The sequence below is a fragment of the Oryza sativa genome, chromosome 6 (assembly GCF_034140825.1).
Source record: "Oryza sativa Japonica Group chromosome 6, ASM3414082v1".
NCBI lineage: Eukaryota > Viridiplantae > Streptophyta > Magnoliopsida > Poales > Poaceae > Oryza > Oryza sativa.
The window spans coordinates 1,268,865-1,340,072 of NC_089040.1; the positions used below are offsets into that span (position 1 = coordinate 1,268,865).

The 71,208-nt window shown below is 44.2% G+C and overlaps 7 protein-coding genes across 9 annotated transcripts; 4 read left to right on the forward strand and 3 right to left on the reverse strand.

Moving 5' to 3' along the window:
• Window positions 1-12,834: 12,834 nt before the first annotated feature.
• LOC9268194 (uncharacterized) lies at window positions 12,835-15,619 on the forward strand. Its single transcript, XM_015786711.3, has one exon. It carries the CDS (start codon window positions 12,939-12,941, stop codon window positions 15,333-15,335), a length of 2,397 nt encoding a protein of 798 aa, XP_015642197.1. The 5' UTR covers window positions 12,835-12,938; the 3' UTR covers window positions 15,336-15,619.
• A 764-nt stretch (window positions 15,620-16,383) lies between these two features.
• LOC4339949 (uncharacterized) lies at window positions 16,384-17,343 on the reverse strand. The gene has a single exon (XM_015787353.3). It carries the CDS (start codon window positions 17,270-17,272, stop codon window positions 16,592-16,594), a length of 681 nt encoding a protein of 226 aa, XP_015642839.1. The 5' UTR covers window positions 17,273-17,343; the 3' UTR covers window positions 16,384-16,591.
• A 7,270-nt stretch (window positions 17,344-24,613) lies between these two features.
• On the forward strand, window positions 24,614-26,393 carry LOC136351189 (aspartyl protease family protein At5g10770-like). The gene is made up of 2 exons (XM_066311205.1): window positions 24,614-24,844; window positions 24,952-26,393. The coding sequence occupies exons 1-2, from the start codon at window positions 24,676-24,678 to the stop codon at window positions 26,109-26,111; spliced, it is 1,329 nt and encodes a 442-aa protein (XP_066167302.1). The 5' UTR covers window positions 24,614-24,675; the 3' UTR covers window positions 26,112-26,393.
• Window positions 26,394-29,337: 2,944 nt separating this feature from the next.
• On the reverse strand, window positions 29,338-30,687 carry LOC107277467 (uncharacterized). 2 transcript variants are annotated; one of them, XM_026025957.2, is made up of 3 exons: window positions 30,351-30,687; window positions 30,225-30,276; window positions 29,338-29,986 (listed from the first exon to the last, which is right to left on the reverse strand). In XM_026025957.2, the coding sequence occupies exons 1-3, from the start codon at window positions 30,535-30,537 to the stop codon at window positions 29,899-29,901; spliced, it is 327 nt and encodes a 108-aa protein (XP_025881742.1). In that variant the 5' UTR covers window positions 30,538-30,687; the 3' UTR covers window positions 29,338-29,898. The 2 variants fall into 2 exon arrangements, with proteins under 2 accessions (XP_025881742.1, XP_025881741.1); XM_026025956.2 differs by having other exon boundaries at window positions 29,339-29,989.
• Window positions 30,688-31,207: 520 nt separating this feature from the next.
• Window positions 31,208-32,167, reverse strand: LOC107276065 (uncharacterized). Its single transcript, XM_015787376.3, has one exon. The coding sequence runs from the start codon at window positions 32,094-32,096 to the stop codon at window positions 31,416-31,418; it is 681 nt and encodes a 226-aa protein (XP_015642862.1). The 5' UTR covers window positions 32,097-32,167; the 3' UTR covers window positions 31,208-31,415.
• Window positions 32,168-41,010: 8,843 nt separating this feature from the next.
• Window positions 41,011-43,029, forward strand: LOC4339951 (aspartyl protease family protein At5g10770). Of its 2 annotated transcripts, XM_026025954.2 has the most exons (3): window positions 41,012-41,249; window positions 41,357-42,026; window positions 42,168-43,029. In XM_026025954.2, the coding sequence occupies exons 1-3, from the start codon at window positions 41,081-41,083 to the stop codon at window positions 42,655-42,657; spliced, it is 1,329 nt and encodes a 442-aa protein (XP_025881739.1). In that variant the 5' UTR covers window positions 41,012-41,080; the 3' UTR covers window positions 42,658-43,029. The 2 variants fall into 2 exon arrangements, with proteins under 2 accessions (XP_015642738.2, XP_025881739.1); XM_015787252.3 differs by having other exon boundaries at window positions 41,011-41,249; window positions 41,357-43,029.
• Window positions 43,030-60,115: 17,086 nt separating this feature from the next.
• On the forward strand, window positions 60,116-62,781 carry LOC4339952 (uncharacterized). The gene has a single exon (XM_015787314.3). The coding sequence runs from the start codon at window positions 60,245-60,247 to the stop codon at window positions 62,666-62,668; it is 2,424 nt and encodes an 807-aa protein (XP_015642800.1). The 5' UTR covers window positions 60,116-60,244; the 3' UTR covers window positions 62,669-62,781.
• Window positions 62,782-71,208: the final 8,427 nt, after the last annotated feature.

A 71,208-nucleotide genomic window follows, 5' to 3' on the forward strand; every position in this document is an offset into this window, starting at 1 on the left:
TTAATTAACAAACTCACAAATCGCGCGCCATAGCTAGCTAGCTAGAGCGATCGCTAGTAGATCATATACTTACTGTATCAGCAATGTCGTCGGCGGCGGCGCCGGCGGCGGGATCGTCTAGCAGAGCGGCGAAGCGGTACATCCTCCTCGGCCTCGCCGCAACCCTGGTCGCCGCCGTCGTGGCGGGCTTGGTGTCCGCGGTCCTCAGCCCGGCGGCGATGAAATTCTCCGTCGTCCAGGTCGAGCACGCCTTCGTGGGGAGGAATGGCCCCGTCGGGATGAACATGACCTTCACCATCGCCGCCGCCACCCGCGGGAAGCGCGCCGGCGTCAGGTACAGCGAGGTCGCCGTCGACCTGGTGCACCAGGAGGATCTGACGCTGTTCACCCGGTCCTACTCGGCGGTGGCGAGGAACGCAGGCACGAAGTTGCCGTTCGAGCAGCCGCAGCCGGGGAACGCGACGAACATCACGGTGCCGCTCTTCATCGGCTACAAGGACTGGGACAACGCCACCACCGGCCGTGAGCAGCTGAGCGTGCAGGTGAGGGCCACCGTGCACTTCATAGTCGGGGTAGCCTACACAAGGGCCTTTCGCATCGCCGTCCTGTGCCCCCTCAACTACTCCCTCAACACAACCGATCCCGTCGTATCATACCCTAACACTACTTGTGCTGAAGCAGGGCTGATAACCAAATATCATGATCCCTCCATCCAATAAAAAAACACCAACCTAGCTAGCTACTACTGGATGGATGTATGTGGTACATATATATCCTTCTAGACATACTATATATGTTACATGTACAACACATGTCCATGCAATATTGTACTGTAATAAATTAAACTGCAGGTCGGTCGGTCTCCATGCATTTCAAGTTTGTTGTATTGAGTGCGAGTGTGTTTTTGTTTCATGAATGAAATGAATTTAATTTGCAAGTGTGTACTTCTTATCCTCCACATATGCTATATTTTTTTCCGCACCATTGTATTGCGCGCACTACGTACCTAGTAGTCAGTAATGGATGGATGGGGTTTTAATTAGTACTAGCTAGGATCAATCTATGTGTTTTGATTGATCAAATATGTTGCATTAATTCGTTTGATCAATTATGATCTATAAAAACTTGGTAATTAGTTTGAAGTAGCAATATATTCCCTCTATCTACTTTTGATAGTCATATTTCATCTTGACACATAGACCAAGGATAAGTAATTCTACTTATCATACATTTAAATATGCTACTAGTCATTTCTCGTAAACAATCAATTCATTAATATTTACATTTCTTAATGTCCATGTAGCCAATCATGTGTGGAAGAATGAAGAGTCATGTATTAAATCCGAGAAAGTTATTAAGATGATAAGTTGTTGGATTGAAATATGCCTATCAAAAATAAAATTTTCAGATTTAAAAATATGACTATCAAAAGTAGATGGAGGGAGTAATACTATAATAAATGTGGCCGGATACTATACATATTCGATGTTGTCAAACATAGTAACATCCCAACTCCATTATTTTGTGTATATAAGGTAAAGGTTGATATGAGAAACGAAGATGCAGTGATAGGAAGGGAAATAAGGAATTTTATGCAGGTTTGGACATCTTGGTTGGTTGTATGGCCCTACTCTTACTTGGATGGAAGTTGATGTTTTAGATTATCAATCTCACAAGTACGTACTTGTATATGGGGTGGAAACCCTTTATCTAGCCTACAATTTTTGTTATCATAAAGCTCGGATGAGGTGATTGACGACTAGGCTCCCCTAGATGTTGACTTCAGGAGAATGGATGTGGCTTGTATTGTCTCCTATTGGGTTGATTTCCCTTCCACACCTGGGAGACTGTGTATTTATACCATTAGTTTGTTCCTTTGACCATGTAGAACTAGAAATACAAGTTACAATACAAACCGAACAATCCTAGTTGTTCTTGCGTAGGACTTCATCATTTCCATGTTTCTTTTTTTATTAAGATTCATATTTTATCTCGGTTTTCGTTAGCTAGCTTTTTAAACTACTAAACGGTGTGTTCCATGCGAAAACTTTCAATATATATAGAAGTTGCTTTAAATTAACAAATATATTCATTTGTCAAGTTTATAATAATAAAAACTTAATTGATCATGTGCTAATAGATTTCTCGTTTTACATGCGGCAACTTAATATTCATCTTCATCAGTGCTTAGGGGTAGGGTTATTTGTCCTTCATGCATGTAAGAAGTCCTAGGCCTGGTTTAGTTCCTAACTTTTTCTTCAAACTTCCAACTTTTCCGTCATATCGTTTCAATTTCAATCAAACTTTCAATTTTGATGTGAACTAAACACACCCCTACTTTAATTACTGCAGGTTAAGTAAATTTTAGAGAAATTAACAGCACTACACACACACTTTGCAGATTATAGGTACGTGTGGACACGGGTGCAGATTTGCTCATACACACACATGCCTTCTCTCAGCATGCAGGATAAAAATACTTCAGGACTTATAGTTCCACAGCTACGGTTGATGCATGACACGCTGCCACATATCTCATCTCATGGACTGTATAGAACATATCCTGTAAACATATTTTTTTTCGTGTATAAATCATGTACACTAACTAATAAATATCATAAAACATCCATGAAAACTTTTCCATGTACTACAGTAATACACATCTATCTATAAAGTTTCATCTTCATATTCATTATATTTAGCCCATAACAACCCGGCCCCAACCCTCTTAAAAAAAAGGGGCAATTTTGTTTTTACCCCAACTTTGATATTCAATGTTGATTTTACCCCTGTTTTTTAGGGTTTCATTTTTGCCCCTACTTTTTTAAAATGAAAGCAAACTCTACCCCCACTTTGGATGGATAAGTTGACAGTGTTAAATCTTCGGTGAAAAGATAATCATACCCTTATTTGATATTGCATATTTGTCTGAATGTTTATTCAATAACTGTGTATATGCCCCCATTTTTACATGCAGCTTGTATTTTGATAAACTTTTACAAATATGATAATTTTGATAGAATATTAAAATTTTGATATAATTTTGCCACAAATTTGATAAAATTTGGGTATTTTGAAGGAAAAAAAAGATAGAATTTGGGCACAATTTTGGCATGGTTTTATACAGCTAACAAAATACATGTAGCAATCATCACAAAATCACACAAAATCAAGCAAATCCAAATCATGAAGTCAAGCAAATACAGTCCAGTAGCATGTCGCTCCTCCCTATCGCCTGTTTACAGCCGAGCCAGGTTGATGCTGCTTGCCGCAGCGTGCACCTCCGTCGTGCCTAGCTGCTTGCCATCAGCTTGGCGTGCTCACCGCGCGCGGCCTGCTGCTTGGCGTGCTCACCGCCACCGCTTGGCCGGGCCACTGCCGTCGCCTCCTCTATGCGTCGAGCCGTCGCCGGCTCTCCGCCTTCCCGCATTAAGCCGCCGCCCGCCGATGCCTAGCCGAGACGCCGCCGTCGCTTGTTCCTCGCGTCAAGCCGCTACCGCCTGGACAAGAGCCCACCTTTGTCTTGTCCCCTCGTCGAGCCGCCGTCGCCTGGCCTGCCTCGATACGCGCGGCCTTCTGCTCGCCACCATAGGTGGGATTGGGGAAAGCATGAAGGACGGCATTGTTTGGTTATGGCTCACCAGGGGTACAAAGGTCCATCAACGAATTAAAAAATCACTATTTCTTTTTCTCTCTACGTTTTAGCTCCATAATCCCAGATCGGCTAACTTCCGTTAAAAATAGGGTAAACGTCTACTTCATTTCAGAAAAGCAGGGGCAAAAACGAAAACCTAAAAAACAGGGGCAAAATCAATATTAGACATCAAAGTAGAAGCAAAAACAAAATTATCCCTAAAAAAACTGACAGTTTTAAGTATAAATCGATCGTAATTTTTTTCCACAGTGTGTATAATTAATGTATTTGATGATTTGACTTTATATTTACATGTAGTAGTATTTGGAGTACACATATGATTATTTATAGATTTTTTTGGTGACATTTGTTAATTGGTGTGTAAAAAAGCTCCCAATTAATATATAAAATTGATCAGTACATACACACACATTACATCAAAACCAGCTGAAACCAGCACGCACGATTAACAAAAATAATAAATGACGGTTGCAAATTAATAATAAGTAAATATGGAAATCAAATCACACACATGCATGTCTTGTTTCTCCTCATATAATTAATGAAATGATCATACATAACTGCAAGAAACGTCGTCGTCCTTGTTGCCGCCATGGTCGATCATGCTCAAATCGTCGACTACGGTCAGGGAGACGCCAGCGCAATCGAATACGACGTGCCGGGAGGGTGGATCGAAGGCGTCCTCGTTCAACGGGGTAATCCGCGTGTCGGTGTCGCCACGGACCTTCAGTTCGATCGTGACTTTCCGATTGTTTTCGAGCTGATCGAAGAAGGAGCTGTCGCTCGCGTCCTGCAACCAGATCACATATTCGGTGTGCCCCGGCCCGACAGAGACATTGCCGCGATCCACATGGAATTCAGTCATGAGGGTCTTGTTGCCGCTGGTGACGGTGATGTCGGTGACGGAGAGGGAGATGTTGACGTCCGTTGCGGCCGTGTTGGTGATCGGGTTGGTGGCGGCCAGGGTGAAGTTCATCCTCATCCATGACGGTGGTTGCAGGAGCTTCACCTTGACGGCGCCTTGGCGGACCTTCAGCTCGAGGTCGTACTGGTTGGAGCGCATCACCAGCACGGCCTCCACCAGCACCGCCATGGCGAGCACGGCTACCAGGACGGCGACCACGCTCAGCACCACGTCGTACCACTTGAAATTGGCGTACTGGTTCCCCCAGTTTTCCTCCTCCTCCTGCTGCTGCTGATTCTGCATGGCTAGCTAGCCGCCTGCTGATTTTAGTTAGCTACTCTCACGGCCGGCCGAGCTAGCTATACCTAGCTACCTGCAGCTAGCTGCATCATATGCAATATGGTCGTATTGAAAAATGGCATTCATTAAGTAGCCAAGGGACCCACAAAGTGAACGTTCTAGGGCTTGTTTACTACCAGAAACTTTTCCCAAAACATCACATCAAATCTTTGGACACATATATGGAGCGTTAAATATAGATAAAAAGAAAACTAACTAATTACACAGTTTGCATGTAAATCGCGAGACGAATCTTTTCAGTCTAATTAAGCCATGATTTACCATAAAGTGCTACAGTATCCCACATGTGCTAATGACGGATTATTTAGGCTCAAAAGATTCGTCTCACGGTTTCCAGACGAGCTATGAAATTAGTTTTTTATTCGTGTTCAAAAACCAATTCCGATATCCGGTCAAACGTCTAATGTAACACCTAAAAATTTTTATTTTACCAACTAAGCAGGCCCTAGGATAATATCTTCATCGCAATATCGTTTGTTCTGGGATAGAGTACATGTGAATACTTTTAATAGTGCGACGAATAATATGCATGTTCCAAAAGGGTCTGATTCGATGGTACGCGAAGAACTACTTTAATTTTAATCGTCTTATATAACACGCGCAAGCCAAGAATTGAGTGATACTTTAATACTCGAATATACACACGACAGCTATAGCTAGCTTAGCTCTACCTGGTCCAAATAATTAGGGCCTGTTTAGCCGGTGGAATGAAAAGTTTTAGGTGTCACATCGGACGTTTGACCGGATATCGGAAGGGGTTTTCGGACACGAATGAAAAAACTAATTTCATAACTCGTCTGGAAACCGCGAGATGAATTTATTAAGCCTAATTAATCCGCCATTAGTATATGTGGGTTACTGTAATATTTATGGCTAATAATGGACTAATTAGGCTTAAAAGATTCGTCTAGCGATTTCCATTCAAACTGTCTATATTTAATGCTACATGCACGTATCCAAACATTCGATGCGATGTTTTTGGGCAAAAATTTTTGAAACTAAACACATCCTTAAAGTGATTGCAATTAGTTAAAGCTATAGCTAGCTTAGCTCTACTTTAATTTTAACTTTAACTATTAATAGAAAAAAAAAGAAAAGATCAATCATGAAAAATTGATCTTACTTTTATAAATATTGTTGGTGATTTCGAAGGCTGTCTTGAAGTCCAAAAATACTACTCCCTCCGTTTCTAAATATTTGACGATGTTGACTTTTTTAAATATGTTTGACCGTTCGTTTTATTCAAAAAATTTAAGTAATTATTAATTATTTTTTCTATCATTTGATTCATTATTAAATATACTTATATGTATACATATATTTTTACATATTTCACAAAAGCTTTTAAATAAGACGAATGGTCAAATATGTACTAACAAGTCAACTGCGTTTAGAAACGGGGGAGTAATATTTTGAGATGGAGGGAGAAACAGAAATTGATGCCACGTGACTAACGACCGAGAACACGCCACGTAGTGGTCCTTCATGTTCTCCTGCCAAAAATCGCTTGCGCAGCTGTGCATACACGAGCGACCTGGATTTTTCACATTTTGATCCTTTTAAAAAACTTATTTCGCAAATAGACCCCTGAAAAAACTTATCCCAGAAATGGTCCTTTTTGGGGCGCCAGAGTGGCTGGCGCCGTCATCCAACGGGACGGCTCCAGCCTCTCTGGCGCCGTCCTCCTGCCACTGTGGCGCACGCGAACCGACGTGGCAGGAGGAGGGCGCCAGCCATGCTGGCGCCGCCCCAGGGAGGAGGGCGCCAGCATGGCTAGCGCCGCCACCTCCATTCATGTTTCTTTGTATGGAATTGCAACGGTGTCATTTTTATTTTATTTTTTGGGATGTTTTTTCACAATCAGGATCACGATACAACCAACCACAAAAAAAATTTAAACTCGAACTACCACTTAGCTAAGTCTGAAAATATCTAGCATACCACTTAGTCTACTTTGCACCTTCACTAAAATTAGACCATAACTCCTTTAGTAAAACCCTTTGATCAGCATGTTAAACATAATGCACTCTACCACTATATGAAATTACTTAATCTAATTCAAAATATAACCACATGAAATGACATATATAAGTTAAACAGTACATAGAGATGCAATTTTTTTATTTTTATTTCATTTTTTTGATATTTTTTTCACACTTAGGAGAACATAGGAACCAACCGTATAAAAAATAAACTCAAACGGACAAAATATGTGACATGTAGAATTTTACAAAACTCTACCGAAACGGACAAAATATGCCATCTATTAAAATAGGCGTAACTTTCTCATACGGACTCGGAATCAGGCAAATAATATATGCACGGACATCTACAGAAAAAGTTACATCCGATTCTCCCCGGCTTTGCCGGGTTCGGCGATATTAAAACCTCCAAATTCCGCTTGCAAGATTGTGTTTTCGAGGAGAGAAGTTTTTCGGTAGAGCTTTGGAAAATTCCACATGTCACATATTTCATCCGTTTGAGTTTATTTTTTATGTGGTTGGTTCCAGTGAGTTCCTAAGTGTGAAAAAAATATCAAAAAAATAAAATAAAAATAAAAAAGTTGCACATCTCTCTCCTCTGCACTAGTTCGGAGAGAGGAGAGGAGAGGAAAAATTCTACATGTCACATATTACGTCCATTTGAGTTCAATTTTTCTATAGTTGGTTCTTGTGTGTCCCTAAGCGTGAAAAAAAATATCAAACAAATAAAACAAAAATAAAAAATTTCGGGGGGGGGGGGGGGCGCCAGCCACTCTGGCGCACTCCCCCTGGCCACCTCAGCATCGCCCCGCCACGTCGGCGGTGGGACTCTGGCGCCCCAAAAAGGACCATTTTTGGGATAAGTTTTTCTAGAGATCTACTTGCGAAATAAGTTTTTCAAAAGGACCAAAATGTGAAAAATCCAGCACGAGCGACGACAGCTTTAACTAATGAAAGTGAGTTTTATGCTTTGTAAGACATGTGCACTACTCATTAATTTGTCGGATGTAGCTTAGATGGTTAATTATATGGAAATATCTGAACAAATAATCTTTAATTATATTATTAAAACAACTTTAAAATAAGGCACCACGTTCGTTGTGAGGGCTAAAAATTCCTACATTAATCGGAAAAAAAGTAGAGTCCAAATAAAAATACAATTTAAAAATAACTAAAATTCGAAATTAAAAATAAGCACTATTAAAAGAAGAAGTTCATATATAAACCTAATACGACATTAATTCGGAATTAAAACTTGATTTGACATATATATATAACTCTTAGGTAATATTCATTTCGTATTAAAATAAGTTAACTTTTAGGGTTTAAACTTTATCCTAAAGCAAAGTCTGGGTTGCCTATTTATTTAGCTTATATAAGTGGGTTCGCGGGTTGACTGATCACTTGCAGCCTTATCCAAAAACTACTCCCTCTTCTACTCTTAAGTCCAAAATTTGAAAATTTTTATTCTTCAATTATCATAACAAATCACAAATACTGTCTTCCCATTAATTAATGAGGGACATTTTGGTTTTCTCTCTAGGGCTACAAGTTCTTTTGTTCTGGGATAAAGTACATGTGAATATACTTTAATAGTGCGACGAATAATATGCACGTTTCCAAGAGGGTCTGATTCGATAGCATGTAAAAGAACTACTTTAATTTTAATCGTCTTATATAACACGCGCAAGCCAAGAATTGTGGAGTACTTTAATACTCGAATATACGCACAACAGCTATAGCTTAGGCCCGGTTTAAATCCCTCCTAAAATTTTTCAACCTGTCATATCGAACGTTGAACACTTGCATATATGAAGTATTAAATAAAGACTAATTTGTGAGACGAATCTTTTAAGCCTAATTGCTTCATGATTTGACAATGTGGTGCTACAGTAAACATTGACTAATGATGAATTAATTAGACGACTACGTTTAATACTTTAAATGTGTGTCCTTATATCCGATGTGACACGCTAAAACTTTACCCCCTTATCCTTATCCGGTCCAAATAATTAAGGGGCTGTTCAGTTCCAAAAAACTTTTTCCAAAAACATCACATCGATTGTACAGTTAAATATAGATAAATAGAAAATCTAATTGTACAGTTTGCATGTAAATCGCGAGACGAATCTTTTGAGCATAATTAGTCCATGATTAGTCATAAGTGCTACAATAACCAACATATGCTAATGACGGATTAATTAGGCTCAAAAGATTCGTCTTGCGGTTTCCATGCGAGTTATGAAATTAGTTTTTTCATTCGTGTCTGAAAACCCCTTCCGACATCCGGTCAAACGTCCGATGTGACACCCAAAATTTTTCATTTCACCGACTTAAAAAGGCCCTAAAGTGATTGCAATGAGTATACTGGCTGGAAAAAACTTGTTCATATGCCGTCAATCACGCGATCTGTCACGTCGTACGACAATCATCTTATGATCGACATGATTCACCTGGTGTGCAAAGTTCAGCCGACATTTAGGTTTACTTTTACCATATAGTTATATTTTAAGACTGATAAGTATAGAAAATATGATTAATCTTATATAGAATAGGAAGATATACACACGTTTACCGAGGCATTCAACCCACTAGTACTCCAATCATTTTGGTCAAACCTTATCTTAGACGTGACAAATTGTAGCTAGCAATCAAATACTAAAATCATTTCTGTTTTAATAACAAAATAAATATTAGTATGTACGGAGTAATAAATATATTGTTGATATAATATGATTGACAAGTGATTGACCGTGATATAAATAAAATGGCCACTAGATTGGCAGCAAGGTACAAATAAAGGCATGTTTAGTTCGTGAATGAAAAGTTTTGGTATGTCACATCGAATATACGTATACCTATTTGAAGTATTATATGTAGACTAATAACAAAATAAATTATAAATTTCGTCTAAAAACTGTGAGACGAATTTATTAGCCTAATTAATCTGTCATTAACAAATATTTACTGTAGCACCACATTGTCAAATCATGAAACAATTAAGCTTAAAAGATGCGTCTCGTAATTTACACACAATTTGTGTAATTAGTTTTTTTTTATATTTAATACTTCATGCATGTTGTCGACGTTTGATAGTCACGACTAGGGTATTTGGATAGTATGAGGATCGTTGGTAGTAGGGTATATACGAGATTGAGGTAAAAGAGATGGAGACAAGGATTTTTATACAGGTTCGGGCCCCTTATCTAATAGGTAATAGCTCTACATCCTGTTTATATGAGATTGATATAGAAACCACATAGTACAATATTTGGGATAACCTATCTATCTGTCGTCGAATTGGCGGCTAGATAACCAACTCGTAGTCAACGACAGGGTAGTCTTCCTCCTCGAATCCGCACCCGTCGAGATCAGAGATGGTGCTAGATCCCTCTTGCCGGCTTCCTTTTGCGCTGGATGGGGTATGTCTAGACTAATATCTGATATTGATATCCGGTGACTTGTCTTGGCGTATATTAGCTTGTGTATTGTGTGTCTATGGTGGGTGTCACCCCCCTCTCCTAGGGGGAGGCTTGTATTTATACCCATAGATGCCCCCTCGTTCAAGTAGAACTAGAGAGAAAATATGGATACGATCTGATTAGTCCTCGTCGTTTCCATATAGAACTCTTTTTGTCCTTCCTTATCCGGAACTCCTTCTATATACGAGGTATGATTCCGTATAAGACTTGGTATATGGTGGGTCCTGTCAAGTTTAGTCGATTACTATTGGGTATATGGTATACATAATCTTGACCTATGTGTCTAATCAAAACATTTGATGTGACAGGGTGAAAATTTTCAGAGTTGCTAGAAATATGGCGTCATATGCTACAGTCGATTTTTTTCAGCCACTTACACAGTAGTTACACCTCATTTACACCCCACTTACATATGTAATTAGTATGTAATTTTCGAATTTATATATGTAATTTTAGTACTTACATATGTAATTTTGATACTTACATTGTAAATACACTAAAATTACATATATAATTTAGGGACTTACAATGTAAATACATGCCGACTATTTTTTGATGAAAAATATGGCGCCATAAATATAGCTACACCCAAAATTTTTTGTTTGGTAACTAAAAAGGGCCTAAGAAACAGATATTGATGCCACGTGACTAACGACCGAGAAACACGCCACGTAGTGGTCCTTCGTATTCTCCTGCCAAAAATCGCTTGCGCAGCTGTGCATACACGAGCGACGGCAGCTTTAACTAATGAAAGTGAGTTTTACGCTTTGTAAGACATGTGCACTACTCATTAATTTGTCGGATGTAGCTTAGTTGGTTAATTATATGGAAATATCTGAACAAATAATTAAGTTAAACAAATGTTTTGTTGGTATATCATGAGGGTCCACAAAACTGTTCGCCGGTCCAAAACCAGTCATGAGAAGTTGTCGGTTGTCACTTAAACCAAACAAATTTTGAAACTCGGTTTGAATATGCTTTTGAATTTGAGAGCTATATATAACTAAAAAAATATCCGTCTGTTATAACGGGTGAAGGCTATTTTTATCTTATTATTGTTATATATGGTTTAGTTAAGGTGAAATTCACTATAAGAATTCGCTTGGATTTTTTTTTTTGAAAATCATAAGGTGATGTAGTTAGGAGTCCGATCATTTCAAGTTGCATGCAAGTTTTTTTAAAGAGATTTCTTATATGATTGCTTATGTATTTCTAAAAGCGAGTGAACTTGAAAACCGACTCAAATACAAATATGTATTTCCAAAAGCGAACGAACTTAAAAACCGACTCATACACGGATGACGTACCAAAATACTAGAAAAACATCTTCATTTTTTATAACAGTAGAGATATACGTACGTGGCAATTTGTCAAATCGAGACAGGGTATTTTGTGAAAACCAAGTGATCGGTTTTGTGAACCATATATGTGTATCGCTCATAAACTTGTAAGATCAATCCACATTATGAACTCATAGTTTTAGCTTTTCTAAAATTAGTAACTCTAAAATTTAGATTTAGTAAAATATAAAGTAGAACGTATCATGGATTATTAGTTTTTAAGTATGTCTAACATTTATGTCTGCAATTCAAAAATAATTTATTGTAACTGATATGAACTCTTAATTAATATAAACTATAAATATTAAATAATGAACAAATTGTATATAAAATTATGATTTTGATATTATAATTAATATCCATATAATAATAGCCTATGCACCAATTTATAAGAAGATGTACTTGTGGGTATATTACTTCACCCACCAAGATTTAAATTATGGTGTAACCACAAATATTAATTATACATATAGAGGTGTGTTTTCAATATGATTTTGTAATGTTAGATTTATCATTGGTCTCCATCTCCTTGAGTATGTGATAAGGGCAGTGCTGTGTGCACATGAAGGGATGTCCCCTCATGTATCCTTTTTTCTTAAATTCAATACAATTAGCTGTATTTTTGAAAAAAAAAACTAACAATGTAAAGTATAGTATCATCTAGCATTAATTCTATAAAAATAAAGTTCAAACTCGACCTAAGTATTTAGAAATGAAAAGGATAAATTTGGATATGAATAATACCACTACTATTCGTATGTTAAATTTAATTATTTTTTATAACTATTTGGATGGTTTTTAGATAAATGAGGGAATATATTCTCAAGATTTTAAAATAGTTTAGCATTATCGTGTTCTCTCTGGAAGCAGTTCTTCTGACTTACTAAACTCTAATTTTATGCATGTGGATCCATTGAATAATAAATCCAAATATGTCAGTGACTCAAAGTTGTATAAATAGAGACCCAAATATATCACTCTGCTCTATCGGCAGGTTATCATTGGTTTGTTACAAATAGAGAACCAAATATGTCAGTGACTCAAAGTTGGATGATGTCACTTCGCTCCATCTGCAGGTGTACTGATAGAGATTAGCAGCAGCTTAGTACTTCATGCAGGAGTATATATATAGCAAGATCGAAACACTAGGCAGGGGTAGGGAGCTACACACACATAGACGAACACAGGCGCTAGTTAGCTAGCTTAGCATTGGTAATGGAGAATAATGTCACCATGGACGAACATGTGTGTCCGCAGAAGATGGTGGCATTCGTCTATAACATGACGTCACCCTACGGCGGCGACAACAGCAAGGAGACGTCGGTGGTGGCCATCTCCGCCCTCACCTTCTTCCTCGCCGCCGCCTTCTTCGACCTCAACCTCTTCAGCCGCTTGTCCCGGGTGAGCGCCGTGCTCAACCCCACCGTCCGCCTCCTCCTCGCCGCCTCCCTCAACCTCTTCCTCCCCGTCATGTCCTACCTCTTCTCCGAGGCCAAGATGAACGGTGGCGCCACCGCCGGCAGCAACAACTGCAAGAAGACGGCCAAGAAGGTCGCCGCCGACGAGCTGTCGCTGCTGGCGCGGGTGATCCTCATATGGATGCTCCTCGTCGAGCTCCTCCGCAAGAAGCTGGAGGGCGCCCTCGTCATCACCAGGGGGACGCAGGGCTACTCCAACATCGTCACCCACGCCGCCAGCGTCGTCTGGATGGGCAACCTCGTCTTCTTCACCGTCAAGGCCCCCGGCAAGAAGGCCATGTTCGGCATCCTCTGGGTGCTCTGCGCCGCCAAGCTTGTCCAGCGCGTCGTCATCAACGAGATGGCCAGGCGTTCTTCCGGCCACGGCAAGAACCCCCGCCTCATCTCCTCCTACATGGCGGCCACCACCCCCATCCCCACCGACATGGCCGGCGCCGCCGCGTTGGAGCGGTGCAGGTACGCCGTGATGGGAGAAGAGAACATGGTCGTCAAGGCCGGGCCGCGCGGCTACGAGCTCGACCTCGACGTCGCCGAAACCGACGAGGTCCTCACCGTCGGCAAGATCTGGCGGACGCGAGAGCACCCGAAGCTCAAGAGGCTCTGCCTCTCCTTCGCGCTCTTCAAGCTGCTGCGCCGCCGCCTCGAGGACGTGCCGCCCATGACCAAGCGAGAGGCCCAAGAGTGCCGCACCATCATCTTCGATGGCCTCGGCAGCAACGCCACCGCCGCCGGCGATCTCGCACCGGAGGTGACCGTGTTCCAGGTGCTCAAGGACGAGCTCAACCTGTTCACCGAGTACTACCACTCCGTCCTCCCCGTGGTGCTCGCGAGCCCCTACTTCTTCTTCGTCAACTACGTCCTCTACCCGCCCGTCGTGTTCGCCCTCTGCCTCATGACCATCGTCCTCTGCGGCAATGGCGGCATCCCCTACGTCATCAATGCCATGCTGACTGACAGCTCATTCCTATCCGTCGGAGTGGGCACCATGGCCAAGTGCCTGTGGAGCGCCGTCGCCAGGTCGTCCAGGGCCTTCTACACCTTCATCGACGTCTTCATCTGCTACATCCTCTTCATCGCCGTCGCCTACGAGGAGGCCACCGAGACCCTCGTCTTCCTCATCTCCGACTGGTTCGCCGTCTCGCTCCTCCACGCCTACTACGGCAAGGCCACGCCCCCCGCCGCCGCCCGCTTCGTCCTCAAGCTCTCCAGAAACCTCAGGCACTACCCGAGCCGAATCACCATGAAGCAATTCTCCGTTCTTGGATGCTCTAGCGACGTCTCCACCCTCCCGCTGCCCACCGCCAAGCTGCCCAAGCACACCAAGCGCTCCATCCTCGAACGCTTCCGAGACGCCAGGCCGCCGCAGGACGGCGGCGGCGGCGCCGCCGTTCCTCTGAGCAAGAACAGCCCGGCGGCGTTGTCGACGGAGCCGTTCTCGCGGTTCGCGTGGGCGTGCCAGGGCGGCGGCGGCGGCGGCGTCGCGGAGATCATCCTTGTCTGGCACATCGCCACCACCCTCCTGGAGGCGCACCATGGGCCCCCGCACCCCACGGAGCATGTGGCGGAGGAGCGGCGGAGCCGGAAGACGGCGGCGAGGCTGTCCAGGTACTGCGCCTACCTCGTCGCCTTCCAGCCGGAGCTCCTGCCGGACAACAAGGAAGGCACGCAGCTCGTCTACGGCGACGTGATGAACGAGCAGATGAAGGTGGCGGTCGGCGCCGGACAGCTCGGCTACCACGTCTACCTGACGTCGGAGTGGGGCCGGCTCGACGCGGTGCGCAAGATCGCCGACAGGCTGACGGCGACGGAGATCCACCGTGACAGCAGCGCGGCGGCGTACGCGAGCCTGACGGTGCTGGAGAAGGGCGCCGTGCTGGGGAAGTTGCTGGTGGAGGAAGCCGACGGCGACGACAAGGCGGCCGCGGGGGGGCGCGCCGCCGTGTGGGAGATGGTGGCGGGCGTGTGGGTGGAGCTCGTCGCGTACATGGCGCCGTCGAGCGTGGAGGAGCACGCGAGGGCGCACGAGGCGGGGCTGGTGAAGGGCATCGAGGTCATCACCATGCTCTGGGCGCTCGCCACGCACACCGGCATCGCCCGCCCCGACGACGAGGTGCCAGTGGAGGGATCTGTGTAGCAGATCAGCACGTACGCCCACATTCCGCCCTCCGTACTACGCACGTACGTGTGTCAGTCAGCGTGTGATTTCCGCGTACCCTGTACTACTTCGCTTTCCATCTGCTGTGGAATTTCTCCTTCTTTTTTTTTTTCCTTTTTGTTTGTGCTTGGATTCGGTTTGGAGTGAGGGTCTTCTGCACAGTACTGCACATACAGTACTGTTTCACTGACATATGGGCCCCACAGACCATCGGGCCCACATGTCAGTCTGTAGATAATCTGAGTTGTTCGGTTTGGTGTCAAGCGTGTAGTACCGTGGTTCGCCGCCGTGTGCCGCCCGATAGTTCTTCTCCCTCCGCCTCTGCCCCTTCCCCGGCATCTCCTCTCCCTCCGCCACCGCCGCCGCCGTCGTGTCGCCCGCCGCCTACTCCTCTCCTGCCTCGCCTCGCCCCGGCGGCCTCCTCCCAAGTGCTGGCCGGCTTGCCCAAGAGAAGAGAAGAGAAGAGAAGAGAAGAGTGAGAGAGAGAGGAGGAAGGGAGAGAGACGATGTGGCAGCCTAACATGTGAGGCTCACGTGGGTCCCACGCTGACTCAGCTGCACGTAGAACAAAACCGGGGTCAAAACCACCGAAGAATCTACTGTGACCGGTTTTGATTAGTTAAGTGACGATGGATATCTGGTTTTGTGGTTGGGGGACAATTTTGTAATTCGATGACAAGTTGAGGGACCTTCGGTGTACTTTTTCCTTTCATACTGACTTGGAAATGTCTGGATGGGGTTTGATGGGCCTGCATACTGGGCCTATAGCTCTAAGCCTGTAACCGGTGGAGTGTATGCTGGGCTGGAAGCCTGGTAGGACAAAAGGCCACGACAATTTTGTGCTATGGACTTCGGGGCCAAACGAAGTGGGCTAGAATTATACAGCAGTGTTTGATTGGATGTCACCCTTCCATTATACACTGCTGAATAAGAATTCTATAGTGGCTAATATAACTTAACATTATCATAAAACGGATAGGGAGTATATAGTACTAGTACTAGCTAATACTATAATTAAACATTATCATCAAGCATGTAGTAATACTTTCATTAAAAAAAGCATGTAGTAATACATACTTCCTCCGTCCTAAAAAAACTCAACCTGGTATTGGATGGAACATTTTCTAATAGAAGAATCTGAGCATACTTCTATCCAAATTTGTTGTTATAGAAAACATCACATCTAATATTAGATTAGATTTTTTTTTTTTGACGGAGGGAGTAGATCCGTCGGTCTATCCAACGAAAGCTGGTACGTCAGACTTGTCTAGGCACCACGTGTCCCTGGTACGGGACTCATCGTCGTCGCCGTCGCCGACGGCGATGGTCACCGGCAGGCAGTAGAACGTGGTGGCGACGCCGCCGTTGCTCCTGCTGATCCTCCCGTCGATCTCCATGCGGGTGGTGAGGAAGCCGTCCACCTGTATCGCCGCGCTGATGCCACGGCCGTCGAACAGCGCCTTCACGTACCGGAGAGGCACGTCCTCCGCCGCCGCCAGCGACACCCTCGCCGCCGCCTCGTGCGCCACCTGCTGCGCCACGGGCACGTCCGGGAACGGGAACTGCGCGATGATCGGCGCCGCCGCCGCCGGCGAGGCGGCGTCGCCGTCGTCGATGGCCCGGAGCGCGACGGTGATGCCCGTGTACTCGATGGAGGCGCGGCCGCTGGGGTTGAAGGCCCTGAGGACGAAGCTCATGTTCACGCGGGGCAGCGGCTTCATCGCCGGCATCCTGCTGACGGACACGCGGCCGCCGGCGACGCTTAGCCGGAGCTTCTCCGGGCGGAGTAGCACGACGACGGCGCGGGCGATGACGACGACGGCGAGGACGGTGACCACGGAGGCCAGCGTGCAGCGCGCAAGGTTCAGCCACCGGAACCTTGTTGCCGTCGGCTGCAGCTTGCTGCCGTCGTCCATGACGAACACACACTCCGCACACAGTACTGTTAAAGTTAGCTGGATGAAATAATCCACGTCACTCCATGATCCATCTATTGCCTACCTACTATATTTATAGACATCTATTGCTGTTCTGATACAAATTGATTAAGGGCATGTTTAGATCCTACTCTCACATCGAATGTTTGGACACATGCATGGTATATTAAATCTACTATATATATATATATATATATATATATATATATATATATACTACTTAAAAAATAAGAGGTGCTTCCATCGTCCGTCAAAAAAACCGGGTGAAAAAAAAACCGGAACGAATCCGATTCATCAACATACATGTTGATTGATGAAAAAAAAATACAACATGTTTCCGTCGTCCGTAGGAAAGGAAAAAAAAGCGAGAAAACAGAAAACAAAGCGAGCTGACCGATTCCTATTCCTACTAAAAAGGCGGAAAAAAAAGTACGGCAAAAAACGATTGTAAAAAGGAAAACTATGTTTCGCTATTTTTTTTTGCGGTTTTTTCGTCGGGCCAAACCCTAGCGCCGCCGCCATGTCGATTTGCATCTTTATGTGTTTCCTCATCCAATTGATTGCAAAAATCGATTCTCCACTACGCTCGTCATTTTCCCCTTGAATTTCCCTTTCAGTTCATTATTTTTTTCCCCAAGTTTTGTGGATTGCTTCGATTTTGGTAAAAAAAACAAAAAAGGGATCAAGTGGATCAAAATCCCTAACAATTTTGGAGATCGAGAAAGATTCGACCGCATTTGACAGAGAGGATCAACTCCGCCATCATACGGACACGGTACTATGCGAGCTCGACCAGATTACCGGATTTGATGGGAGGTTCGGCTCCGTCATGGTACGGGCACGAGATTGTTCGAGCTAGGCCTACAGCTCCACTTATGGGCTGAGGCGAAGAGAGATAGGCCGAGCAGATAGAGGTAGCGGACTGCTCTAGGACTAGAGCTGAAAAGAAGGAAGAAATGAACGTCCGGTCCAAAAACAAAGAAGCATCCGGTCCAAAATAAAGGGAGTATAAGGTATAGGATAAAAAAAGTTTTTACCCGTAGCAACGCACGGGCATTTTTTCTAAAAATGATGTGCCGGATTAAAGATCTGTTTATAAAAACGGAACCTACTGGTCGAGAGCATTCCATTTTTATATTATTTTAATTTTTGGGTTTGTAATTTTGCATTTGAGACCCTGTAATTTTTATATTTACATTTGAGTCCCTGTAATCTTACAATTAGGTACTTGTGGTCGTTTTTGATAAAAATAATAATAAAAGAGAGAGAACAAAAGCAAAAAAGTGCATAAAAATAAAAACAACAACAAATTAAAAGTTTTGTTTCCCCTAAGTCCTGTATTGGAGAAAAGCAAAAAAAGAACATTTGAAGAAAAAACAAGCAAAAAAAACGCGTGAGAAAATAATTGTAAAAAAAGGCAAAAAAAACACACGAGAAAAGAAAAGAAAAAAAAGAGAGAAAAATATGGTTTTCATTGTAAGTATAAAAGCAAAAAAAAAAGCTAAAAAACCTTTTAGAAAGAAATGTGCTATTTTTGAATGGTTTGAGAAAATCGCGCAAAAAAAACACCGTTTATAAAAAAACAAGCCACTCATTAAAATACAAACGTTGTCATTGACATGATTATTCATGAAAAACGTATATTATCATTTGAATTTTTTCACCCGTTGCAACGCACGGGCATTTTTGCTAGTATAGACTAAAAAATAACTAATTGTACAGATTGCAACTATTTTACGAGACGAATCTTTTAATTGCTCTATGATTTGACATTTGCTAATGATGGATTAATTATGCTTAATAAATTCATCTCGCAGTTTACGGACGGATACAATAATTAGTTTTTTTTATTAATACCGAACATCCCCTGCGACATCCTATAAAATATCTGATGTGAAATGATATCTAAACACACCCTAATTAGTAAAAGAAAGAACGCTGTCGTTGAAACGGAATTAATAAAACGCAATCACAACATCTCACACGTGCAGCACACTCGATCCCATTCCCATGACTAAATTTCCAGTCGCCTGAAAACCACAAATATTTTCCAGTCACATAATTAACATTATAAATTTGCTAAGCCTAAAATTAACTTTAGTGCTATGTAATTTGTAATTACACTTTTATTGCTATATGTTATTTTGTATTTATATATGTTTGAATTTTTTATGGAATTTTATAAAGAAAAAATTGACTTAGAATTTTGTAGATTTTGAGTTATAAGTTTATTCTATGTAAATTCCTGGATCTTTTGTTATAGAATAGTTTATTGTTTAATTATTAGGGAGTGATGAAAACCATTAAATTATAACCAAGTGACAGAAAACGAATAAAATGTTCAAAAATTTCAGGCGTATGAAATTTAGATATCATCAGAATAGTTTTTTGAAGATATATAATAAGTAACAAGCAGCACTGACGAGTAGTGACTAGATAGGAGTTTAGCGATGTGAGCAAAACACGGATTGTCTTCACTTTCTTCATTTCTTGCAGACATCCATGGCGAGCAGCCACCCATTTCCAAGCTGGTGGGGCGCCAAGCACTACATCATGGCGGCCATCGCCGGAACCCTCGCCGCCAGCGCCATCGTCATCGTCACCTCCGTCGTCCTCAGCCCGACGCGGATATCCTTCTCGGTCACCGGCGGCGGCGCGTCCATCAGCCGTTCCGCCGGCGGCCAGGCGTTTCTCCTCAACCTCACCATCGCCGCCGACAACCCCAGCCACCGGGCCGGGGTGCAGTACCTCGCCTTCGCGGTGAGCTTGCAGCAGTTCACCGCGAGGAACAGGATGGAGTCGGTGGAGGCGACGGTCCAAGATGGCGTCCCGTTCTACCAGCCGCCGGCGAGCTCGAGGAGCGTGCTCGTGACGGCGCTGCTCGTCGACAAGAACTTCTTCGGCGCCAGCCATGGCGGCGGCGGCGGCGGCAGAGGCCCTCCGCTCACCGTGGTGGTGAGAGGACAGGTAAGGTTCAAGGTCTGGCTGGCCTACTCCAGGCCGTACGACGTCGCGGTGGAGTGCGCGCCTGTCGACGTCTCCTCCGGTGCCGGCGGCGGCAAGACTAGACCCAAATCCACCATGGTCAAGTGCATCCCCTGACATGACATGCGTACACATGTCATCTACTCTCTCCATGTAGAGATTCTAGCCAAAAGTATTTTGAGAAATATATAAGTTTGGATTTGTAGAAAAAAGTATGCTACATTTTAAGACGGAGAGAGAAGCTAATGTAGTCTAAATAATTCATTAGATATCATATTAATTGATTAGCAAAGTGGTTATTTATGGCCACAATTTTATATGAATAGTGAATTTGTTGCTCAGTGACAATGCCAGTGGGCTAGATATAGTACATTCAAGGCCACTGTTTGTAAGGAAAAAGAAGGTTACAATAAGTTGCTATGCAAGTATAATTGTACAAAGCATGATTGGTACTTATATAGGGGCAGAAATTTGTGCTACGTATGAACCAACCGTACGTCGTTTTTAACTGCAAACTACTACTAATTCCTTAGGTTCCTCAATTAATTCCCTTGTGGAGATTGCAAATTAAGGCCATCGATCTCCTACATCATCGTTCTGTCGGAGAAATTCCCAGCCGTTGGTCCAAACCCAACATGAGAATTCGTTGCAAACTTAATCACGTACTGTCACAGCTAACACAACTCCATAATCACGTACTGTTCCTTTTAGCTAACACAACTTCTTTTTTCTCCACCGCGACAGCCCCTCCCGTCATGCCGCCTCTCACCAATGAGAAAAAGTAGGAAGAAAGAGAAAAAAAGAAGGAAGAAGGGAGAAAAAAATAAAAAAAATCCATGTCATAGTCCATGTGGCGTGCCACGTAGGTAAGACCACGGTGAAATGCGACTTTGGACTAGGATGATACAATAAACCAAGTTTAGAGATCTCGATGTGCGTTTTGCAAGTTCATGAATCTAAGTGAAACCTCCTACAAGTTTAAGAACCGCTGGTGCATTTTACTCATCCTTAATATTTTGTGAAAGGAGGAGCGAAGGTAAGGCTCCGTTTAGCACAGTTCTAGGTATCTAACTCCCAACTCCAACTTATCTGGAGCTGAAGCTATACCAAATGGTACAGATTCTTTATTTTTTAAGAACGGAGTTAGCAGAGCTGCTCCGTAAATTTGTATTACGGGGTGAAGCTGGATTTTCGTTGCTCCACAACTTCATTGCACCTCAAAAGACCCATAATTAAATAAGGAGGAAGCATAACTTCAGAGGAAGAACGTGCATGCCAGTGTAGTTATGGGAGGAGGGACTGCCCACAAATGCAGTGCAGGTGCAGAAGAGTCCTGTGTGGCTCCATGCCTTCCTATGACCAGCATTGGGCCCTAATTAGGGCCCCTTTGAATCAAAGGAATTATGAAGGAATTTCATAGGATTGAAATCCTATAGGAATTTTCCTATATATGTAGCCCTTTGATTCAAAGGATTGAAGTTTTTCAAGTCCTACAAAATTCCTATGGAATGGCTTGTTGCATATAGGTTTTGGAGGAAACTTAGCAAGAGGTCCAACCTCTTGGTAAAAATCCTTTAAGTCTATCTCTCTCATCCTATTCCTATGTTTTTCCTGTGGTCCAATCAAACGATCATTCATGTGTTTTTCCTGTGTTTTGCAATCCTCTGTTTTACACTTACATTCCTGTTAGAATCCTATGTTTTTTCTATTTCTCCGTTTTTTTATTTCTACGATTCAAAGGGGCCCTTAAAGTCTGGCCATGCAACTGCAAGCACCACAGGAAGTTGCTGGATACCAGGAGTCCAGGAGGCAATCAAACACATTAATAAACACGACGCGTGATCCACGAAAATACCATGCACTCCACGAAAATCGTTGTGGAGCGAGGATAATAGGAGACTATAACCTAATTAACTATGTTTAATCTTATATAATTACGGAGTGACGACATAATAATATATGTTATATATTTTTTAAAAAGAAAAAGCATACCCCTCAAACTACATACAAATTACGAGATCATTTGTCCTTGAGGGTTTAAAATCCACTTCACACACATGTGGTCCAGGGTGTGTTTAGTTCACGCCAAAATTAAAAGTTTGGTTGAAATTGGAACGATGTGATGAAAAAGTTGGAAAATTGTGTGTGTAGAAAAGTTTGAAGTTTGAAGAAAAAATTTGGAATTAAACAAGGGCCTAGTTATGCAAGAAATTCAATTGGATATTTATGGGATGAGTATTTCTTTTCTTATCTATATGTCATAAGTCATACTAGTAGTATCTTTTTTTCAAGCCTCGATCAAATTATCTCCTAACACACCAACACGTATGGTATTAAAAGAAGTGAATTATCCTAGTGGTATTTTCTTTTTTACTATAAAGGATGGGTGATCGATGTAACGTACAAGCATGCAGGAGATCGATTGTACCACCTAGTACTAGTAGGGTGGGGCAGATATATATAGCTGGCTGATATGTGCCATGGTCTACGCATGATAGATCAAGCCCCCTGAGTCATTAATATAAAACCAATTAGCAATAATGATATGCCTACCTCAGTTGGTATATAATTAATGACTGCTCAGTTAAGAGCAGGTACAATAGTTGACTATAAACCAGCCATAGTTTTAAATTTCGGAAGCAGCAATTCTGCCGCTGCTGATCGATAGAACAAAAATTTTCGAAATTTCGGAAATTTCGGAAAAATTTCGTACGAAATTTTTTGAATTTTTGATGGATTTTGAATAAATTTGAATAAAATTTGACCAAATTCACAAAAAATTTCAAAAAAACCGAAATTTTTGGGGAGATGTTGGCATTCGGTGGGGGGCGAAATTTCCGAAATTTCAAACACAAAAGCCACTTATAAACACATATCGAGAAGATAAAATAGGAGAGAGACGAGCAACGGACTACAGATTTGTACCTAGCTGCAACACAGACTCCAAGGCACAATATGTGTATGATAGGTACGACCATGTATTAACAGCGTAGTATATTATGTTTATACTCCCTCCATTTCACAATGTAAGTCATTTTAGCATTTTCCACATCCATATTGATGTTAATGAATCTAGATAGATATGAATGTGGAAAATGCTAGAATAACTTACATTGTGAAACAGAGGAAGTAGATAACAATTGTATGAATTGATTATTAAATTAACTATAAATAATTTGGAGCCAATAGTTGGCTATACTATTAATTAAACTTGCTCACAACAGAACTTTTCGTTCTTAGAGCAGGTACTTAATTTAGATTTTTCTATAAATTTGATTAAACTTAGAAAAAAAAAGTCTAACGACTTATAATATGAAATTGATGGAGTACTAGTTTTACAACTTGTTGGTTGGTCTTAGGTTCGATATGATTTATTTGATGGTGCTTGATTTTTTTTTTATTTCATCAGTCATCCTCTTCTTTACAACTTGTTGGTTGGTCTTAGGTTCGATATGATTTATTTGATGGTGCTTGATTTTTTTTTATTTCATCAGTCATCCTCTTCCCTTCCCATGTCTCGGTGGGGAAGAACCTAGGGGAGGTTATCAATCTCTGTCCCCTCCACTAGAGCTAGGGAGCTAAGTGCATGCACTATTGATGGTCCGCATATGTCTTCTGCGCCTTACAGGGACTAAAGGATAAGAGAAATTTTAGGTCATTGAGAAATTATCTTGAGATATTTAAATTTTATATTAAAATTTTTGATATATCAAGGTACCTACTACTAGGAGGTATCGAATTTTACATTAGAAAACGTGGTATTTGTAAATACCTTTCAAGGATAACAGGGAGCTAGAAAGAAATTGAGTTATATATGTTCATCTCGGTGGCATATATAAGAGCAATTAGATCCTTTTGCATTGGATGGTAGTTTGCCAATTGGAGCTTTTTGGATTGGCAAAAATATATATGCATGTCTACGAAAGAATTCTGCTTGTGAACTGGCAAAAGTATTACCATTGTATAAGATGGTTCCAATGTTGTGTACTTGTAGAGAATATTTGACTATACATCCTGTTCATATTAGTACCTACCAAGATCTATTAAAAAATTGTACTCGCTCTATGTACACATTGTTTTTTTATTGGACATTAATTGATAATCACCATAGATAGATATATGTAAGTAATTAACATCTTATAGAGCTTTGGAGTGGCTGCTTCATGTTACCTATAAGGTTCCATATTAGGGTCTACCAAAATGGAGATAATTATATATTTCAGGTCCTTAAAAATACCTAACATGCACATCTTAATATCTTATATGTAAGCTAATAGTACTAAAATAAAATATTATCAGTTAGAGACGATCATAAAAAGTTTCTGTATATATAAGCCGATGGATCATCTATCCTTTATGCATTGCCAGCCTAGTGCCTAAAATTAACTTCGTTTACCATGACGACAAGTGTCTTGCCGCTACTACTACTCCACATCTTCATCCTCTCGTCCATGGGCTCTCATGGCCATGGCCATGGTGATGGAGGAGCTGAGAATCGCGAGCACTACATTGTCGTGGAAACCAGCTCCTTGTTGAAGCCCAAAGCCATCTGCTCCGGTCTCAAGGGTAATGTGTTAACGTAATTCTGCAGTAATTACTTACTAATTAACTGCTGATTAATTTAGGCTTGCTTAATGTACGCCTAATACGTGTACATGAGTACATGCGTGCAGCAATGCCATCCAGCAATGGCACGTGGGTGGCGCTGCACCGCCCCTACGGCCCGTGCTCGCCGTCGCCGACGACAACCTCGCCGCCGTTGTTGGTCGACATGCTACGCTGGGACAAGCTCCACACCGACGCCATCCGGAGGAAGGCCACCGCCGGCGGCGACGTCGTGCTTGAGCCGGACAAGCCGATCGTCGACGTGCAGCAGTCGGACTACAAGATGCAGGCGAGCTTCGGCATCGGCACCGGTGGCAGATCGGGCTCGTCGTCGTCGTCGTCGTCAAGAATCAGCCGCCCGTCGGCGATCGACGACCCCATCCTGGCGCAGCCGATGTCCATCGACACCAGCATCGACCTGCCATGGATCCAGTGCGCGCCGTGCCCCATGCCGGAGTGCTACCCGCAGCAGAACGCCTTGTTTGACCCGAGGAGGTCGAGGACCTCCGCCGCCGTGCCGTGCGGCTCCGCCGCCTGCGGCGAGCTCGGCCGCTACGGCGCTGGTTGCTCCAACAACCAGTGCCAGTACTTCGTCGACTACGGCGACGGCAGGGCCACCTCGGGGACGTACATGGTGGACGCCCTCACGCTCAACCCGAGCACCGTCGTCATGAACTTCCGCTTCGGCTGCAGCCACGCCGTGCGCGGCAACTTCAGCGCCTCCACCTCCGGCACCATGTTCGCGAGGACGCCGCTGGTGCGTAACCCGAGCATCATCCCGACGCTGTACCTGGTTCGCCTCAGGGGCATCGAGGTCGGCGGGCGGCGGCTGAACGTGCCGCCGGTGGTGTTCGCCGGCGGCGCGGTGATGGACTCGAGCGTGATCATCACGCAGCTGCCGCCGACGGCGTACAGGGCGCTGCGGCTGGCGTTCCGGAGCGCCATGGCGGCGTACCCGCGGGTGGCGGGAGGGAGGGCCGGGCTGGACACCTGCTACGACTTCGTCCGGTTCACGAGCGTGACGGTGCCGGCGGTGTCGCTGGTGTTCGACGGCGGCGCGGTGGTGAGGCTGGACGCGATGGGAGTCATGGTGGAGGGGTGCCTCGCGTTCGTGCCGACGCCGGGAGACTTCGCGCTCGGCTTCATCGGGAACGTGCAGCAGCAGACGCACGAGGTGCTCTACGACGTCGTCGGCGGCTCCGTCGGCTTCCGCCGTGGCGCCTGCTGACGACCGCACCTTGTGATCGACCCGTTTAATTTGAGATTTGCTCCGGTAAAAAAAAAAAAAAACAGTACCTCAAGGTCCGGTACTTCATGACACCAAATTATTTCTGATCGTTATATCTAATTGGGTAGAATGGACATTGATATATCCAACGATGAGGAATGATTTGGTACTGTGAGTTACCGGTACTTCAAGATACTTTTTGTTGGATCAAAGCAAATCTCGCTTAATTTACATCCCTATCTATGCCAAATAAATCTTCAAAATGCATGTTTTTATTCATAACGTGCTATAACGTTATTAGGTTTTGTGCATTGTCTATATAACTATGGTGTAACCGTGTAAGTTATGTATTAAACTTCGAGGCAAATATAATTAATTTGCCGTGCTAAAAACCTGTATAGTTTTTTTTTTCTCTTAAAACAACTGTTATAACGCACGACCCGAATATAATTCAAAGTCAAAACATATCATTAGACAACAAAACATACCTGATGATGCTTGCATATATCTATAGTAGCAGTAGTTGCTGGTGGTTTGGCTGACGTATAAGGAATGTGACGCAACGCATGGCATGTGGTGTTACATCACGTACGCTTACGTACGTGGAAAACGTGGTTCGCAGATCCTCACCAACTGGTCATGCGAACCATGCAACAAGCAGGTGGTTTCCCAAAGTTATTAGTGATGGAGCTGGAACGAAATGGAGAGATGTGCTATCCGTTTATTTTGCTCTACTAATTTAGAGAGTGCGAGTTCGTATGGATTGAGGGATATATACATAGTGAAAATATATAACTATAGCTATTTTTTTTACCAGGTTCCTAAGCATCCCCTCTCCTATCTAGTTCCGCCCCTACCAAAGTTAAATCCTGTCTATGGCTAACTACAAAATTACTTTATATTGTAGGATGAAGGAAAGAAGTAGCAACTACCTCTATTCCTTTGCATCATTTGATTTTTTTTTACTATTTTATTACACTTTGAAATAGCTCGGCTATTTTCTATAATTTTGTGTTAAGATATGTATAATGATGAAATTATAATTTTGTGTCCAAAAACCCCTTCTGACATCCAGTCAAACATCCGATGCGACAACTAAATTTTTTTTTCGCGAACTAAACACACCCACAAGGTGACCAAGCTCGTAAAGTCATACTCCCTCCATTCCAAATTGATCTACATATTTCATAGGTACACCAAGACCAAGAAAAGCTAATAACTCTCTCATACTATATTTACTTTAGCAACAAACTCAATGCATTCACCATCCCTACTATTTCCTAGCCAATAGCAAATTCAGATATTGCATGTGGGTTATAAATACTTGTGTGCATGGATGCATGCATCAATGTCCATTTACTCCAATACACAAATAACAAATATACTTAATAAATGAACACAAATATGTAGATCATTCAGGAATAACCTCAAAAAAATTATATGTAGATCAATTTAGAATGGAGGGAGTATCATAAACAGACCGATCGTCTCATGGATTTAAGCTATGGATAACATAGGACCAAGCTCATAAAGTCATGTCAGCAGCTGTTTGTTGGTCAGAAACTCGAACGCATGTGGAAGATACATCACATTGAATCTTTGGACATATATATGGAGCATTAAATATAGATAAAAAGAAAAACTAATTGCACAGTTTGTATATAAATCGCGAGACGAATCTTTTGAGCCTAATTAAACTATGATTAACCATAAGCGCTACAGTAACCCACATGTACTAATGACGGATTAATTAGGCTCAAAAGATTTGTCTCGTGGTGTCCAAGTGAGTTATGAAATTTAGTTTTTTCATTCGTGTCCGAAAACCCCTTCCTATATCCGGTCAAACGTCCGATGTGATATCCAAAAATTTTTATTTCACCACCTAAACAGGCCGAACAGTAGTACTTCAATGTTGCCATGAAAGCGTGCAACTGCCATGCTGCAACTCCTACATCATCTATGCCATCAGTGCGTTGTCGTAGTCTCGCGACTCACTGCACGTACGATACCAGCTGCATATATGCAGGCAAGAGTAGGGAGAGCAGGGATGTGGGTATGTTTGGTTGGTGCCCTGAGCAACCTGTGAGATTTTTGTGTCTTAGGTCCTGTATAGATTTCAACTTTTTTTTAAAAAAACTTTTAATTTTTCCGTCATATCAAACTTTCCTACACACATACTTCCTCCGTTTCAAAAAGAATTCAACCTGTGATCCTTCCTAGAACAATGAATCTGGACTACCTTTTATCTAGATTCGCTATCTTAGGAGAGGATGTGAGTTTTTTTGGACGGAGGGAGTAAATTTTTAACTTTTCTGTCACATCGTTTCAATTTCTTCAAACTTCTAATTTTGGTGTGGATGTGTTTAGTTCACGCAAAAATTGGAAGTTTGGTTGAAATTGGAATGATATGATGGAAAAGTTGAAAATTTGTGTGTAGAAAAATTTTGTTGTGATGAAAAAATTGAAAGTTTGAAAAAAAAGTTTGGAACTAAGCTCGGTATTTGTATGATGACGTGGTACATTTGTACGTTGAATTTTAGAAATTAGGTCCCGTTCTTTTCCTCGACAACCTCTGCAACCTCTGGAAAACGTTTTAATTACACAATTTTGGAGCCACATATTAATGGAAGATGACAGTCGTGGTTCACGTTTATTAATTATTGTCCTATTGTCGTCTGGCCTGTCCATTTTCTCTTCAATGCATGGGTATCAGACTACCAGTACCACCCTACCAGGCTAATCCCTCCGTCTAAAAAAAAGTTAGACAAACCTTAGACTTTCGTGTCCAACGTTTGACTGTCCGTCTTATATGAAATTTTTTTATAATTAGTATTTTCATTGTTGTTAGATGATAAAACATGATTAATACTTATGATTTTCATATTTTTAAGATGAATATTTTAGAAATTATTTGTAGTCAAAGATTTTAAATTTTGACTTTACCCTTATCCAAAACGACTAATATTATCAGCCCAGAGGGAGTAAGTCGTTAGGAAATAAGACAAAATTTATGGGAAACTTAAACCATAGAAATATACTCCCACCGTTTCTAAATATTTGATGCCGTTGACTTTTTACCACATGTTTAACCGTTCATGTTATTCAAAAACTTTTATGAAATATGTAAAATTATATGTATTATAAAAAAATATTTAACAATAAGTCAAATGATAGGAAAATAATTAATAATTACTTAATTTTTTTAATACTCCCTCCGGGTTTTAAATACCGTGCTAGATTTGACCTCATTTTATTGAATGAGATGGAGGGAGTATTTTTCTTTTTTTTTTTTTTTAAAAAAAGCAATGGTCTGTCATTACATACTGGGAAAAAGTACACCGAAGGTCCCTCGACTTGTCATCGAGTTACAAAATCGTCTCACAACCATAAAACCAGATATCCGGCGTCCCTTAACAAATTAAAACCGGTCAACGGCGTCCTTCGGTAGTTTTGACCCACCCCGGTTTTATCCTACGTGGCGGCCGAGTCAGCGTGGGACCCACGTGGGCCCCACATGTCAGGCTGACACGTCATCCCCCCTCTTCTCTTCCTCGGTTCCTCCTCCGCGCGAGCATCTCTGACGAGCTAGCGCCGGCGCCCGCGCCGTAGATAAACGCCACGCCGCGCGGGGCTGCCAGCGCGACGCCCGCGACGTGAAGCCGGCGCCCGGCGCCGCTGCCGCCTTGGAGGAGGGAGGAGAGGGCTCCGGCGTCGATGAAGTCCGAAACGAAGATCCATAGCTTCCCCCCTCTTCCGCTTCCTTTTGCTTTCATCTACACTCGCGTTCTCATCGCCAATCATATCGGTCCATCCTTACCACTAATCTCTGCGGCTTTGCTATCAGCAGTAGGCTCCAAGTTCTGCTTCTTAGTTTTCTTCTACATGGAACATACAGAATATGACAAGGTACCAACTGCGGAAGCAAATCGGGCACAAGCTAACAAATTGCATTAATACTAGAGTAGTAGAGTTCTCTTGCATTTCCAAAGAGCAACGATAGAATGTGATGAACAAAAGTATTACAGCAACCGGATGAACGGACTAAATGCAACGTAATAGCAGGCAAATGTGCTTAAAGATACCGTGTTTATCCAAGAAATTAACCCGCAATACCTTATCTTTGCGAGAGCCTTGTTCTTCGCCGCATCGCTCTCTCCTTGTTTCCCTGTAGAGGATGTAGGAATTTCATCAGGCTATAGTTCAGCGGCAGCTGGGGCGAAAGGCGTAAGGGGAGCGCACCTGAGGAGTCTCCGGCAACGGCGCCCTTCTCGCCGCCCTTGTGCTTCTCCTGGATGGCGATGAGGCGGCGGAGCTTGGACGGGAGCGCGTCGAGCTCCCGCTGCTTCGGTGGTGGGGGCAACCGCGGTTCGCCGCCGTGCGCCGCCCTGTAGTTCTTCTCCCTCCGCCTCCGCCCCTTCCCCGGCATCTCCTCTCCCTCCGCCACCGCCGCCGCCTCCTCCTCTCCCGCCTCGCCTCGCCCCGGCGGCCTCCTCCCAAGTGCTGGCCGGCTTGCCCAAGAACAAAGAAGAGAAGAGAAGAGAAGAGTGAGAGAGAGAGGAGGAAGGGAGAGAGACGACGTGGCAGCCTGACATGTGAGGCTCATGTGGGTCCCACGCTGACTCAGCTGCACGTAGAACAAAACCGGGGTCAAAACCACCGAAGAATCTACTGTGACCGGTTTTGATTAGTTAAGTGACGATGGATATCTGGTTTTGTGGTTGGGGGATAATTTTGTAATTCGATGACAAGTTGAGGGACCTTCGGTGTACTTTTTCCTTTCATACTGACTTGGAAGTGTCTGGATGGGGTTTGATGGGCCTGCATACTGGGCCTATAGCTCTAAGCCTGTAACCGGTGGAGTGTATGCTGGGCTGGAAGCCTGGTAGGACAAAAGGCCACGACAATTTTGTGCTATGGACTTCGGGGCCAAACGAAGTGGGCTAGAATTATACAGCAGTGTTTGATTGGATGTCAAGCTTCCATTATACACTGCTGAATAAGAATTCTATAGTGGCTAATATAACTTAACATTATCATAAAACGGATAGGGAGTATATAGTACTAGTACTAGCTAATACTATAATTAAACATTATCATCAAGCATGTAGTAATACTTTCATTAAAAAAAGCATGTAGTAATACATACTTCCTCCGTCCTAAAAAAACTCAACCTGGTATTGGATGGAACATTTTCTAATAGAAGAATCTGAGCATACTTCTATCCAAATTTGTTGTTATAGAAAACATCACATCTAATATTAGATTAGATTTTTTTTTTTTGACGGAGGGAGTAGATCCGTCGGTCTATCCAACGAAAGCTGGTACGTCAGACTTGTCTAGGCACCACGTGTCCCTGGTACGGGACTCATCGTCGTCGCCGTCGCCGACGGCGATGGTCACCGGCAGGCAGTAGAACGTGGTGGCGACGCCGCCGTTGCTCCTGCTGATCCTCCCGTCGATCTCCATGCGGGTGGTGAGGAAGCCGTCCACCTGTATCGCCGCGCTGATGCCACGGCCGTCGAACAGCGCCTTCACGTACCGGAGAGGCACGTCCTCCGCCGCCGCCAGCGACACCCTCGCCGCCGCCTCGTGCGCCACCTGCTGCGCCACGGGCACGTCCGGGAACGGGAACTGCGCGATGATCGGCGCCGCCGCCGCCGGCGAGGCGGCGTCGCCGTCGTCGATGGCCCGGAGCGCGACGGTGATGCCCGTGTACTCGATGGAGGCGCGGCCGCTGGGGTTGAAGGCCCTGAGGACGAAGCTCATGTTCACGCGGGGCAGCGGCTTCATCGCCGGCATCCTGCTGACGGACACGCGGCCGCCGGCGACGCTTAGCCGGAGCTTCTCCGGGCGGAGTAGCACGACGACGGCGCGGGCGATGACGACGACGGCGAGGACGGTGACCACGGAGGCCAGCGTGCAGCGCGCAAGGTTCAGCCACCGGAACCTTGTTGCCGTCGGCTGCAGCTTGCTGCCGTCGTCCATGACGAACACACACTCCGCACACAGTACTGTTAAAGTTAGCTGGATGAAATAATCCACGTCACTCCATGATCCATCTATTGCCTACCTACTATATTTATAGACATCTATTGCTGTTCTGATACAAATTGATTAAGGGCATGTTTAGATCCTACTCTCACATCGAATGTTTGGACACATGCATGGTATATTAAATATAGACTAAAAAATAACTAATTGTACAGATTGCAACTATTTTACGAGACGAATCTTTTAATTGCTCTATGATTTGACATTTGCTAATGATGGATTAATTATGCTTAATAAATTCATCTCGCAGTTTACGGACGGATACAATAATTAGTTTTTTTTATTAATACCGAACATCCCCTGCGACATCCTATAAAATATCTGATGTGAAATGACAAAACTTTACCCCCTTATCTAAACACACCCTAATTAGTAAAAGAAAGAACGCTGTCGTTGAAACGGAATTAATAAAACGCAATCACAACATCTCACACGTGCAGCACACTCGATCCCATTCCCATGACTAAATTTCCAGTCGCCTGAAAACCACAAATATTTTCCAGTCACATAATTAACATTATAAATTTGCTAAGCCTAAAATTAACTTTAGTGCTATGTAATTTGTAATTAGTACACTTTTATTGCTATATGTTATTTTGTATTTATATATGTTTGAATTTTTTATGGAATTTTATAAAGAAAAAATTGACTTAGAATTTTGTAGATTTTGAGTTATAAGTTTATTCTATGTAAATTCCTGGATCTTTTGTTATAGAATAGTTTATTGTTTAATTATTAGGGAGTGATGAAAACCATTAAATTATAACCAAGTGACAGAAAACGAATAAAATGTTCAAAAATTTCAGGCGTATGAAATTTAGATATCATCAGAATAGTTTTTTGAAGATATATAATAAGTAACAAGCAGCACTGACGAGTAGTGACTAGATAGGAGTTTAGCGATGTGAGCAAAACACGGATTGTCTTCACTTTCTTCATTTCTTGCAGACATCCATGGCGAGCAGCCACCCATTTCCAAGCTGGTGGGGCGCCAAGCACTCATCATGGCGGCCATCGCCGGAACCCTCGCCGCCAGCGCCATCGTCATCGTCACCTCCGTCGTCCTCAGCCCGACGCGGATATCCTTCTCGGTCACCGGCGGCGGCGCGTCCATCAGCCCTTCCGCCGGCGGCCAGGCGTTTCTCCTCAACCTCACCATCGCCGCCGACAACCCCAGCCACCGGGCCGGGGTGCAGTACCTCGCCTTCGCGGTGAGCTTGCAGCAGTTCACCGCGAGGAACAGGATGGAGTCGGTGGAGGCGACGGTCCAAGAGGGCGTCCCGTTCTACCAGCCGCCGGCGAGCTCGAGGAACGTGCTCGTGACGGTGCCGCTCGTCAACAAGAACTTCTTCGGCGCCAGCCATGGCGGCGGCGGCGGCAGAGGCCCTCCGTTCACCGTGGTGGTGAGAGGACAGGTAAGGTTCAAGGTCTGGCTGGCCTACTCCAGGCCGTACGACGTCGCGGTGGAGTGTGCGCCTGTCGACGTCTTCTCCGGTGCCGGCGGCGCCAAGACTAGCCCCAAATCCACCATGGTCAAGTGCATCCCCTGACATGCATACACATGTCATCTACTCTCTCCATGTAGAGATTCTAGCCAAAAGTACGTACATTTTGAGAAGCATATAAGTTTGGATTCCCAGAAAAAAATGCGCTACATTTCAAAACGGAGCTAGCTATATGATATGATGGTCATTGTCGTTTCGTTCATGCCTTCAATTGACATGTTCTAACAATGTATAATGTAGTCTAAATGATTTATTAGATATCATATTAATTGATTAGCAAAGTGGTTATTTATGGCCATAATTTTATGAATAGTGAACTTTTTGCTCAGTGACAATGCCAATGGGCTAGATATAGTACATTCAAGGCCACTGTTTTTAAGGAAAAAGAAAGTTACAATAAGATGCTATGCAAGTATAATTGTACAAAGCATGATTGGTACTTAGGGTGTGTTTAGTTCACGCCAAAATTGAAAGTTCGGTTGAAATTGGAACGATGTGATGGAAAAGTTGGAAGTTTGTTTGTGTAGGACAGTTTTGATGTGATGGAAAAGTTGAAAGTTTGAAGAAAAAGTTTAAAACTAAACTCGGCCTTATATAGGGGCAGAAAGTTGTGGTACGGATCAACCGTACGTCATTTTTAACTGCAAACTACTACTCCCTCCGTCCGAAAATAAGTGTAGTCATAATTTCCGTGTCCATATTTAATCATCCGTCTTATTTAAATTTTTTTTAAAAAAACTTAAAAACATAAGTCACACATAAAGTACTATTCATATTTTATAATCTAATAACAATATAAATAGTAATTATATTTTTTTAAATAAGGCGGCCTATTAAAGTTGGACACAGAAACATACATGGCTCCGTTTATTACGGAACGGAGGGAGTTACTAATTCGGTTCCTCAATTCCCTTGTGGAGATTGCAAATCAAGCCTTTTACTACATCATCGTTCTGTCGGGGAAATTCCCAGCCGTTGGTTCAAATCCAACATGAGAATTCGTTGCAAACTTAATCCCGTAACAGCTAACACAACTCCAAAAATAAAGGATTCTAGGTTGTATAGCAAAGTCTATGGGGGTGGAATTACTATGTTATCCCGGAGAGGTTGATTCGAAAAAATCACGTCTAGCAGTATAAATATCACTGAGCAATAAATAATATAGTGGTTGGAATATTGACCTGGTAAATTTTGAAAGAGGTTTGCGGACAAAATTTTGTGAACGGAGGAGCGAAAGTAATTAATAAAGGAGGAAGCATGAGTTCAGTGGAAGGACGTGCAGGCCAGAGCAGTTATGGGAGGAAGGACGGCAAACAAATGCAGTGCGCAGGTGCACAAGAGTCCTATATACAGTGCGTATGTGACTCCAGGCCTTTTTCAGCCTGTAACATCGAATCTTTACGGTCTGTTTAAGATCCCGGCAAATTTATCCCGGCAAATTTTTTTAGCCTGTAACATCGAATGTTTTGACATATGTATGAAGTATTAAATATAAAAAAAAATAATTATACAGATTATGTGCAAATTACAAGACGAATCTTTTAAGCATGATTGCTCCATTATTTGATAATACAGTGATACAGTAAACATTTGCTAATGACAGATTAATTAGGCTTAATAAACACGTCTCGCAGTTTACAGACGGATTATGTAATTTGTTTTGTTATTAGACTACGGCCTTGTTTAGTTCCTAATTTTTTTTCCTAAAAACGTCACATCGAATCTTTGGATACATGTATGGAGCATTAAATATAGATAAATAAAAAACTAATTGCACAGCTTACATGAAAATCGCGAGATGAATATTTTAAGCCTAATTAGTCCATGATTAGCTATAAGTGCTATAGTAAACCGCATGTGTTAATGATGGATTAATTAGGCTTAATAAATTCGTCTCGCGGTTTTCAAGCGAGTTATGAAATTAGTTTTTTCATTCGTGTCCGAAAACCCCTTCCGATATTCTGTCAAATGTCCGATGTGACACCCAAAATTTTTCTTTTCACAAACTAAACAAGGGCTGTGTTTAGTTCCCTTCAAACTTCCAACTTTTCCGTCACATCAAATTTTTGGACACATGCATAGAGTATTAAATGTGAAAAAAAAATCAATTGTACAGTTTGCATGTAAATTGCGAGACGAATCTTTTGAGCCTAATTAGCCATGATTTGACAATGTTGTGCTACAGTAAATATTTACTAATGACAGATTAATTAGGCTTAATAGATTCGTCTCGCAGTTTTATTAGTCTACGAATATTTCAAATGTGTGTCCGTATAGATAAAAAAAATTGAAAAGGAACTAAACACGACCAAGGCCTACGTTTAATACTTCAAATATGTGTCTGTATATTCGATGTGACACGCCAAACTTTTTCAAGCTAGATCTAAGGCCCTGTTTAGATGGGACTAAAACTTTTAAGTCCCTATCACATCGGATGTTTGAAAATTAATTATAAATATTAAACGTAGACTATTAATAAAACCCATCCATAATCTTGGATTAATTTGCGAGACGAATCTAATGAGCCTAATTAATCCATGATTAGCCTATGTGATGCTACAGTAAACATTCTCTAATTATAGATTAATTAGTCTTAAAAAATTTGTCTCGTGAATTAGCTTTTATTTATGTAACTAGTTTTGTAAGTAGTTTATATTTAATACTCTAAATTAGTGTCTAAAGACAGGGACTAAAGTTAAGTCCCTGGATCTAAACACCACCTAAACACGGCCTTACTACTTAGTCATGCTGTAGCAGCATTTTGTTGGTAGGTAGCTAAAGATATTGGGGCCTAATTAAGGATCTGGCCCTGCAACTGCATGCAAGCACCACAGGAATTGAAAGTTTTGCTGTTGCCGGATACCAGGAGTCCATGAGTCAATCAAACACATTAAACACAACGTGATCCACGAAAATGTTATGCACTCCACAAAGATCGTCGTAGAGCAAGGATAATTGTAGGCTAAGCCAACTATATTTAATCTTGTATGATTACGGAGTGACATGCGACATAATAATATATGTCATCTATTTTTTTAAAAAGAAAAATTATCACAACTCTTGATCTACATACAACAGACGAGATCATTAATTTGTCCTTGAGGGTATAAAATCCACTTCACGGTCTCGTTATTTAAGAAATTCAATTGTATTGGATATTAATTATGGGATGAGTAATTCTTTTCTTATCTATATTTCGTAAGTCTACTCGGAACCGTATCCTCTGACATTATACAGTAATGCCACTCCGTGACATTCCTTCAATCCACACCATCCATTCTAAATCAACGGCCACAGACTAATTGGCATCTAACTAATCAAACTAACTAGCAGATTATGTAGGTATATGTACTTAATAGGTGGGAATTAAGGATTTTTTTTGTTAACACTAAAGCAGTCTCTTCATCTTCATTAAACATTAACCCATTGGCTTGTAGATTCACAATTGCCCCGTTTTGACGGAGGATGGCAGCACAAAATTGATGCACATGATTCACTTCCTCCAAGATAATGTGCTAATCGCTGCATCTAACAAGTAAGTGAAACATAATTATTATTAGGGCAGTTCCAACCCATAACACTAGACATGGTTTCCATAAACTCCACATCATCAAGAAACTAGTACTAGACACTACTCTTCCAATGCAAACACCACTATTCCATATTTTAATTTAATGCTACTTATCTCACATGGTGTCTTGGATGTTGTGTAGAAACCATGTCTCATGCAAGACATGGTTTCCTTCTCTTTCCTCATTTATTCACTTGCCACATCATTTTTTGTCCTAGGTGGCAACTTATTTAATGCTATAGACACCATCCTAGTCATTGGGTTCGGAATGCCCTTATATGCTGATTCTTCCACCGGTCAACGATGTTTGCCTCGTGAAAATGCAATATCTGATCTAGGGACAATTATAACTACACAATCTACTAATTAGTTTGATTAATTGCATGTCAAATAATCTACTGCCGTTGACTTAGAATGGATGGTGTGGATTGAATGAATGTCACACCGTGACATTACTGTATAATGTCAGAGGATACGGTTCTCCTACGACACCAGTGCGGTATTAAAAAGAGTGAATTACCCTAGTGGTATTAAAAAAAAAGTTGATAAAAGATGGGTGATGTAACGTGCAAGCTTGCAGGAGGGTGGGGCAGATATATTTATATTGTAGGATCGAAATAAAAGAACTAAGCCAATCAGAGGGGGGTGAATGATTGGTATACCCAAAAACCCAAAACTTTTAGCGGAAATAAAAGTTACTCTCAAATTCGATGAAGATCGGTCTGACCAAGGTTGACTCGCCGGTCTGACCGTGCCTGTGCCACTGGTATGACTGGTGTAGATCGCCCGGTCTAACCGTCTCGAAGTTGCCTCTGCTTGTCGACGCCTCCGCCGGTCTGACCGCCGCTCCTCCATTGGTCTGACCGGTCCGATTGCGTCGGTCTGACCGGTGATGTTTCGCCGGTTGGACCGCCGCACCCGAGAAAACACAAATCGAAGAACTCTCGAAGTAAATGACAACTTTATTACTTCTCTCTGTGTTTACAAAGTGCACCAACAACACTCCTTACAAAATTTCGACTAAACTCGAAACCCTAACTAAACTATCAACACAACGCTCTGAAAAACGACACAAAAGAGATACCGGGAAGCCTCACGCTCCCCCTCTATTTATACATGAGGTAGGCAGCCTAAAGCCACGAACCAAACTCATACTAGAAGCCCTAAACCACCTAGGAAACCTTCTCGTATAAGAAACAAACTTTACATAACCAATCATATCAAATTTGGACTCCTTCCAAATTCGACTCCGCATCCCATACGCACACAATACCTCCATCGTATGCCATATGGAATCTTCACCAACCACGTGCATCAACTCTAGCCTAAGTATCCCGCATGATATCTGACCACCACGGACATCGTCTTACCACCAAGCCGACTCCCGGTCCATCACCGCAAATACTATCCCGAGGCATCGAGTCACCTACACATGAATCAAACAAAGAAATCATATTTCGAGACCAAGCTATCACCAACTTGACTCATTGTTAGCAAACAACAGTATCACATACGTATAGTATCCATCTAGAAACCATAAACATGAAACAAACTCGGATATCCAAAGAAACAACCCGAAACCGAAACCGACACAAATATCAAAATCAATAATCACAGATACCAATTATTCATCACAGAATAAGAATCAAAAACACACTTTGATCTTACATATACATATATATATATATATATATATATATATATATATATATATATATATATATATAGCTGACCATGGTCTACGCATGATAGACCAAGCCCCCTGAGTCATTAATATAAAACTAATTAGCAATAATGATATGCTACCTCAGTTGGTATATAATGACTGCTCATTTAAATTACTAGCACAACAGAACTTGCGTTCGTTCTTACGAAAAGAAAAATGAACTTGATAGATTTTGGATAAATGCGTTGATATTTGCCTTGACGTTTTGTCTTATTATACTCTTATGTCACAAGTAAGTACTCCAGTAACATTGAGAGCCACCAAGTGCAAGTTCGATACTCGCAGTGCTAGCCTTAAGCCTTCAATGGCTTCCGCGACTTGAAAAGGGGAAGCCGTGATGACCTTCTCTCGATCCCCTCGTGCTCCTCATCTTGCTCGTTGGTGGCCTATCTTTGTCTATGAGGCTATGACTCTCCTTTTCATTCTGCATTGCGACAATATTGTACTCCCTCGAATCATATTATAAGTCGTTTGGTTTTTTAAGTCAAACTTCTTTTAATTTGACCAAATCTATAGGAAAATATAGTAGAATTTTGAATACAAAACAATATATTCAATGTTAAAATTAATAAAACTAATTAGATATTTTAGAAGTTGTTAGATTTTTCTATAAATTTGGTTAGGCTTAGGAAAAAAGTCGAATGACTTGTAATATGAAACGGACGTTGGTTGGTCTTAGGTTCGATATGATTTATTTGATGGTGCTTGATTTGTTTTTTTATTTTTTTTCATCAGTCATCCTCTTCCCTGCATATGTCTCGGTGGGGAAGAACCTAGGAGAGGTCATCAATGTCTGTCCCCTCCACGAGAGCTAGGGAGCTAAGTGCATTCACTATTGGGGGTCCGCATATGTCTTCTGCGGTTGTCGGGGACTAAGAATGTGTTTAGTTCACGCCAAAATTGAAAGTTTGGTTGAAATTGAAACGATGTGACGGAAAAGTTGGAAGTTTATGTGTGTAGGAAAGTTTTGATGTGATGGAAAAGTTGGAAGTTTGAAAAAAAAGTTTAGAACTAAACTCGGCCTAAAAGATAAAAGAAATTTTAGGTTATTGAGAAATTATCTTGAGATATTTAAATTTTACATTAAAAATTTTGATACTTTAAGATACCTACTACCATGAGATATCAAATTTTATATTAGAAAATAAGGTATCTGCAAAGTACCCTTTCAAGGATAACAGGGAGCTAGCTAGAAAGAAATAGAGTTATATATGTTCATCTCGGTGGCATATATAAGAGCAATTAGATCCTTTTGCATATTGGATGGTAGTTTGTCAATTGGAGCCTTTTTGGATTGGCAAATATATATATGCATGTTGTAAGAAAGAATTCTGCTTGTGAACTGGGCAAAAGTATTACCATTGTATCAGATGGTTCCAATGCTGTGTACTTGTAGAGAATACTTGACTATACATACTTCCTATTAGTACCTACCAAGATCTATTAAAAAATTGTACTCGCTCTATGTACACATTGTTTTTTTTATTGGACATTGATAATCACCATAGATAGATATATGTAACTAATTAACATCTTATAGAGCTTTGGAATGGCTGCTTCTTGTTACCTATAAAGTTCCATTAGGGTCTATATATATATATGTTGGGAATAGTCCTATATTGCTAATTCAGGGGGAGTTAAACCAACTTAAAAGTGGGGGGAGTTCCTCACATCTTGAGCTAGCTTTTGGGGCGTAGCAAGGCTTTCTCCCGGATGGGCCAACGTCTCCCGTGTACACTCAGGGTGGTGTGAGGCCACGGTCAGTGGACCGCGGGTGTGAGGCCCGTATGTGCCTGTGTGTGGGGCCGCAAGCCCACAATATCTAGTGCTTGTGCACACTTAGGGTGGTGTAAGCCCAAAGCCCAGTGGACCACGGATGTGAGGCACGTATGTGCGTGTGGCCGCAAACCCACAATATCTAGTGCTTGTGCACACTCAGGATGGTGTAAGCCCAAAGCTCAGTGGACCACGGATGTGAGACACGTATGTGTCTGTGTGTGTGGCCAACAATATCAAGCTATTACTATCATCATCATAAAAAGTTTCTCTATAAGCCGATGGATCATCTATCCTTTATGCATTGCCAGCCTAGTGCCTAAAATTAACTTCGTTTACCATGACGACAAGTGTCTTGCCGCTACTACTACTCCACATCTTCATCCTCTCGTCCATGGGCTCTCATGGCCATGGCCATGGTGATGGAGGAGCTGAGAATCGCGAGCACTACATTGTCGTGGAAACCAGCTCCTTGTTGAAGCCCAAAGCCATCTGCTCCGGTCTCAAGGGTAATGTGTTAACGTAATTCTGCAGTAATTACTTACTAATTAACTGCTGATTAATTTAGGCTTGCTTAATGTACGCCTAATACGTGTACATGAGTACATGCGTGCAGCAATGCCATCCAGCAATGGCACGTGGGTGGCGCTGCACCGCCCCTACGGCCCGTGCTCGCCGTCGCCGACGACAACCTCGCCGCCGTTGTTGGTCGACATGCTACGCTGGGACAAGCTCCACACCGACGCCATCCGGAGGAAGGCCACCGCCGGCGGCGACGTCGTGCTTGAGCCGGACAAGCCGATCGTCGACGTGCAGCAGTCGGACTACAAGATGCAGGCGAGCTTCGGCATCGGCACCGGTGGCAGATCGGGCTCGTCGTCGTCGTCGTCGTCAAGAATCAGCCGCCCGTCGGCGATCGACGACCCCATCCTGGCGCAGCCGATGTCCATCGACACCAGCATCGACCTGCCATGGATCCAGTGCGCGCCGTGCCCCATGCCGGAGTGCTACCCGCAGCAGAACGCCTTGTTTGACCCGAGGAGGTCGAGGACCTCCGCCGCCGTGCCGTGCGGCTCCGCCGCCTGCGGCGAGCTCGGCCGCTACGGCGCTGGTTGCTCCAACAACCAGTGCCAGTACTTCGTCGACTACGGCGACGGCAGGGCCACCTCGGGGACGTACATGGTGGACGCCCTCACGCTCAACCCGAGCACCGTCGTCATGAACTTCCGCTTCGGCTGCAGCCACGCCGTGCGCGGCAACTTCAGCGCCTCCACCTCCGGCACCATGTCGCTCGGCGGCGGCCGCCAGTCGCTCCTGTCGCAGACGGCGGCGACGTTCGGGAACGCGTTCTCCTACTGCGTCCCGGACCCGAGCTCCTCCGGCTTCCTCTCGCTCGGCGGCCCGGCCGACGGCGGCGGCGCGGGGAGGTTCGCGAGGACGCCGCTGGTGCGTAACCCGAGCATCATCCCGACGCTGTACCTGGTTCGCCTCAGGGGCATCGAGGTCGGCGGGCGGCGGCTGAACGTGCCGCCGGTGGTGTTCGCCGGCGGCGCGGTGATGGACTCGAGCGTGATCATCACGCAGCTGCCGCCGACGGCGTACAGGGCGCTGCGGCTGGCGTTCCGGAGCGCCATGGCGGCGTACCCGCGGGTGGCGGGAGGGAGGGCCGGGCTGGACACCTGCTACGACTTCGTCCGGTTCACGAGCGTGACGGTGCCGGCGGTGTCGCTGGTGTTCGACGGCGGCGCGGTGGTGAGGCTGGACGCGATGGGAGTCATGGTGGAGGGGTGCCTCGCGTTCGTGCCGACGCCGGGAGACTTCGCGCTCGGCTTCATCGGGAACGTGCAGCAGCAGACGCACGAGGTGCTCTACGACGTCGGCGGCGGCTCCGTCGGCTTCCGCCGTGGCGCCTGCTGACGACGACCGCACCTTGTGATCGACCTGCTTAATTTGAGATTTGCTAAGGTCCAACAAAAATACCGTATGTCACGGTATCAAATTGTTTTTTATCATTGGATCTAGTTGGACATGATGGATATTAATATATCCAACGATCGAAAATGATTTGGTACCGCACGTATTAGTATTTGGGATCGATCAACCTGCTTAATTTACATCCCTATCTATGCCAAATAAATCTTCAAAATGCATGTTTTTATTCATAACGTGCTATAACGTTATTAGGTTCTGTGCATTGTCTATATAACTATGGTGTAAGTTATGTATTAAACTTCGATGTAAGTTATGTATTAAACTTCGAGACAAATATAATTAATTTGCCGTGCTAAAAACTTGTATAGTTTTTTTTCTCTTAAAACAACCGTTATAACGCACGGCCCGAATATAATTCAAAGGGTATGTTTAGTTCACGCTAAAATTGGAAGTTTGGTTGAAATTGAAACGATGTGATGGAAAAGTTAAAAGTTTATGTGTGTAGGAAAGTTTTGATGTGATGAAATAGTTAGAAATTTGAAGAAAAAGTTTGAAACTAAACCCGGCCAAAGTCAAAATATATCATTATACTACTACAAAACATATCTGACGATGCTTGGTGGTTTGGCTGACGTATAAGGAAGTGACGCAACGCACTGGCATGTGGTGTTACATCACGTACGCTTACGTACGTGGAAAACGTGGTTCGCAGCTCCTCACCAGCTGGTCATGCGAAACAACAGGCAGGTGGTTTTCCAAAGTTAGCGACGGAGATAGACCAAAATGGAGAGAGAGGTGCTATCCGTTTATTTTACTCTACTAATTTAGATTTAGGATGATTTGAGTACGAGTTTACTTGGATTGAGGGGTGTGTATATATTGGAAATATATAACTATAGCTATTTTTTTACCAGGTTGCTGAGCATCCACTCGTACAGATCCTTCTATCTGTGACGGGCTCTAATATGCTTAGAAATAGCGGACCGTCACAAGGAAGTCATCTCAATCGGGCCGAAAAGTGCCCGATTAAGATATGGTCGCACATACATGTTAGATGGGTATAAAACTTAAGCCCGTCACGGATGACACCTATCAGTGACGGGCCATAATTTAGGCCCGATTGAGATAACATTCCATATCTCAAATGGGCCTAAAGTTACAGCCCGTCACAGATGACCATCATCTGTGACGGGCACTAACTTTAGGCCCGATTGAGATAACATTCCATATCTCAAACGGGCCTCAAGTTGTGGCACGTCACAGATGACCATCATCCGAGGCCCGTTTGAGATAACAACTAGGCCCGTCACAGATGACTCATCAGTGACGGGCTATATACTTAATCTCTATCGGGCATTAACTAAAGCCCGTCACCGATGACTATTTTTCCATTTTTCATATGAAATGTTTATATTTATAAGTTGACTATAGCAAAATAATTAAGTGCAATATAATAATTTATTTTATGAGTCAAAATAATTTTACGGGTAGTAAATGATTTCAAATGGAAAAAATATCAACAACAAAGTTGTATAACTTATCAAGATTTACAACTTTTAGTTTGGTCATTTTTCTATATAACATTTATTTGAACAGTTTGAATTTGAATTTGAAAATATGACAACTTCAAACAACATTTTTAAATACTAAATGATTTCAATTGAAAAAGTCATCAACAACAAAGTTGAATAACTCATCAAGATCTAAAACTTTTATTTTTGTTATTTCTTTATCCGATAAAATGTTAGTAATATTATTCATAAATTTTACATATATGTGTTATGTTTATAAAACCAGATAAGAGATATGTCAATTTTGTGAACAATATTACTATCACTTTGTCGTATGAAGAAATGACCAAAATAAAAGTTTTAGATCTTGATGAGTTATTCAACTTTGTTGTTGATGACTTTTTCAGTTGATATCATTTAATATTTGAAAATGTTGATTGAAGTTGTCATATTTTCAAATTCAAATTCAAAAGGTACAAAAAATGTTATATAGAAAAATGACCAAAATAAAAGTTATAGATCTTGATGAGTTATACAACTTTGTTGTTGATGACTTTTTCAGTTGAAGTCGTTCACTGATCTAAAATTCTGTACCTCGATGAGTTCTACAACTTTGGTTTTGGAGAAATGACCAAAATAAAAATTTTGTACCTCGATGAGTTCTACAACTTTGGTTTTGGTGACTTTTCCATTTGAAATCATTTAATAACCCCAATTTGATATCCTGTCCTAGGGCTTAATAAGATTAATAGAATACTCATGCCAACATGTTACAACTATTTTTCCGAAAGCCAATCTCCAAAGAACTTTGATGTTAAGCGTGTTTGGTCTGGAGCAATTTCGAGATGGGTGACCGATCGGGAAGTTTGAACTTCCCGCCTGGGTGTACACGAGTGAGGGCAGGGCTAGCCAAAAAATAAAATTTATTTATTTTTGATTATACTCATCTGTGACGGGCATTAACTATGGCTATAGTTAATGCCCGTCACAGATGACTCATCTGTGACGGGCTATAGTTGATGCCCGTCACAGATGAGTCATCTATGACGGGCTATAGTTGTGAAGGGTCATCTATGACGGGCGCTAGTTGTGGCCCGATTGAGATAGGTCATCCGTGACGGGCTATAGTTTGACTGGTTGTCTGGGTCAAAGCTATCGGTGACGGGCTTTAATTAGGGCCCGATTGAGATAGATTCATCCGTGACGGCCGTTTGCCTGATTGAGATAACTCTTCACATCTGTGACTTCTAACCTGTGACGGACACCGTGCCCGATTGCGATGGGGTTTACCGCCCGATTGAGATGATGGTATCCCTTCTAGTGATCCCCTCTACCAAAGTTAAATCATGTCGATGGCTAACTCCAAAATTACTTTATATAGGGCCTGTTTAGTTCGCGAAAAGGAAAATTTTGGGTGTCATATCGGACGTTTGACCGGATGTCGGAAGGGGTTTTCGGACACGAATGAAAAAACTAATTTCATAACTCGCCTGGAAACCGCGAGACGAGTCTTTTGAGCCTAATTAATTCGTCATTAGCACATGTGGGTTACTGTAACACTTATGGCTAATCATGGACTAATTAGGCTCAAAAGATTCGTCTCGCGATTTCTCCCCTAACTGTACAATTAGTTTTTAAATTTATCTATATTTGATACTCCATACATGTATCCAAAAATTCGATGTGATGTTTTTAGGAAAAAGTTTTTGGGAACTAAACAGGGCCTGTGGATGAAGGAAAGAAGTACTAGCAACTACCTCTATTTCTTTGCATCATTTGATTTTTTTAATATTTTATTACACTTTGAAATAGCTCGGCTACTTTCTATAATTTTGTGTTAAGATATGTATAATGATGAAATTATAATTTTGTGTTCGAAAACCCTTTCCGACATTCGATCAAATATGCAATGTGACTTTTTCTGAACTGAACACACCCACAAGGTGACCAAGCTAGTAAAGTCATATCATAAACAGACCGATCGTCTCATGGATCTAGCTATGGATAACATAGGACCAAGCTCATAAAGTCATGTCAGCAGCTGTTTGTTGGTTGGAAACTCGAACGCATGCGGGAGAAATATACATCACATCGAATCTTTAATTGAATCTTTGATACATATCTGGAGCATTAAATATAGATAAAAAGAAAAAACTAACTACGCAGTTTATATATAAATTACGAGACGAACCTTTTGAGCCTAATTAGGCTATGATTAGATATAAGTGCTACAGTAACCCACATGTACTAATGACGCATTAATTAGACTCAAAAAGATTCATCTCGTGGTTTCCAGGCAAGTTATGAAATTAGTTTTTTCATTCGTGTTCGAAAACCTCAAACATCCAATATAACACCTAAAAATTTTTATTTCACCAACTAACCATGTTGCCATGAAAGCGTGCAACTGCCATGCTGCAACGCCTACTCCTACATCATCTATGCCATCAGTGCATTGTACGATACCAGCTGCATATGCAGGCCAAGAGCAGGGAGAGCAGGGATGTGGGTCTGTTTGGTTGGTGCCCTGAGTAACCTGTGTGAGATTTTTGTGTTAGAGCTGGAGTACCTGAAGCATAGTCTATATGGTTGCTGAAATGTGCCTAACGAATACTCATCGATTAAATTTATTGTGGGTGTAGCTATATTTATGGCGCCATATTTTTCATCAAAAAATAGTCGGCATGTATTTATATTGTAAGTCCCTAAATTACATATGTAATTTTAGTGTATTTACAATGTAAGTCTCAAAATTACATATGTAAGTACTAAAATTACATATGTAAATTCGAAAATTACATACTAATTACATATGTAAGTGGGGTGTAAATGAGGTGTAACTACTGTGTAAGTGGCTGAAAAAAAATCGACAGTAGCATATGGCGCCATATTTCTAGCAACTCCGTTTATTGTAGGCTGAAAGCTCACCGGCATGTTGAAGCCGTCGATGACGGCAGGCCCAAGTAATCGATCGATGTCGTCGTCGTCGTGGACGCTGGGGTTGCGAGCGTGTACTTGGCCAACGTCGTGCCAGTGACAGCGTGGGCCATCGCGTTTTCGGCAGTCGCAAGTGTTGCAGTGGCCGCGGCCAGCGCCGTTGAAGCTGCAGCCCATGCTCCGCCGCCGTTTTGGATCCGGGAGAATCTTGCCGCTAGGATCCCTACGGTGACCTTTTGATACACGGGCGACGCGGCGGTGACGGGGAGGAAAAGACGATTTTTTTGTTAGGGACGTGGAAGGAGTTGGTTGTAAGGCCATTCACAGTGCAAGCACCTTATTTGCGTTACCTCGTATGTCACGTAGGATAGATACACAACGAATCCACACCGTTCACAGTGCAGGGTACTACAGGGGATCCCAAACCAACCACCCCAACCTATTCTATCTCCCACTTTCCCCTTTCTCCCCTACTTTCCCTTTTCCCTCTCCTACTTTCACTCCCACCCACCCGATAGAGCCGGAGCGCGCAGCGGTACAGGTCGCCATCGTTGCCCACGGAGGCGCGCGCCATCCCCGCGAATCTCTCGGCGGCGACGAGAAGGCGGAGCGAGGAGGACGGCGGCGGCGCGGATCTGGAGCGGCGACGCGGGAGTACAGCGGCGGCGGCGCGGATTCTGGAGTGGAGCGGTGCGCGCGTCCTCGTGCTCGTGCTCAGCGCGTCCTCGCCCTGCCCTCCTCACCGACGGCGCTCTCCTCACCGCCTGCCCCAACGCCGAGCGGCGGCAGCATCCTCGGGACCTGGCGAAGAAGCGGCGGCGGAAAGACGGCGACGGCGGCGCGTCCTTGCCCCACCCTCCTCACCGACAGCGACGGCGGCAGCGGCGCGTCCTCGCCTGCCCTCCTCACCGGCGACGGCGGCGCGGATTTGAGCTGGACCCGGAGTCGTCGGAGTGGAAGGAGTTCTGGCTCGGGAATCAAGGTCGGCCTCCTCTGCACGGCGCGTTCTCATCCTTGCATCTCTCATCAGTGGGCCCCACGCTCGACTTTTTGAGCGAGGTTCTCGTTCCTTCGCTGGGAACCGAAGAAGCTAGTGAAGCTATAGGCCCCACTAACTTTTTTCGCCACGTAGGACGAAGTAACGCTCTACGTAGATGAAGTAACGCTCACTGTGAAGGGCCTAAAAGATGTTTCTTGAAGTACCACAAAGAGATTTTGTTGTTCAACAGATCCGACGGCTGCAACATTCAGAGCGAAAATCGGACGCTCAATATTTTGTTGTTGACGTGGCACGGTAGTTTTGCAGAAAGGTTTCACCTTTCACTTATTTAGATTTATTGTAATTACTGTAGCATATATTGTTAATTAGGTACTAATTAAATGGATAGTTAATAACCATCAAATTAATTGCATCTCTTGTCCGAGAAAATGTTAACATATATTAGTAAATTAATGTCAGGTCTAGAGATGGACAAACGCAAGCGTATTTGCCATGCTGATTTGATTAGTCATTAAACATGTTGGCTATATGTACTCGCCTGGAGCTCAGGCCAGCAAAATCGATGGCTGACTCAGGCGAATGAAGCAACCGAGAGGGTCACGTACTCATGTTAGGCAAGCATTTGATTTCTCAGGCCAGGCTCAGGGTATAGTTGTCAAGTCAAGCAACCAAACAAGTATGTAACTCTCCTCTGACACTCTCTCCGTCTTAAAATATAGAGTAAATTTCACAAAACTACATATACTTTAATCAAATTATCACAAAACTACAGATTTAAGAAAATGTATCACAAAACTACAGATTTAGCACTAAATTTGTCACACTCCAATCCGGCACCGCCATACAACGGCACCTGATAGGAGCGTGTCGTAGGAAAAAACGGCGCGAACCGCTTCCTGCGAAACCGCGATCTCGGTATCAGTCCCAGGACATAGTGTTGGTACCCACGGTGACAAATATGAATCATTTCAAATCCTTAAAATAAATAGAGACTTATTTACCTTAACTTAGGTTGCAACTCAGAGCAGCCCGAGAATGCAACCGACAACACGGACGGGGAAACACCAACAACAGCAGCAGCAGTGGAACCAACGGACTAACACCCAACACCACAGGCGACGGCTGGGAACCAGGACGAAACCCTAATCTTCACTTTACTTCATCTTCAACTTCCGGGCGGAGGAACTATATATATTTATATAGAGCAAGGGTGAGTACTTTCGTACTCAGCAAGTCACTGGAATTTAGGTGTTTAATGCAAGCTTGGAAGAGAGGCAAGGTTGTTTTGCAAATCTTCTGTTTAAAATCATTTTGAAATCGCTAAGTGATTTATATCTTTTTAAGCTTGGGTCGAAAAGAGACTTGCGTCTCAAATCGACTTAAGAGATGCTTTTCAACTGTCACGCCTGGAATTTCTATCCAAAATTCCAAACGCTTACATGTGTGTAAACCCTCGTCCAAGAATCAGCCGAGGCACACAATAACAAACTGATAATAGAGTACAATTATTACTCTAATTAATAAGCGAATAAAATGTCATTACAGAGGTAGATAGTTCCTCTCAATCAATAAAGATCTAAGCAGCGGAAAATATAGGAAACAGCGCAGACGACTCCACTCCACAGGCAGCTTGACCAGGGCTTCGCCTATTCTTCTACACCATCAGCATCACTGTAGAACTCCTCCTCTGATGAATGATTGCAAGGTGAGTATATGACATACTCAGCAAGCCACGCAGCAAATATGCAAGTGCACAGGATAACAAAAGAAGGCATAATATAGTCTCATTTGCATAAATAGCTTTTAATAAATATTTCAGAATTTTATAAAACAGTAAAGTATTTAATTAAACAGTATTAATCCAACGCTATACAACACACCCTGTTGCATAGGCCCAACTATTCTGAACAACTAATCCCGGCTACACAGTTCTATCTCCAAACCAGGAATATACCATTCCAAACCAGGAGCTAAACAAATTATTAACATCATCATTTATTAAGGTGAGAGATATGAGACTAATCATGAAAGACATTGTTAGACCCGCCCATCACCGCGGGCACGGCTATTCGAATAGTTTTACTCTGGCCAGAGGTGTACCACTGTACCCACAAGACACAATCTCAACATCATGTCAACCATGCGTCGCGATACTTAGCAAGTACCCGAATAGAGGTTGTGACAATACCCTCTATATAACACAATTCAAAGCAGTGCACCGTTCCCGGATCATAATCACCCCCTTGTAAACAAGGCATGGACTCCCCAGCGACCCCCGTGGGCTTATCTCCGCCACTTCACAGTCTGGTGCTCTACAAAGAACCATACTATACAGAAAGTAAAGTCGTTGCCCACGCTGGCTTGTGGTTGGCACGGTTAATGTTTCACAACCGAAAATCGTGAACCGGTCCTTAATTGTCATGAGCACGACCATCAAAACCAGGTGCTCACAACCCACCATTATCAGATTTTAGTTGGAAATTTAATTAATTAACCAATCACGATTGACCATCGTGAGCTAACATTAAGCCATCATTAAATAATAATGAATCATAAATTATCCCATTTATATGAGCTAGTGTCTCTAAGCATAGCTAAGCATCCTATTCACTTTAGCTAAAACCATATAATGTTCTAGCTAATCAAATTATTAACCAAGTGACAAAGAATAGGGAATCATTAGCAAAAGGGCTATAACAAGGCAATAGGTTATTTCCACCCAATGACATTCAAAAATAAATGCAGTAGTTGAATAAAAACAATAGCTTTAAACGGGATCAACATGCTCAAAGGATTATTTTGGGATCTGTGTGACTTGCCTTGCTGGCCTTGGAACTCTTCAAAATCTTCTCCTGCAAACTCGGACTCTCCGGGAACGTCGGAATCTAAACAGAAAAGAGCAAAAACACCAAAACAGCACATAAACAAGCATGAACAGTACATGTGGATATTTTTAACATGTAGATCTCAATTTTAGAAAAATTTAGAGACTTGAACCAACTAAATCCGAGCTAAGATGAATTAGTTATGAATTTTCAAAGATTAAATCGGATTAAATCATTTATATGGATTTTAATTGAATTATGACGCAATAATAAATTATTTTTGAAAAGGAAAAGGGAATTATTGCGTCAGCAGGCTCGGGTTCACGGTGGACCGGGTGCACGGCGGCGGCTCACGGAAACGAACGGCCAAGATCTACCCTATCCAAAACGAACGGCCGAGATCTATCAGTCCACGACCGGTCTACGGCGAACGGCAACAATGACGTCAGCGATAACGTCATCACCGGCGGCGGCTCGGGCGCGCAAGCTCGCCGGCGAACGACGGCACGGCGGCGCAAACGGAGGGCACCAACGGGTTGCGGACATCGCGGCGAACTCACCGGTGACCAAAACGGCGGCGGAAGATCAACGGACGGCGACGGCGTCGAGGAAGAAGCGGCGGCGACGGTCGGGTTGACGACGACGGCGGTCTTCCGGCGATCCTCGGCGACGACGGAGAGGCGGACGAGATCGGCGACGGCTTGGCGACCACGTCGATGACCTCCCCGAGCGGTGATGACAACCAGAGCGACGGCGGCGCACGGCTGGACGAACGGCGCGACGGCGGCGCTAGGCTACACGGCGCTAGAGCTCTACCGGCGACGAGAGACGAAGGCGAGGGTGGCGACAGGTAGCGGAGGGCTTGGGGGTCCTTATATAGGGGCTAGGGGCGGCGACGAAGGCCCACGGCGGCCGGCGGCGGCAATGGAAAGGTTAGGGTTCGGAGAGAGAGACGAATCCGATTCGAGATCGAATCTACGAGTTTCCAAACGATTTAAGCCGACGATTCCAAAAGAGAAAAGGTAGAGGGGATCTCGGGGATCATTTCCCCCCAACCAATTCGACCGGAGAAGGAAAGACGCGGCCGAATTTGGAAGGGCGGCGGCGGCGCGGCTCGGCTAGGGTTTGGCGCGGCAGCGGCTCGAGGAGGACGACGAGTCCGACAGGTGGGACCCACCTGTCAGCGAGCGAGAGCGCGCGCGCGCGAGCGGCGGCTCGGCTGCGGGCCGACATGGGCCGGGGAGGAGAGAGAGAGGGTTTGGGCCGACTTTCGGCCTAAAACCAAAAGGAGGATTTTAAAACCTTTTTCAAGTAAAATTATTCATGAAATGCAATTTCATTTATTAAAAATACTTTCTTGTCTCAAATAAATCCCAGAAAAATCTAGGAATTATAGAATCAAGCAAAGTATTTAATAAAATTTTATCTGGCCCATTTTTATATTGGAATTTATTATTTAAAGTTAGATCTTCTCTTCTAGGCTTTTATAATTATTTCTAATAATTCCAATTAAACAACAATTTATATATTTAGGATTTTTAGGGTGTGACATCAACAACTCAATTGGTAATGTACCGACCTCCCGGGTCAGATCATTACTTCTCGGCTCCCAGAGCCATTTCACTTGATTAATCGGCTCCCAGAGCCTTTTTCATTTTCTTGGACTTCCAGAGTCCAGCTGCCCAGCAGCACAACAATCCGCTTCTACTCGGGAAGCCTAGTCTATGATGCCCGTAGACATCCCGAATCACACAGATTCGTTTCTGACCACTCAGGTCATCCATCTGCCACATAGGCTAATTCTGGTTACGATTCCCATTCCACAACAATTTTTCACAAAGCACAGGCAAAGAAATCTACACAACGGGAACCACCTCACATCCGCCCATGACCGTGGGCACGGCTGTTCAAACAGTTAGTCAACCTCTGCAGAGGGGTACACTTTACCCACAAGATACGAACTTACTCCAGACACTGGCCGGTGTCAGAGGTTCACGACAAAGCCTTTCCCAAGCCGACCCAGGGATACCTCATGCCACATAGAAGGATCAAATCCTCACATAAACATAGGCCATTTTAGGCGTTCACAAATTAACTCCAACCACCTCAATCGGTAAGTTAGCAAGCTTCTCGTTCTTGCCTTACCAGGAACCCGGTTTGGCTCCAACCGACCCCGCCCCGGCGTTCCCAACTATTGGCATGCGAGGTTTCCCTGAACCGACTAGTTACTTAGCCACGGTGTCCCATTCCACCTTGTGGTTGCACTTTGATTACGTTCGATGAGTTTCCCGCAGGAATCGGTCCTTATATGCGAATACGGGACAGTGCCACATAGGCACAACCCCCACATCGCGAGTTTTCACAATTCATTTTATTTTCAAACATACCGACACCACATGTCGGGTTTTCAAGGCTTCTCAAACCCATTTCCCAAGTTTTCGACAAATAACGGTGTATGTGGGATATTTGGTATATGCGCTCAGAGAGCACGAATACCGAGGTACCAAAAGGGTGGAGCGACAAGGAATCAAGGTAGTACAGCCTAAAGGAATTAGTGCAACTACTGGATAGGTCCGTCGGTTTGGCGCGCAAACCGAGGCCAAGCAAGTTAAGTGTGTGATTCTAATAATGCAAGTTGCAAACAAAATAATAATGATTTTCCAATTATAGGAGCAATTGGTCAAAGCGTGACATGCCTTGCTCAAGGTCTTCACGGAGCTTCACAAATCTTCGAGAAAACCCGCGATCGACGAAAATCCGATAACCGCAACTATACGCAAACAATCAAAACCTAAACAAAAGACCACGAAAAAGATCCTATTTAGACTAAATAACAGTGCCATTAAATAGATCTCAATTTTACGGAATTACTGAAAGTGGAACGGGGTTAATCGGATGAGCGGTTGAGAAGATATGAATTTCGGAAGTTTATTTGGAATTTCTGGAATAAGAGGAATGGTTTATGGAATTTATAGAAATAATATTCTCAAGAATATTATTGACAGTCACCGACGTGCGGAACCAAAGGAAATGGTCTATGGAATTTTTGGAATAAGGAATTGATTTATGGAACAAGGAAAAAAGGATTTAATAATTTATTAAACCCTTTTTGGAAAGAAATTGAAGGAGGGATGTGATTTAGACTTCCTCGGGCTGCTTGGGCGCGGCCCGAGAGGAGAGGCACGGTCGGCCAAAATAATGGGCCGGCCGGCCCGGAGAGGCGGCCCAAGGGGGCACGCGGGATAGAGAGGGGGAGGGGTCCAGGTGGATCGGATCCACCGTGCCGGGTCCCGGGACGGGCCCACGAGTCAGCGACTCGGCGCACGGGGGAAGGGTTCATGCGGCGCGGGGCGCTAGGGTTTTGCGGAAGCGGCTCACGGCGCGGCACGCGGGTGGACCAAGAGAAGGCGGGCCCACGTGCAGCCTCACGGCTCGCGGTGGACCGCACGCGTGAGCTGGAGCGGAGGGAGGCGGCTGACCGGGCCGCAGCCGACGTGGCTGCCACGCGGGCCGACGGGAGGAGGAAGAAGGGGGGCTCCGGTATCCAACGGCGGACGGTGACGGTGGTCACCGGAGCAAGGCGCGGCGGTTCGAGCGGGAGGGAGAACACCGGGTTGACGTGCGACGGGGGAGAGGACGAGCCAACGGCTCGGATTGCGCCGGGAGAGGTCAAGGGCGGCGGATTGCGACAGCGGCGGCCGGCGGCGAGCAAAAGGGGAAATCGCGACGGGGTGGCGAGAGGTCGATTCAAGGTGACGAGAGCATCTCCGTGGCTCAAGGGTTTCATTTCTAGGGTCGGATGGAGCAGAGGGACTCTGAGAGAAGCCGGCGACGGCGAGGCACGGTGCGGGTTCAAGCGGCGGCGGCGGCGGGCTTATGGCGGCGTCGGCGGCGCCAGGGAGCGGTTTGGGGAGGTCCTAGGGAGCTCAGGGATGGCGTTGGCGAGGGTGGTCTACGAGCCAGGGCCCGACGACGGCGTGCGACTGCACGCGGCGGCGGAAAACAGAGCAACGGCGAGCGCAAGGCGCATTGTGCGGCAAGAGGAGGAATATGGTGGGGAGCTCACTAGCGAGGGAGGAGCGGCGAGGTGGTCGCGAAGGCGGGGCGGTGCGGCACCAAGAGGGCGCGGCCGGGGAAGAAGAGAGGGAGAGGTGGCTCCCGGAGCTCCTCGTCACGCGTCCACACACGCACCGGCTCCTCCGGTGCTTGGCGGCGGACAGCGACGACGAGGGCGGGACGAGCGGCAACAAGGCGGCGACGGTTGTTCGGCTGCAATGGCGCAGTGGGGGCGAGACAACGAGAGAGGGAGATGGGAGGGGCTCGGGTTTTTATAGCGGATACGAGGTTGGTTTGGGGAGGCTTAGAGGAGAAGGAACCGACATAGAGTGGTCAAGGGGAGCTAGGACGACGAGCTGGTGCGGTCAAGGTAGGGGTGCGGCGAGCTGGCGCGTGGCGTCAGGGGCGCTCGCTACCATGGCGCTAGGTGCCAAGCGGTGGAGGCAGGACGAGCTGGTTGGCGCTCGGCTGGCGAGCGACAAAGGCGGTTCGTGGGCGGTGCAAAAACGGCGACGGCATGGATGCGTTGGGCGGCGAAGGCGGTGGATCGGGTGGCCGAAATTGAACCGCGGGAGCGGGAGGAGCAGCGCGGGCTGGCTCGGGGCGAGCTGGCGCTTGGTCAAGGTGGGGGCGACGAGCTGACGACTGCCGTCAGCGGCTCTGCCACCGAGCACAAGCGGACAAGGGCAAGGGAGCGAGCGGTCGAGCCCGTGAGGGAAAAAGGCGAAGAGGGCGGTGGAAAGGGGAACTCGTCCCTTCCGTTTTGGGCGGCGGGCAGGCGACGACCGGGTGGTCGGCCTCCACGCGAGCGCGTGCGGGAAAGGCGAAGGCAGTGGTTTGAGCGACGCCGGCGGGAAAATCGGCACCGGGGGAGAGAGAAAGAGAGAGGAAGAAAGCATCGAGAGAGACAGGGGGGAAAGAGCGGCGCTCTCTCTCGGCTCGGTGGGGGCACGTGCGACTCACGTGGAGAGGGAGGAGTTGGGCAGATGGGAGATGGGCCGAGGGGAGGGGATCCGGTCCATCCAAAATATGAGGAGGCAAAATAGACTTTTACAGAGAAGACAGATTTGGAGAGAATTCGAATTGGGGGTTTGGATTTGGATTTCGAATTTGATGCTTGGTCTTAGGGACACAAGGTGGAGTCAAGGAAGGAACTCAAATGGGAATCGGGAACATGTATTTGGCAAGGATTTCAAGAGAGGATTTGAATTTCGGGATTTGATTTGGAGACTTGAATTGGAAGAGGAATTTTGAGGAGGATGATTTTGATGGCGACGAGAGGGAACAACGATGGAGATTGAATTGAGATCCGCGGCACGACTTAGACTCAGCACTCAAAGAACGAAATTTTCACAGATAGGATTTTACCGAAATAGTTTTTAATGCCTCTCAAAAAGCGGAGCGTTACAAAATTTCTCAGAGAACTACAGATTTAAGATAGGGTATCGCAAAACTACAGATTTAGTAACAAAATTATCATAAAACTACAGGTTTAGTATCAATTCAATCACAAAACTTAGACGTTTATAACTCAAATATAACACTAGTGCTAAGGATTTAAACTCCAATATCTATAGTTTTGTGATAACTTTGTTACTAAATCTGTAGTTTTGCGATACTCAACCTTAAATATGTAGTTCTCTGAGAACTTTAGTGTTAAATATGTAGTTTTGTGAAACATCTTCTTAAATCTGTAGTTTTGTGATAATTTGACCAAAGTATTTGTAGTTTTGTGAAATTTACTCTAAAATATAATACCATTTTATACTTATGCTAAACAAGCCTATCAATTTTTTAATCTGTCACCTAAAATTTTAGCAATTTAAATAGTAAATATGTCAGTTTGGATTGAGGTCAAACAATTGGCTGCACCCATACCCTACTCGGTCATATTTTAGAGTTTCTTCGCATACTATTAAATTTTGGCTTTAAATTAGTACTATATCCGTCCCAAAATATAACAACTTTTGGCTATGAATCTGGACATCTGTATGTGCCATAAATTTGCTATATTTTAGGACGGAGGGAGTAGCTAATTAAACATGAGATATCTAACTTTACCTGTAAGTGCAATAAATTTGAACAATTTTAATAATTTGGTAAGGCAGAGAACTAAAACGGTCTATATAGTATTTTGGAGTGTCTTGCACAAGCACTAAAAAAGTAGATGAAATTAAAGGGATAATATTTGTTGTTTGAGATGAGAAAGTAGTGGATAAAAGGCTATATTTTAGGATGATGACTATTTTTAAAGCTACTTGCTTTGTTTAGAAATATAAGGGACCATGGCAGTTTCATTTATCCATAAATATAATGGAATTTTTTATCCCGAGAAGAAAAAGGTACAGCAAATATCACCTCAGTTGTCTATTGATCAACCTTTCGACATGCCACCTTTTTACTTTATCCATATTAAATATGTTAAAATTTCAACAAACATCACCTTAGTTGTATTGTTTTAACCTTAGTTTTTATTAAAAATAACATAATTTATTATCTTATCTTACTATAAAGTTGATGCTCACTAATTTCTAAAGCTTAACATACAATTATGCTACATTATTATCCACTAGTATTTATAGATGGATGGTGTAAAATTTACTGTATTTTTAAAAGGGAGTAGGAGTAGCTACCTCTGCAACCTCTGGAAAACGTTTTAATTATACACAATTTTGGAGCCACATATTAATGGAAGATGACAGTCGTGGTTCACGTTTATTAATTATTGTCCTATTGTACGTCTGGCTTGTCCATTTTCTCTTCAATGCATGGGTACCAGTTACCACTTACCACTCTACCAGGCTACAAGCATCCAGTAGCTAACTACTCCATATAATATATATTTAAAGACGGGTACTGTGTTCACCTATTAATATGACAAATAATATTATGTCGTTAGGAAATAAGACAAAATTTACGGGAAAACTTAAACCATAGAAGCATACTAATTAATTTTAAAAATATAAGCATTTCTGAGTTCTAACTTATTTTAAGAAAAATGTAAGCTAGAGCCGTGGAGGGGAATATTTTCTTTTAGTCAGCATTCTAATTAGCTTTTGGCTGAGTTGATTAGCCGGGCATGTTTTCCAGGTAATTAAATATTATATATTATGCTGACGAAAAAAGTTGTTTTTATAAAAAAAAACACACGCCGTTTAACGAGTTGGAAAACATACTCATGAAAATCAAAAAATCAAAGGAGTAGCGAAACCATCTAGCCAAAACAAAACGGGGCCTTATCACTTTAGTGGTCAAATTTTGAATTGCTTAAATTCTCTTCCAAAACATCTCATTGGATGTAAATGTATGGATATGTGCATTGGGAATTACACTACTGGAGAACTGATATTTGCTGGATCAACCCAAAACCACAATAGTCCCGGTTCCAAAAAAAATCGGGACTAAAAATGATCTTTAACCCCGGTTGAAAACCCCACAGCCATTCTTACCTGTCAGAGGCATGTCAGGGGGCTGAGGATCTTAGTCCCGGTTGGTGTCACCAACCGGGACTAAAGATCACCACTTTATTACCAACCGGGACTAAAGATCATCTAGATCTTTACTCTCGGTTGGTATTACCAACCGGAACTAAAATTCAACACATAGTATATAATCCCTAGCTCATATCCTCTCCTCCACAATCACAACCACTTCTTCACACAGATCGATCCTCTCCTTCTCTCCCCCTACTCCCCTTTCTCCTCTCCCCTCTCCTACACAGATCTTACACATCATCGTCCCCTCTCCTCCCCCTCCTCCCTTCCCATCCAGTAGCAGGCGGCAGCGGGCAGGCGGCTGGCGGCCGGCGGGGCCACGCCCGGCGGTGGCGGGCAGGTGGGCGGCGGCGGGCAGGTGGCTGGCAGCGGGGAGGCGGCCGGCGGCCGGCGGGGCCACAGGCGACGGTCGGCGGCAGGCGGCAGCCGGCGTTGTTTTCTCTTTTTCTTTGATAATTTGTGATTCACTGTGATGTATAATTTTGTGATTCATTGTATGGATCTGAGATGCATAATCTATGATGTATTTGATTTATGTGTATTATTTTTAGGATTTATGATGTATTTGATTTGTGCGTATAAGTAACTTCAAGATTTGTGATGTGAATTTGAGATGTTGTTTTGATTTGGGGATTTGGGGATATGCATGCCACTCGATTCGGGAGAAAATAAAAAAGAAAAGGGACCATCTGGACCGCCGCTATCATCTCTTTAGTCCCGGTAAAGATCCCTCTCTTTAGTCCCGGTTATTTTAACCGGTTTCGGATTCCTACTCCCGGTTGGAAACCCGGGACTAAAGGGGTTAATAATCGGGAGTAAAAAATATTTCTCCACCCATGTTAGTGTCCCATAAATGCTTACATGCTTATATATTGTCATACAAAATTTGAATAATATGATTATTCATAGAGTAAAGTGTACGGGCGATCCTTAAACTTGTAGGGATGTGTCGTCTAGGTCCCTAAACTTTCAAAATGTATATCCAAGTCCCAGAACTTATCATAGTGTGTCATTTAGGTCCCAAATCACCACAACCCCTTCAGAATCCTATGTGGCGTTGATGTGGCATGCCACACAGATATGATGTGGCATTATTTTGACTGACAAATAGGACCCATTTAATTTTTTTCCTTTTTTCTTTTTTCTTTCTCTTTTTTCCCCTTTCTTCTCCTTTCTCTGTTATCCGTGCAGAAGCATGGAAAAAAAAGAAGAATGAGAAGAAAATTAGAAAGAAAAGAAAAGAAGAAAAAAAAAAGAAAACGACACGTCACGTCTACGTGGCATTGCCACATCAGCACCACGTAGGATCCTAGAGGGGATGCGTCGACTTGGGACCTAGATGATACACTTTGACAAGTTTTAGGACCTGGATATGCATTTTGAGAGTTTAGGGACCTATATGACACAACCCTACAAGTTTAAGACACAACCCTACAAGTTTAAGGACCGCTAATGTACTTTACTCTAATTATATTTTGCAACAGAGAGGGCAGGGCTGAGTACCATCCTAAAGTTTTCAGCAGTCGAAGCAAAGTGCGGCCCGTCACAGCCCGTGGGCCGAACGGCCCATGTCGTTGCTCGACGAAGACCGGTCAACTCCTCCTTGTACCCACCACTGACCACTGTCGCCATTGTCGCCAAGAGCTTAGAGCTTCTTCTATCCTCGAGCACAAGCACGGCTGCACGGCAATGGCGATCATAAATTAAGCCAAGCTCGTCGAGCTAGGTACGGGGTAGTAAGCAAGCAAGATGAGGGGCGATGGTGCTGGCAGTGGTAGCTACGAGTACTTGAGCTGCCAGAAAACCACCGGGATGATCTGGAACCTGACCTCCTCCTACACCGACAAGAGCAATGAGGCATCCATGGTGTCCGCCTCCCTCATCGTCTTCGCCCTCGCCGCCCTCTTCTTCAACCTCAACCTCTTCAGCGGCATCTCCGACGTCGGCGCCATCCTCGACCCCAAGGTCCGCGTCATCCTCTCCAAGGCGCTCTCGCTCTTCCTCCCCGTCATGTCCTACCTCTTCTCCGAGGCCAAGAACGCCGGTGCCGCCGCCTCCGCCGCCGGCGGTAGCACGGGCTCGCTCGAGCTCGAGCTCTCGCTGCGGGCGCGGCTGATCCTCGTGTGGATGCTCCTCGTCGAGCTGCTCCGCAAGAAGGTGGAGGAGATTCGGATGGAGGCATGGCACGCCGGCACCGTCGAGCGCGCCGGCCGCGTCGCGTGGCTCGGCAGCCTCGTCTTCTTCAACCTCCGCGCCGCCGGCCGCAAGGCCGTGTTCGGCATCCTGTGGACTCTCTGCGCCGCCAAGCTGGTGCAGCGGATGACCTACACCGAGGTCGGCAAGCGCTCCTTCGCCTACGGCAAGAACGCCAAGCTCGTCATCTCCTACATGGCGCAGATGCTTCAGAACGATGCCGAGGTCGAGCTCGAGCACCACCCCCATGGCTGCCATGGCGGGGACGAGCTCTTGAGGAGATGCAAGTATTTGGTGATGGGAGAAGAAGGCCTGGTGATCGAACCGATCAACTCCGGCTACAGGATCACCGGCGACATCGACGCCGTCACCACCGTCGGCAAGATCTGGACCCTCGCCGAGAGCGACCATCTCCTCGCGTCGCTCGACATGGACCATCGCCTCAGGAGGCTCTGCGTGTCGTTCGCGCTCTTCAAGCTGCTGCGCCGGAGCTTCGAGCGCCTGCCGCCGATGACCGAGGCGGAGACCCGCCATTGCCGGGACCTCCTCTTCAGAGGCCTGTACGCCGGCGCCGGAGACGGAGACGGAGGCGGAGCGGAGGCGTTGTTCGAGGTGATGAGCGATGAGGCCAACTTCGTGGCCGAGTACTACCACTCCGTCGTCCCCGTGGTGCTCGCGAGCCCCTTCTTCCTGCTCGCCAACTACGTCCTCCTCCCGCTCGTCGTGCTCGTGCTCTGCCTCGTCGTCGTCGTGCTCTGCGGCAACGGCGACGTGCTCTTCTCCCTCCGAAGCATCGAGAGCGACAACTACACCATGTCGTCCGGCGGCGTGGCGACCATGGCGAGGTGCCTGCTGCGGGCCGTCGCGACGTCGCCGGCGGCGTTCTTCACAGCCATCGACCTCTCCATCACGTCGCTCCTCTTCCTCGTGCTCGTGTACGAGGAGGTGTGGGAGTTCGTCGTCTTCCTCCTCTCCAACTGGTTCATGGTGTCGCTGCTGCACGCGTACGCGTCGTCGAACGCACGGTGGCGCGACAGCGCCGCGTTCCGGTGGGCGATCCGGCGCATCCTGTGGGCGCGGAGCAAGATGCTGAGCCACCATGGCCTCCGCTTCAAGCAGTTCTCCGTTCTGAGCTCTTGCCGGCTCTCGCTGACGCTGCCGGCCGCCGTGTCGCTCGCGCTGGCGATCCTGCCCGCCGTGTCGGTGCCCTGCCAAGTGAAGCAATCCATCGCGGAGTACATGGCCAAGTCGCTGTACGACGGCGGCGACGGAATGTCCGCCGTCGCAGAGCACCCGGAGCTGTTGCCGTTCTGCGCGAGCGGCGGCGGCGGCGGCGGCGGCGTCGGCGTCGTGGAGGTCATCCTGACATGGCACATCGCCACCGCCATCCTGGAGGAGAAGTGCCCACCGGCGGCGTCCCAGAGCGACGACGCCATCGTGGCGAGGACGCTGTCCAGGTACATGGCCTACCTGGTGGCGTTCCACCCGGAGCTCCTCCCCGGCAACCAGGACAGCACGGAGCTCGTGTTCCAGGCCATGAACGACGAGCTGAAGCAGGTGCTCGGCTTCTGGGGCTACCACCTCCGGCCATTGCTAATGCTAATGCTGCGGCGCACCAGGAGGTTCGAGTGCGACATGGTCGTCATGGCCGGAGTCGCCGAGCGGCGGCCGGCGAGCAAGCAGCAGCAGCAGGAAATGACGGTGTTGCAGAAGGGCGCGGCGCTGGGGCGCGCGCTGGTGGAGAAAGCGGGGAGGGATGGTGCCGGCGGCGGGGTGTGGAAGGTGGTGGGCGATGTGTGGGTAGAGCTCGCCGTGGAGGTGGCGCCGGCGAGCGACGAGGAGCGCGTGATGGGGCACAGGAAGGTGTTGCCGGAGGGCGGCGAGTTCGTGACCGTGCTCTGGGCGCTCGCCGTGCACACCGGCATAAGCCGCCGCCTGGCTGTCACGCTCACGCCGCCGGACACGATGGATCGTGTTTGAGTACCCATTCTAAACATTAGAGGGGACATCTCGAGAGAATTCGTTCTGAGCATGTTATCTAAATAGTTATGATTTTATAAAAAAGTTCAACAAGATATATTAATATGTGATAAACTATTTCACAAATATGCAAGGTCAAATTTTATTTCTACAAGTTGTAATAAAAAAATAAATTTAACCATAAATGTACGATAACTAGTTATAATTAATTTTTTTAACTTATAGAAGTTGAATCTTTAACTTCTATGTTTGTGGAGTGGTCTATCACTGTCATGGTTACGAATAAGACATACCTATAGATGGCCAAACGGGTGGTATGGATCGGCATGGCCCAGGCCTGGCCGTGCGTAGGCCGAGGTTAGTCGGGCTGGCACAGCTCGACCTACACTCCGGGCCATGCTGTGCTAGCCCACGGGCCACACACACGGCCCAGGCACGGCCCAACACGACTCGGGCCGGCCCGAAGGCACGACCATCCATTGTATTTTTCCACAGAATAAGTCTATTTTTCATCCGTCAACTCTGTGGGTTGGGTCCATATGGCTAGAAAATAAGTCTATTTTGTATTCCTCTTCTCTTTGGCCATGTATGATATGATTCATTAAGTTTATTTTGCGTTCCTTGACTTTTTTATTTGGTCGTGCCGTGCCAGGCCGGCCCACCGTGCCGAGGGTGCGGCCCAGGCACGGCCCGGCTGTCGAGCCGGCCGGCACGGGCACGACCCCGAGTGTGGACCCCCGATTTTGGAAATCGGAAATCTTCTGTGTTTATCCGTACCAATCCCTGGATCAGTAGTTGGTACACCATACACACATACATAGTTGAATCACAACATATCACAAATGAGTTTAGGCTAAAGGAGTTAAATACTTACATTAGGGCCAGGTAGGCCAAAAACTATCAGAGAACAACAGTGGAAAACAAAATAATATAAGGGCCCGGTTAACATGCCACAGGCAGTCGACTGGGGAACGAGACCTAGGACAAGACCGCACTCCGATCATCTTGTTGGATACGCAAGCGTACCGACAAGGGCTTCTCTTCAACACTCTCCTAAAAGATATATAAATAGCAAGGGTGAGTACCAACCGTACTCAGCAAGCCACCACAACAACAATGCATATGATAAAGGGTATTTCAAGGAATGGCTTTAGGTTCTTTTGCATAAAGCTAGTTTTGCAATTCTTTTCACAAGCCTAAGACCTAGCATAGACTGATCAAATTTTAATACCAGTGTTCATATTAAACAACGATGGTTCTGTCCACCATCCATTATGATCCCAAGGATAGCTTCCCGCCATTGAATCGTCATGGTTTTCTGAGGATGTCCACCTTCCCTCCTCTCAGGAAGTGGCTCCAACAGCATAAAAATCATCATGCAATATCCCATCCCACACAAGTTAAGAATTTAGAGTCTAGCCAAGTGTAATACACGTCCCGGTGCTCAATAACCGCGAGCACGGCTATTCGAATAGATTTGGTTCACTCACACTGCAGTGGATGTATACTTTACCCGCACTCCGCGACTGCCCAACACATGAGCCTCGTCCCAACACATAAGACGCGTCACGGCAAAGCTTTTCGATAACCTCGCATTGGCAGTACCCGCTCCATGAACTTTAAATCCTCATGCACTCTAGGCGTAATACGATTTCTAGCAGTGAGAGGAGTTCTGGCGCTCCTGGGGAGGGAAAACTCACACATGCATTCCTAACATTGCATCCGGTAGTTGAACCCAATCCATTTCAGCTGTCCTCTTTTGGGTTCCTTCTCATAGTCTTATCAAGTCAGTCTTTGGCCATCCGTAACGGGCATCCGCCAGCAAACTACAAGTCAATCTCTGGCCCTCCTGTCAGGGCATCCGCCAGTAGACTACAAGTCAGCCTCTGGCCCTCCTGACAGGGCATCCGCCAGCAGACTGCTTGTCGATTCACACACCTAAAAGAAACCACTATGCATGGATACTGCCTCCGCTCAGCTATGTACTCCGCTAGGTCTATACCCATACGAGAAGTGCGATCGTACGGGGGTCGTTTCATGCTTAGCTTCATGGCTCGGTCCTTAATTGACCAGGGACGGCACTAGCCTTTTCCGGATACCACCCAAATCCTCCGTCCGCCCCAGTCAAAAATAGTTGTTTAGTTTTATTTCTCCTTTCACAAATCATGTCATCAATATCATGGCAATGTGGCGCTCATGTCTCCACATGCCGCATCTCAATTACCTTCCCAAAGGTAATTGCCCAAGCATAAAGCATTTTGATAAATATGAGTATGCACGATTCTAGAATAGCATTTCTAAGCAATTATCATAGTTGACTAGGGACTCATACGTAAACATGGTTACGAAGGAATAAGGGGTAAACAATAATCAAGGCATGGCATAATCACAAGTAGGATGTTTATCATTGCATGCAATTTTATTTGTAAACAAAACAATTTCGCAATTGGGATCAACATGTTCAAAGAATAGTGATGACTTGCCTGCTCAGCACAGTCCTTATTGTCAATTTAATCTTGATCAACCTTCACCTCCTAGAAGTTGCAGACGTTGCCTCATGACTAACCGATACACAATTTCTATAATACGCAAGAAAAACCAATATTTAAGCAACAATCAAATATGCACAAACAAAATATATTTGTTGAGGTCGAACCTAGGGTTGCTCATACTATTTGTGTTTGCTAATGGATTCCAATCATGCTAGGGGCTAAGGCTTCTTAATCTTTCTATTGTCATCATGGTCTTTTTAGGAGTTAACCAACGTAGCATTTATGGGATATATGTTTGGCTAATATGTGGTTTAGTCTAGCAAATGGCTATATATGCATCTATCTAAATAGAACGGTTATACACTAGAGGTTCTGTTGCCGGATAGATTTTGGATCGGTCATATAATTACAGTAAATCATTTGTATTATTATTTTTATTGATGGAGGCTTTTCTTTAATTATGAACATATTTTACTTGTCACGATAAATTATGAAAGGTTAATAATTATCCATGCTTTGTATGTTAGAGTTGTTTAGGTTAATCTTATTATGGTTACAGATTATCCCGTCACATAATTTTACAATGAATACTCCTAATTTACAATTGAACTTAGATTATATTAGGTCAAGGTCTATAATTAGTATTTATCCACCATACATGTTCATCATATATTCTCTTTAATTTTAATACATGCAATCAAGCAATTTAATACTACCATATAGCTATAATGGGATGTACAATATATGTGTGTGCACAATATCTTAATATATATTGAATCAATTATTTGAATAGTTGCTATTTACTGCTTGGTTAACTAAGGGTTGCTCACCTCTCCAACTATATGCTATTATATGGGATATGTCGTTGATTAATTTTATATAGGTGATTTAATCACACTAGCTCTGTTATTATTTGCCATAAACAAGCTTAGGACCGATCTATGTGTATCCATATTTTACTTACCTAATAATTATAAGGCTAACTTTATTTAAATAACTAATAAATCATGGGTTTTAATTATACTTGGACATAGATTAATAAATGGCACTAATATTTTCCTATACATCCATTAATTTCAAACATTGATTATAATTAATTTATGTGGTTGCTACAGTGACAAAACATATTAAAGATAATTATTCTCCTGTACAATATCCATTTTTATTTATTGGCACACTATTTAGGTTAACTATTATCTAATCATTTGATATTAATTAATTTATAATTATAAATATATTTTATTAAATAGTGAATTGTGTAACATTGGAAAAGTTTATGAATTTAGATGATTTTAGGTTCAAATTTCACTCAAATCCGAGTTAAAATGAATAAGTTATGCTCGTTTAAGTATTTAAATTTGAATTAATCCGAGAAATAGCGAAAAGTTTAATGTTCCTAATTTATTTATTTTTATTCCAAAACCTTATTCACAGCCTACCGAGGCTGACATGTGGGACCACGGGTTTATTCCTTACTCTACCGAATTACTTTTGTAGGAAAATTCCTAATGGCTCAATGACATGTGGGCCCGGCTGGAGCTCTCTCTCCTATCGTCTTCTACCTCCAGCAGAACGGGAGGCAGCACGCAGGGCACGGCTGGCTTGGCCGAGCGCAGCCCGTACGGCTCGAGGGCAGCACGGCGGCGGACGGGGAGGGTGCGGCGAGCCTGCGACGACTACCCGAAGGCAGCCACAGCGCATAGCGGCGCGTGGACGGCGGTCAAGCCATGGACCGCCATGGTTCCGAGCTCGGGAGTTTCGGGGCTAGGGCGGTAGAGAGGGCTTCCAGCCAAATTGATGGGCGTGGAAGCGTCTACGGCGTATGGGGATTCCATTTTGCTAGTTAGATGGAGAGGAGGAGCTCCGGGATGGCTTGTCCACGCCGAGCTCACCGGCGGCGAAACGGTGGCCGGACCGGCACGGCTATGGTTGCTAATTGGCGAAATTAAAGGGGGATCTAGTTTCCACGGAACTAGGAGAGGCCAGAGGAACGAGGAATTACCGAGAGACGGCGCGATGATGAAGATCGACTGCGGTGGTGGAGCGGAGAAGAAGGTGCAGCACGCACGCCAGGTGTTCGACGAAATGTTTTTGAGGGAGTAGAAGAGGCAGAGAGGGGAGGACGAGCTCGTGGGGGGTGGGAGGTGTGGGGAGGGAAGGGGAGGCATGGGTTTATATAGAGGGCGGAGGGGAGAGGTGGCCGGTGCAGTGATGGCGGATGGGACGCGCGCGGCGTGCGGGGCTCGAGGCGAGCGGCGACGGGACAGGAGCGCAGGCGCAGCGCGGGGCTCGGCGCGGTGGTGGCGATGGCGCAGCAGCTGGCGGCAGCGGCGCGGGGCTCGAGACGAGCGGTGACGCGACGGCGACACGCGACGACGCGGCAGGTGACATGGCGTGGCGGCGCGGGGCTCGGGCGCGATGCGGGGGCGACGGCGATAGCGCGCGCGGAGGGGAGGGGCTCGAGGGCGACGGCAACACCCGGCAGCGGCCACGCGAGGACGACGGCGACGCGGCAGCGGCGCGATGGGACGGCGCGCGGCGCACGGGGCGTGAGGGCGAGGGCGACGTGATGGCGCGGCAGCGATGGGACGGCGGGGGCGACGGCGACGGTGCGCGGCGCAAGGCAGCGGCGCGGCAGGCAGGGGTAGGGCTAGGGAACGCACTCGAACACCTAGCGGGCAATAAATAGTGATTTTTTTTCTATTTTACCTATTTGGTTGATTTCCTATTCAAATCTTGTCCCATAAATTCTAAATTTCACACAATTGATGTTTACCCAATAGATGTGTTAATTTAGATGAAAGTTTACTCAATTTTTAATATTACTCATATTTTATTTTTATATATATATTTCTATTGCATTATTTAAATGAGGTCTAATTCCAAAATTAACCTAGATAATTTTGGAGGCTTTGAGGGTTCCAAAATTAAAATATCCTAATGTGGCCATTATTATTACAATATCACATTGAATGAACTTATTTGTATAACAATGTATTTTACGTGGATCTAATCATGCTATAAATATAAATTGAGACTCGGTACAACATTAATCTAATTGTTTAATTAAACACTCACATATTCTTATTTATATATAAAGCTTAATTTATTTATGTGACCATTATTTTATATGAGTGATTTTCATGTCATGAGAAACTCGGTGAAATGTTCTAAGTATCAATCTATATATTCCGGTGAATTACTTATTTATAAACACGATCATTATAGTGGTGATCATCATTTCATGTGTTCTTATATTTCATGTGAGATTGGATTCAAATGAATTAGATTTGATTTTACTGTTTCTTTTAGCTAATCATGGCATCAAGCTATCAGCATGGTTCGAATATTTAATATTTAATCTATAAATTAAATTAGTAATTAACCTTCCCTTTGTTTGGATTTGCTTTCTTTGTGATTATTTACATTTTGGCAAGCAATATCAACCATAACAACCAGCATGATGCAAAAGTTTTAAAAAGTTCAAAATTTAAGTGATTTTTATTGTCAGAAATTTTCAGGATGTTACACCGAGTCAGGCCGGGCCGTGCTTGGACCGGGCCAAAATGGCGTACCTTGGGCCGAGCCTCAGGCCATTTGGCCAGGCATACCTCCTATCCTACGTCTTATGGAAATATGTGAATACGGTATATCTTCACGTATACGGATTATTTCCGTATATGTGTTAAGGAAATTTACTACTACCTCCGTTTTTTAATAGATGACGCCGTTGACTTTTTCTCACATGTTTGACCATTCGTCTTATTCAAAAGTTTTATACAAATGTATAAGATATAAATCACACTTAAAGTACTATGAGTGAAAAAACAACTCATAATAAAATAAATTATAATTACGTAAATTTTTTGAATAAGACGAATGGTCAAACATGTGAGAAAAAGTCAACGGCATCATCTATTAAAAAATGGAGGGAATAGATATTATGGAAAATATCCTTGCGGGACAGGAGACTAATAGAGTCCTACTCAGAGAGGATAGGGTTTTTTCTATATCGTACGAGGTCCGGTGTTTCCGAGTTCTACTTGGAAGCCAAGGTGATCCACGGTATAAAAGGAATACTCCCTGAGGGGTTAAGGCATCAAATCTCATCGCCACCCACCATAGTTTACGAAGCCAGCGCACGTGAAGCCAACTCGCCGGGAGATCTCGTTGAATCCTTCAACTACGATCTTATCGGTATCGCCGAATTCATATGTTCCCATTGTATTATGTGGTTTTCCATATGAACTAGCCACTTAGTCTCGCGTTGCGCGACTTTGGATTCCCGTTTATAACCCTATATAACATTTACTAAAATTTAATTATCTTCTTTTATAAAAACAATAGGACTCGATAAACAGTTAGCTAGAACCATATATCCAAACGATCGTATGTTTCTAACTAAAGGTTCAAATAATCATAGGACCCCTAGCAGCACAAAGCCATGCATTTGCACGAACATGAGTGTCCACTGATAAGCATTTTACTTTTGCGTAACGTGTGTGGAGAGAATAATTTGGATTGCAAAGGCACTGAAATAACAACAATATTTGTTCGATGGAGCGGAAAAGGAGTTAACAAAGGAAACTAAGTGAAATATGCTCTCTCCCTTTGAGTATTGATCCATGATAATGCCAAATATAAAGAAAAACTTGATGACCTTCTCAGCTCCATTTCAAGTTCAGTTATTGAAAGGTGGCCTGAAGAAGCTACAACCTGGATTACTTCTCAGTTCCTGTTCAATTCAATGCATCACAAAGACTGAGGGAGAAAACGTTTACTGAAGAACAAAACATGGATGGAAATTTAGGGGAATGAGCAAAGTAGAGCTGGACAATATGGCTCAATTTGATATAGCATCCAAAGCTATATGAAATTTCCTCAAAAAAAAAAAGGTGCAGAGAACATATATGAAGTGGATAGTGAATAAAAATGCACATTGAAACTAATACATTCTGATCTGAACTGGTCAAGTATAAGTTGTTTTAATCACATATCAGATTCTAAGAATTCATTTTTTTTTAGTTTGCTAGCAATAGCCAGCCATGATCAGAACTCTGAAGTGAATTATGGAAATATATGAGCAGCAGTATCTGTTACTACGGGCCAAGAATTTCAATGCGATTTAGCCAAGAGTGCACAAAATCTGTTGGCGAGAAATTAGGAAAGCGTTTGCCAGACTGCTGAAGTTAATATTAGCATCTCTAGCTACAGAAAATTCTCTCACTGCTCTGAATCCATCTTTTGACGGGATGACCAAAGAAAGGTCATCCAATGGTATTAAGAGACTCTGAGTCCATTTGGTTTTATAATATCTTTCTTTAAGCCCCATATGCATAGTTCACCTGTTACATAATCCTCAAAAATGAATTGCTCACACAGAAAAAATGCAAAAAAAAAAAAGAGGAACTAACATTTGTGCTAATTGAACGGTAATGCAGAAGCAATTAACATGCCACAACTTGAATTCAACATGATTAATTATTTCTTAATAGAATCTAGATCACATTATGAACTGCACCTTTCTTTGTTCAGAAGAATCCTATCTAAAGAGATGACTATTCAGAGGAAGAAAATTCTATATAATGCAACTGACTTTACACATTCAGTATATCTGTATAACCTCAATTATTATGGTACTACGTACAACAAACTTACAAATGTTGGATGAAAAATTGTAAGTTCGATCTATTGAAACTGCTATTAACAATCCTTTTTTTTGTTAACACTGAACATTCTATTTTTTATTGCTTAAGAGTAAAATAACCTGACAACAAACAGGACTGCTAACTTATGATGACGATGCCATCTCAAATAACCTGACAACAAACACCGAGGTCAGATCAACAATCATCTTGAGTAGTATATGCAGTATGTACAGGCAGAAATGCTAATTTTCAAAACTAACTTATGGGGCGGCGGCACAGTTACCTTCCTCCAGGCGCCCTTGTCCTGCCGCCGTGCCCCGGTGGTCTGAAACCAGTGAAACACAACACAAGACTTATAAACATTTAAGCAGGTTTGCAATAATCAAAATTTTCCTTGTTT

What these genes read in the sequence shown, in the direction of transcription:
- LOC9268194 (XM_015786711.3), top strand. Translation starts at nt 12,939, where the DNA reads ATGGAGAATAATGTCACCATGGACGAACATGTGTGTCCGCAGAAGATG.
- LOC136351189 (XM_066311205.1), top strand. Translation starts at nt 24,676, where the DNA reads ATGACGACAAGTGTCTTGCCGCTACTACTACTCCACATCTTCATCCTC. An exon ending in CATCTGCTCCGGTCTCAAGG is followed by an intron (nt 24,845 to 24,951) that starts GTAATGTGTTAA and finishes ACATGCGTGCAG; the next exon opens with CAATGCCATCCAGCAATGGC.
- LOC4339949 (XM_015787353.3), bottom strand. Translation starts at nt 17,272, where the DNA reads ATGGACGACGGCAGCAAGCTGCAGCCGACGGCAACAAGGTTCCGGTGG.
- LOC107276065 (XM_015787376.3), bottom strand. Translation starts at nt 32,096, where the DNA reads ATGGACGACGGCAGCAAGCTGCAGCCGACGGCAACAAGGTTCCGGTGG.
- LOC4339952 (XM_015787314.3), top strand. Translation starts at nt 60,245, where the DNA reads ATGAGGGGCGATGGTGCTGGCAGTGGTAGCTACGAGTACTTGAGCTGC.
- LOC107277467 (XM_026025956.2), bottom strand. Translation starts at nt 30,537, where the DNA reads ATGCCGGGGAAGGGGCGGAGGCGGAGGGAGAAGAACTACAGGGCGGCG. An exon ending in CGTTGCCGGAGACTCCTCAG is followed by an intron (nt 30,277 to 30,350) that starts GTGCGCTCCCCT and finishes CATCCTCTACAG; the next exon opens with GGAAACAAGGAGAGAGCGAT. An exon ending in AAGGCTCTCGCAAAGATAAG is followed by an intron (nt 29,990 to 30,224) that starts GTATTGCGGGTT and finishes TGTTCCATGTAG; the next exon opens with AAGAAAACTAAGAAGCAGAA.
- LOC4339951 (XM_015787252.3), top strand. Translation starts at nt 41,081, where the DNA reads ATGACGACAAGTGTCTTGCCGCTACTACTACTCCACATCTTCATCCTC. An exon ending in CATCTGCTCCGGTCTCAAGG is followed by an intron (nt 41,250 to 41,356) that starts GTAATGTGTTAA and finishes ACATGCGTGCAG; the next exon opens with CAATGCCATCCAGCAATGGC.